This window comes from Cervus canadensis, chromosome 31 (genome assembly GCF_019320065.1).
Source record: "Cervus canadensis isolate Bull #8, Minnesota chromosome 31, ASM1932006v1, whole genome shotgun sequence".
NCBI classification, from domain to species: Eukaryota; Metazoa; Chordata; class Mammalia; order Artiodactyla; family Cervidae; genus Cervus; species Cervus canadensis.
In genome coordinates, this window is record NC_057416.1 from 4,439,508 (window position 1) to 4,511,596 (window position 72,089).

A 72,089-nucleotide genomic window follows, 5' to 3' on the forward strand; every position below is an offset into this window, starting at 1 on the left:
CAGAACCTACATGGCAGAGGTCCTAGTAAGCAGGGTGTTAAGAACATCAAGTCAAAATTCAAGGAAATGAAATAACGTAAAATGAAGACAGATTACCAGGCAAGGATTAGTGCCGGTGAGAAGAATATGTCCCTTCAAAGTCCAACACGTTTTCTCTCATTTTAGGCTCAGCCCTGGAATTTTCAAATAAAGAAGATTCTAGACATGATTCTGATATAGTTCTCAGTAGCCTCACTGGCTTCTTCACTTGTCTTCTGCGGAGGTGATGTTTACTTTGACCAGTCCTAGTAACACAAGGGCATCCACAGAACAGGAGGTGGTGTAGGCAGACAATGTGGAAGGGGTCAGTCTTCTCAGCGCTGTTAATAAAAAGGGCTCTACACGAACTTGCTTGGATGGTTTTTACTCAGTCACATGAGGATGAAGAGGTGAATGGAAGTTTAAAGGACTCAGTAGAGATCATGAGCCGGAAAGGTCAAAAATCAGACATTTAAGAGACAGGAGAGTTGTCAGAGATACTTTCAAATTTAAAACCAAACTTAGTGACGTAGGACCACTGGTAAGGAAGGGAACGCACAGGGAGGCATATCACAGAACAGGAAGATCATTGCGCCACTGGAAAAATAGGCTAAGAAAATATATTCCACCTCATTAGTGACCAAAGAAAAGGAAAGGAAATGTGACCTTAAAAACAGCAAATTTTTAGTGATAGTTTTGGTAAGGTCTGGCTATGACAAAAGGCTCTCTTGCACTGAGTTTTGGAATATAATTTGTTAAAATGCATTTGGAAATGTTGCAAATATTTAACTCAACTCAAACTATTCAACTCCTTGGCCTATATACCTATAACACATTTGTTGAGTGCATAATTTATTTTGAATGCTAAGTTGAATGCTTTCTGAACATTTCCATTCTCTTGAACCTTAGAAGGGATGTATTTGCTGCCCTCCTAAAGTCTAACAATAAAAATCTACCAAAAACTGTTACTAAAGAGATAAATTGATCTTAGTATATACAATGACTCTTGTAGCTACTATTCTAGCCTCCAGGTGAAAAAGTGAAAGTGTTAGTCACTCAGTTGTGCCCAACTCTTCACTACTCCGTGAACTGTGGCCTGCCAGGCTTCTCTGTCCGTGGAATTCCTCCAGGCAAAATAACGCTGGACTAGGTAGCCACTGCCTTCTCCAGGGGCTCTTCCCGACCCAGGGATCTAACCAGGGTCTCCTGCATTGGCCGGCAGATTCTTTACTGTCTGAGCTACCACAGAAGCCCAGCATCCAACTATACACTTTTATTCTGAACACACTGTGTGATACAGAACTCTCAGTGTTTGGCTTTGAATAGGTTCAAAGCTTCAGAGAGAAAACCTAAGAGAATGGAAGGTGAATGTGAGCATAACTGAGCCACTGGCTGTGCTGAACACCAGCCCCTATTGTGTTAACTACATGCAATGGTCAATTACCCACACCTATGATCCCCTTTATTGCACTAGAAAGTCGAAATTTCAATACTTTACTCAGATCACATACAAATCAGGTTGATCTTGGAGTAATAACATCCTTGAATATGAAGGACAAAAAAAATAACCCTTTAATTACCATGTTTATGTCTCCTTTTTTAGTTACCCACAGAACATAAACATGCTCAAGAGCATCGTGGCAATTACAATCTGCTTTTCAGACTGTTTAATTATGAGTGAATCAATCAATACAGTTCTATTCACTGACTCATTCTAATGCTTCAAACCAGTTTTAAAACTGAACATTTCCTGTAGACTTGGGTTTTATTATTTCCCTCTTAGTTATCCTAACCCTTAAAAAATGATTAAATATAAAATCATATCATTCTCTTGTACCTTGCAGGGTGCTAGCTTTTCTCAAGCTGTTTAACGACTGTCCTTTTGTTTATATCCATCATGCAGCCATCCTTGCATGCAGATGGCACCATTTCACCCTTCAACCCACAAGAAGTCTCTGCAACGTGCCTTAAAGTCCACAATTTCTCTTACAAGAGGCAGACACTTTCATTTGCTCCTTAAAGGTAGAATTTTTTTAAAAAAGTAAATGATTCAGTGTATAATAAGATCTGCTGTGCCTCAGGGAAGCTGTTGATGACCTTGTACTCATCTTTTCTGGGATTTAATATTTAGCATAGGCTTGCTTCAGTTTTCCCACACAGCAATTAATTTCTCCATTATGTTTAGAGTCATCACTGTCCTCTCAAGAAATAAAACAGGGTTATATTAAAAAAAAACAAGAGAGAGAAAGAACAAGTTCTGGTGAGGATGTGGAGCAAAGGGAACCCTTGCACACTGTTGGTGTAAACAGTTACAGCCACTATGGAAAACAGTAATGAGGTTTCTTAAATACAGAACTACTGTATGATCCAGCAGTCTCATTTCTGATTATATAATGAAATCACTGTCTTGAAAAGATATCTGCACTTCTAAGTTCACTTGGAAGTATTACTTATAATAGCTGAGACATGGAAACAATACAGTATCTGATAACAGATGAATATATTTTTAAAAGGTTCTGTGTACATACAATTATTCGGTTATAAAAAAGAAAGAAATCCTGCCATTTACAACAGCATAGATGAGCCTGGAGGACATTGTGCTAAGTGAGATAAGCCAGAGGCAGAAAGACAAGCACTACATGATTGCATTTATACGTGGAATTTTAAAAATCAAACTCACAGAACAGAAAGCAGAATGGTGGGAGGGGGAAATATGGAGATACTGGTCAAAAGGTACAAGCTTTCAGTTATAAGATAAATAAGCTGTGGGGATCTAATGTAAGGCATGGTGACTACAGTTAATCATATTGTATTATATACTGGGAACTTGCTATTTCAAGTATATAATATGAAACTTGCTATTTCAAGTATATAATATGAGACATGATATTAAATATTCTCACCACAAATAAAAGGTTTACAATCAATGTGAGGTGACGGGTATGTTAATATACTTCATTTCAGAATGTGTCTGTACATGAAATCATCACATTATACACCCTAAACAGAGATATTAAAACTACTATGCTATTACAAGACATTCCCAGGTAGCTAAGTGTAGAGAATTCTCCTGTCAATTCAGGAGATGTGGGTTTAATCCCCGGGTCTGGAAGATACTGTGGAGGAAATGGCAACCCACTCCAATATACTTGCCTGCAGAATCCCACAGACAGAGAAGCCTGGCAGGCTACAGTCCATGGGATTGCAAAAATCGGACACGACTGAGCAACCAAACAACAAAAAACAATGCCATTACAAACAAATAATCCAGGGTTAACAATGTTTCCTTGGGCACCAAGTTTGGGCTGTTTTCTCACTGGAGGCAGATTCTCTTGATGAGCTAGTGTTTATACCTTGAATTCCACTCTCATTCTTAAAATTTCCAGAGTTGTACTCCTATCAGGCTCTGTCTATAATTATGGCCTCAATGTGGAAAGGGTGGATATTAAGAAAATATAAATATTTGATTAAATAGACATTTGCTCACTGAAACAATATAGCCAGGAAGTGGTTTTCCCACCATATCTAGTGACTGCACAAATATTGTAGGTGTATTTTTGAATTCCAGTCAACAATAATAGTGCTTCCTCAGTTCATGACAACTGACTGATACTTAACTAAATACTTTTGCTGTTGTTCATTTTTATGCCCTTTTGTTTTGTCCAGAATCTTCTTTATTAATTTTCTGCCAGATACTAGAAGAAATGCAAAGAAAGTAAATATCTTGTCCCGTTCTCTTATTTTCAGTGGAGACGGGAAGCCTTAGATACACTGAATACATTGCCATAGACTCCTGGCTAGCAATTCTCTGAAATGGAGCATAACGCCAAGACTAGCACTTTCTCCATTACTGTGTTGCTACTTTGAAATTTTTACACGAAATATGGAAGACAAAGATTAATATTTTATTAAAATAATACTTTAGACATTGTTTTCTACAATCTTTCAATCTTTTCAAACTCAAAAACACACAAATGTGCACACACACATTCTATTATCTTCTTTGTTTATGCATCTTTTTGCTTATCAAAGTTTAGGGTATTCTAGAAGCAAGAATCCTTAATCTTAAAATCACACATGTTTGGACTACATTTTTCTTGGAAAAATTAGTTGTAACATTTTAGAGATGTAACATTAAAATAGATTTTCTTTTTTTGAATGATGACTGAATAAGCATGTAAATGATAACCTATCCTGTATGTGCATACATGTCCACAAGGGGTCACAAAAAGATGTAATTACATCTGTCTTTATCTTTGGCAAGTCTTATGGTATAATGAAGAAGCTGAGAAAACAGATTCATTAATAATGAAAAAATGTCACAAAATGAATTAAATGTGTCACTCTATCTTTCAAAAATAAACAAATGAAAAAGAACAATACTGCTCTGAATTCATAAAAATGATAAACATACCTTTGAGAAAGAAAATGAGAAAGATAATATACCATTTATAGACTACCTTTTTGTTATATAACTTAAAAAGGTAATGTAATTTTGTTTTTTTAATCTAGAACCATTCTGAATTGACATTGTAACAATTTTACATATATATATATATATATATACACATATGTACATTGGTAATGCTGGGATAAACACATCCCTCATGCCTGTAAAAAGAGAGTGAGTCTAATAGAAAATGTCAGAGAAAAATAAATACAAAAGAGAGAGTGAGAGAATGCAAAACAGTGTAAGAAACAAGAAGGTACTGAAATACTATAAAGATACGACTGTAGGCAGCCGTTTTTCAAACACACAGTTTCAATTTTAACCGTGCAAAATTAAAAGCAAAAAAAGAGACTTTATTGCAAAATGTAGTCTAGAAATAACTACATGTATGAAATCCTGGTTTCCTATTTGACTGGTTTCATCCATTTCAAAGAAGTAGTTCACAATCATGAGGAGAAATTGGCCGATAAGAAACTTGTAGCTTTGCTCTAAAATCGCTTGTAGCTTTTGAAAACCTCTACTTGGTGTCTATTATTAACAAACATAACCATATTGCTACAATTTTGAAAAGTGTAACATAAGATGCTGTGATTCTTGGAGATGCTAAGAAATAATGTTGATTTGAAACACTGCTGTGCTTTCTCATCTTACACTTTCCCGTTGCCTGTTGGCTGCCAGGAAACATGAGGATGAAGTCACCTGTGTGGTGAGCGTCATATAACAGAGACATGAGTGCTGGGCAAGAACTGGGAGTTGCAATTCCAGTTCTCAGAGAAGAGGGATTCATTGAGCAGAAACCCAAAACTTCCTACTCTACTGTATGGACAAATATTTCTATCATATTGCCTCAATGAGCAGAAAATCATCTTCCCATCTCTGCCTCCACCTCTATCCCCTTAGAAAAGCATTTGCACTCAGTCATGCCCAACTCTTTGCAACCCCATGGACTGTGGCATGCAAGGCTTCCCTGTCCTTTACCATCTACCAGAGTTCACTCAAACTCATGTCTATCAAGTTGGTGATGCCATCCTACCATCTCATCCTCTGTCCTCCCCTCCTCTTCCTGTCTTTAATCTTTCCCAGCATCAGGGTCTTTTCCAGTGAGTCAGTTCTTCACATCAGGTGGCAAAAGTATTGGAGTTTCAGCTTCAGCATCAGTTCTTCCAATGAATATTCAGGATTGGTTTCCTTTAGGATTGACTGGTTGGATCTCTTTGCAGTCCAGGGGACTCTCAAGAGTCTTCTCCAACAATACAGTTCAAAAGCATCAATTATTTGGCACTCTATAGTCCAACTCCCACATCCATACATGACTACTGGAAAAACCATAGCCTTGACTAGATGGACCTTTGTTGGCAAAGTAATGTCTTTGCTTTTTCATATGCAATCTATGTTTGTCATAGCTTTTCTTAGAAGGAGCAAGTGTATTTTAATTTCATGGGTACAGTCACCATCCATAGTGATTTTAAAGCCCAAGAAAATAAAGTCTCTCTTTGTTTCCATTGTTTTCCCATCTATTTGCCATGAAGTGATGGGACCAGATGCCATGATCTTTGTTTTTTGAATGCTAAGTTGTTTTTTTTTTTTCATTTATTTTTATGAGTTGGAGGCTAATTACTTTACAATATTGTAGTGGGTTTTGTCATACATTGACATGAATCAGCCATGGATTTACATGTATTCCCCATCCTGATCCCCCCTCCCACCTCCCTCTCTACCCAATCCCTCTGGGTCTTCCCAGTGCATCAGGCCCGAGCACTTGTCTCATGCAAAATGTTAAGTTTTAAGTAGTTTTTTCACTCTCCTCTTTCACTTTCATCAAGAGGCTTTTTATTTCCTGTTCACTTTCTGCCATAAGGGAAAAGAAAAGTACATTCCTTCTTTAATCAGTCAAAATTCCTTTCTGATTTCAAAGAAATAATTGCCTGAAATAACAATTGTAGTATTGAATTACAAAGGCTCTGGATCAGAAATTTGTACCCCAGACACAAATGGCACAACATACTAAAACTGAAAAGAAAAAAGTGAGGTATTTTCCTCATGATGGTTTCAAACATCCACTTTACTAATGAGAAATGCTAAATGGAGTTCATTCATAAACCAGGGAAGGGGAATAGCAGTCACTCTGGAAAAGCTAATTCAGGCCTTTGAATATTGAGAATTTTCTTAGCTAAAATTAAAATTTTAGCTCTAAAAAATCCATAGTTAAATATATATAGGGAAGCTAAAGGCAAAGGACAAAAGGAAAGATATATCCATTTGAACACAGAGTTCCAAAGAATAGCAAGGAAAGATAAGAACACGTTTCTCAGTGATCAATGCAAAGAAATAGAGTAAAACAATAGAATGGGAAAGACAGGGGATCTCTTCAAGAAAACTAGAGATACCAAGGGAATATTTCATGTAAAGATGAGCACAGTAAAGGGCAGGAACAGTAGGGACCCAAAAGAAGCAGAATATATTAAGAAGAGGTGTATAAATCAAGAATACATAGGAGAACTACACAAAAAAAGATGTTCATGACCCAGGTAACCACAATGTAATCAGTCACCTAGAGCTAGACATCCTGGAATGTGAAGTCAAATGGGCCTTAGGAAGCATCACTACAAACAAAGCTAGTGGAGGTGATGGAATTTCAGTTGAGCTAATTCAAATCCTAAAAGATGATGTTGTGAAAGTGCTCCACTCAATATGGCAGCAAATTTGAAAAACTCAGCAATGGCCACAGGACTGGAAAAGGTCAGTTTTCATTCCAATCCCAAAATCGGGCAATGCCAAAGAATGTTCAATCTACTGCACAATAGCACTCATTTCACATGCTAGCAAAGTAATGCTCAAAACTCTCCAAGTCAGGCTTCAGCAGTACGTGAACTGTGAACTTCCAGATGTTCAAGCTGGACATACAAAAGGCAGAGCAACCGGAGATTAAATTGCCAATGTTTGTTGGATCATAGAAAAAGCAAGAGGATTCCAGAAGGACATCTACTTCTGCTTTATTGACTATGCAAAAGACTTTGACTGTGTGGATCACAATAAACTGTGGAAAATCCTTAAAAAGATGGGAATACCAGACTACCTTACCTGTCTTCTGAGAAATCTGTATGCAGGTCAAGAAGCAACAGTTAGAAACAGACATGGAACAACACACTGATTCCAAATAGGGAAAGGAGTACGTCAAGGCTGTATATTGTCAGCCTGCTTATTTAGCTTCTATGCAGAGTACATAATGTGAAATGCTGGACTGGATGAAGCACAGGCTAGAATCAAGATTGCCAGGAGAAAGAACAATAACCTAAGATATTCAAATGACACAACCCTTATGGCTGAAAGTGAAGCACTAAACAGCTTCTTGATGAAAGTGAAAGATGAGAATGAAAAAGTTGGCTTAAAACTCAACATTCATAAAACTAAGATCATGGCATCCGATCCCATCACTTCATGCCAAACAGATAGGAAAACAATGGAAACAGTGAGAGATTTTATTTTCTTGGGCTCTAAAATCACTGTAGATGGTGACTGCAGCCATGAAATTAAAAGTCACTTGCTTCTTGGAAGAAAAGCCATGACCAACCTAGACAGGATATTAAAAAGCAGAGACATTATTTTGCCAACAAAAGTCCATCTCGTCAAATGTATCGTTTTTCAGTAGTCATGTATGGATGTGAGAACTGGACCATAAAGAAAGCAAGCACCAAAAAATTGATGCTTTTGAACTGTGGCATTGGAGAAGACTCTTGAAAGTCCCTTGGATTGCAAGGAGGTCAAATCAGTCCATTAAAGGAAATCAGTCCTAAATATTCACTGGAAGAACTGATGCTAAAACTGAAATTCCAATACTTTGGCCACCTTATGTGAAGAACTGGCTTGTTGGAGAAGACCCTGATGCTGGGAAAGATTGAAGGCAGGAGGAGAAGGGGATGACAGAGGATGAGATGGTTGGATGGCTCGATGGACATGAGTTTGAGCAAGCTCCAGGAGTCGGTGATGGATAGGGAAGCCTGGCGTGCTGCAGTCCACGGTGTTCCAAAGAGTCGGACATGACTGAATGACTGAACTGAACTAATCTGAGCTAACATATATTGAGTCCATAATTAGTTCTATCTCAAGGATTAATCAAAACATGATTTGCAGCCCGTCAAAATAATGTAACTATTTTTAAATGCATTCACATACCTTAATAACAATATATCTACCATGTTATCACCATAGAATGAAGTTTGTTTTTGACAGATTTTCACAAGTGAGCCCATGTCTGTGTCAAATGTCTCATCAAGCGAACTTAGTCAAAATCATCAATTACTGCTAGGAGGGAGGAATGGGTTTAGTTTAGCATTTGTAAATCTTTCAGAGGAAATAAACATACTGCACACATTTAAAAAGTGAACTTCCTTTTTGTATCTGCACTTTGTATTACACAATTATATTTTAAATGATATTCAGAATTATTCTAATATGACAACAGCAAAAATGTAATTCTGTAAGTGTGAAAAATCAGAACCGTACAGCATTATAGCTGACATTTTAAAAATTTATTTTAAAGGTAGTGCTAGCCTTCTAAGTTTACTTAAATGCACTCATGTTTTGGTTGGGGAGAGGCATACTAAAACTTTATGTTCCACACATTTTTCTCAAAGGGGTCTTAAAAGATTCCTCAACAGTCCTAGAAAATGAAGTACTCAAAAGCTCCAGCAGAAAGAAAGAAGTTTGTTTAATTGATGGAAACACCACTCTCACATAAAATCTAGAGCATGTCATATTGTCTACTACTGGAAGGAATCCAGTTTTGCTCTAGAAGTAATTTTAGAGAAAGAGTATAAACAATGTGGATATTTTATCACCATTTCATGAGAAGCTCTGGTAACAATGGGGTATAGTCTCAGTTGATTGCCCTGGATGATCTAGTTTGTGAACTAGTCAGGAATAACTTGAACACCAGGAAAATCAGGTCTGGGAGAAAGGATGTGCTATTCTCTGACCCATTCAGGGCGTGTAAGAACACATGGAAGTAATTCATTTTCAGCACACTATCTTACTGCAATTTGAGGGCTCCAGTTCAAGCAAGAAATACCAACTAGTCCAGGATGACATTTTTGGGGGGTCTACAGTTTATGTGTTTTCCCCTCTTTTCCTGATTCTTGGAATAGTTCAACCAAGTCAGTGCCCCCACAAAATGTCCAGGACTGCCAAACACATGGAGGCTAGGTGAATGGGCATGGTTGGATTTCTTTGATTCTTTGAATTGTTTAATCTGTATGTAGTAATTGCTGAAAAGCCTGTCATTTCTACTAGTACAAACCCCTGATCTTCATCATATAAATAAATAGAGAAGAGCCAATTCATTGGAAAAGACCTGATACTGGGAAAGATTGAAAGCAGGAGGAGAAGGGGACGACAGAGGATGCAATGGTTGGATGGCATCACTGACTCAATGGAGATGAGTTTGAGCAAACTCTGGGAGACAGTGAAGGACTGGGAAGCCTGGTGTGCAGCTGTTCATGGGGTTGCAAAAAGTCAGACGCAACTTAGTGACTGAACAAAAACAACAACAAAGAAGGTGGTTTCTTGAAAAGTCTTTCTCTAGATAGCAGAATACTTCACTTTTCTCCTACTGCCTTCACAAGCTCAGGAAAAATCATTCTCATCTAGTTCCCCTCCCCTCTTTCTGATTCACAATATCCTTAAAGAGAAAATATTATGATATATGATCCAGAGTTCGCCAGTGCTTCTATAATACAATTCTAAGAAAGTAAAACATTTCTTTACATAATTGTTATTGGGTCCAGATTTCACAGAAAGAGACAACACAAAGGTTGCCAGGCAATGGAGTAAAAAGGGGCAAGACTCATTCATTACACCAAGTAGCTTCCATAGCACCTTGATTTCACAGTAAAAGGAGTAAAACTCAAACCTTTGAATTTAAGAACTAGTTCTACAGAAGAGAAAGCATTCCTTTTCAAATAACCAGTGTATACTTTTCACAATATACAAGGTTTCTTAGATGTTTACAGAAGGACTCAAGATTTTATTCTTTGTTTTGTGTCTGTGATAATGCATCCTTTGCTTAATAACCAAGCTCTAACACATGATCTGCCTGCAATGCAGGAGATCTGGGTTTGATTCCTGGGTTGGGAAGATCCCCTGGAGAAGGAAATGGCAACCCACTCCAGCATGCTTGCCTGGAGAATTCCATGGACAGAGGAGCCTAGCGGGCTATGGTCCATGGGGTCGCAGGAGTTGGACACTTTAGTGACTAAGTTTCTACTACAACACATGATCAGCACTCAGAGGTGTTGCGTGTTTTCAAGTGCTGTACATAGTAAAAAATATTGGCGTGTTCCATCCAAGGAATACAGCTTGTAGAAATAACAAAGACATAATATATACATGTCCATTCACATGTCCAAAAATTTTTGATGGAAATGACATCTTGGATGTGGCTAAAACAATGCCTTAAAAACATCTGATGAGCAGATCATGTGAACTGAAAGCTTTTTCTGGGCACAAATATTCTCAGCTTCCCCTAACCGTCATCTGGAAGACCTGTTTCCATACCTTTCCTTCTGTGCCTGATAAACTCCCAAGAGATCCTTAAAGCTTACTTAAAATAACTCCTTGAAAAGTTCCATCTCTCTGCTTCACTCCTCCAGGCAATATTAAACGCACCCTTCTCTTTCACAGCCACTGCTATGCCTCTGGGGCAGTCATGGGGAAGAGCTGAGACTATCTGCTTGTGTGTCTCAATCTTCTTCTTCGACCAGATGAGAATCTTTGAGGCATAAGACCTGCTTCTAGCTTTCTTCAAATACGATCTTACTGAACACCCCAGTAGCTATGGTTGTACAGGGCACAGCAGCAAGAAAAATAATAACATGTGGCAGGGAGCATGCAAAGAATTTACCCACATATAATTCTCAGAAATACAAGCCTCTGTGAGGTCATCCCACTGAAAAAAGGAGAAAGTCAAACATTAGAGCTGGGAATCAATCCGCACCTGTCTGAGCTCAAACTCTCAATCATAGCGCTGTATTGTTTCACAATTTTTAGAATATGTATCAAATATATGCCAATAGAAAGAACTTGTTACATTGACACCTGACTCAAACATTGAGGTCCCACTCCAATACCCTTTCCTCCGTCAAGTCTCCTTTCCACCAGCACTTTCCCCACAGCTGATCCTAACGCACTTCCGACCTTGTTTAGAGGAAAGTACACCACCTAGCAAGGCCCTTACAGTCCCTGTCCTAGACTGTGAGACTCTTGAGGACTGGGGCAATGCTTTTCTTCTTCTCTGTCACCAGAGAATAAATAATTGCTGGAAGAATTGGAAACATTAAGTTACTTAGTCATTAAAGTGCTTGAAAATGAAACTTTAGTTGTCACTCTTGGTCTCATCTTCTCAGCTGGTGGCTGTGCTTTAGAACTATCTAGAGAGATTTGTAAAACAAATTCTCGGACCCCCATTTGTGGGCACCCTGATCACATGGGCTGGGCCCTGAAATATGCAATTTAAAAAACTTCAGTGTGAAATCAGGTTCTATGACTGCCTGAATTCCCTCCATTAGTCTCAGTTACTTTCTCCATCCCTGTATGTTTGCTTTAACCCTGAAAGCAAGGGTCGGGGAAAGCCAGACCTGTTCAAAGCAGAACTAAGTGTTTCCTTTTTCATAGTTTGCAATTATCTAGCTTTGTGTTGACTTTCAGTACCTGTGCCCTGTGAAGTAGCAGGTGCATATGGGCACCTAATGAGTATTTAATGATTTGCTGAGGATAATTCAGTGTACTGGACAGAAGCTAAAATGAGTAACAGCTGAAAGTTTTGAAATGTTAACTACAGCAGTGGCCAGCTTCCACCTAGGTAACTTTAATTATCTGTCAGAATGTGTCACGGTATTTACAAAAATAAAATCGGTTGTGTTATTTCATTTCACTTTCTGACATGGTCCATTTTCTCAGTGTTATATGTTGGTTTATTGCTATTCCATAACAAATTAACACAAATTTATCAGCCTAAAACATCACAACTTTATGATGTCAGAGTTTCCTGGGAACGGGGATTTGGGTATGACCTGGTCTCAGATGTAGAAGTCAAGTTGTCAGGCTGTGCATTTAATCTCGAGGTCAGAACTTAAACTCCTCCAAGTTCATTTATTAATAAGATGATGGAACAGTGAAATCTGCTGAGGTAGGGGGATGGAGGTCCCTGTCTACTCACTAGCTGGAGGTCACTCTCAGCTCTTCTAGGCCATGCAAAGATCCTTCCTGTGTCCCCTACACCCAATGCACCAGGACTTCCTTATCCCAGGCAGGTGTGCATCCATCAAGGTGACCTCCCATTCCCCTTCCAGTAGGCTCTCTATGCAACACAACTTAACCAGGAGAGTGACCATCCACCACCATTCATGGTAAGAAGTAACTGAGTCAAGGGATCTAGCTTCCAGATAGTGCATATTCAGAGGTTGTGCCCACCCTCAAGAAGAGGGAATGAAAAGGCTCGTATGCTCTGGTCAGGAATCATGGTGGCCGTCAGAGAATTGTTCTAGAATTGTGCAATTCTAGAAGTTCAAACTCTATCTTCTAGAGCTATTCCCCACTGAAGGTCACAAGCTTGAATTTTACGTCACCAAATTTTCTTCACTTTATAATATTACAAGTAAAACACAATTAATATTCTATTTCCTCCATGCTTTGGTGGTTGTTTTTATTTAGAGTCTAACAATAGGCTTTGTCAGCAGGCTTGGAAGTATTGCATTCTAAATTAGAGACCAATGGCCCTGAGGCAAACGAGGCTGCGTTTTTATTTGAAATCAGAGAGAACAAAAAGGGGAGTGGCTGTTTCAAGGTTTCTGTGTAAGCCCATTTGCCAACATGAAAAGGTATTAATCCTCAGGGTTATAAAATCCATAAATGATTTTGATTTCTTTTTCTTGCAGAGTATGCATATATTGAGTTTATATGATGATTCTCCATCATTATTATATTTTACTAACCTCAAGGGATGGTCTCACCTTCAGCGTTTGGCTCTCAGCACTTTTTTTTTTTCCTTTTACCAGTTGCCCTGCCATCATTCTTCTGACTTCAGAGCTAAAGATGGTTCAGGTACTGTTAGATCAGCTCTGTGGCCTCATTGTCAACAGCACAGGGTACTGTGGACGGGTGCTTAGAATCCCAGGTCTGACACCTACAAATCTCTGCGCTTCATGCGTAAAAGTAATGGACACTCTTTTTTGGTGATCATGAAAGATAAATGAGTATTTGTGAGACCTGTAAAGTATCCGGGACAGTGTCCAACCAACACTTTACAAGCACCATATAAGTGTTAATGGTTATTTTGAGCTTACATTCACAGCTACTTCACTTTTATCTGAATTCCACTATGGCTCACCGATATACTGGCCAAGCATTATACCCTCTATTTCTGAGGCCAGACTTTAGAATTAAATTCAAGAAGACCAGCTTCATTTCAATCCATACTTGTGCTCTTTTGAACACGGAATTGACTCTTCATCATCTTCTATTATCAACTTTACATCATGGTGTTTTCTTAGTTAATTCTTGGAAGTAGGTTTCATTTTATTCTCTTCTCAGCCCTCCATCTCCAAATTTAAGCTTTTCTCATCTCTATAGCACCAACTCTAAAAATCCAAATTTTGTATTTGTCAAAGAATATTTTTCAATATCAAACTCATTATGATTAACATAATAAACAAACTATAGGCAAAAAGAGCAGAAAGGAAGAAAAATCTTCTTCTTAGTGAGAACCACTGTTTGCTTTTAGTCTAGTGCCTCAACATGACTGTTCTGTATTTATATTTATAAGTGAGTCATCTCATCATATGATTTGTTTCTGTCAAGGCTGCTTTTTCCCTTAATTTGATGTTAGTGTCCTTTTATGTGAAATATAAAACTATTTCATTATTTTAATTGTGGAATGGTATTCAGTTGTTAAGTGAACTACAATTTATTTAAAAATCATCTATCCTTTCAAATTTTTATTTTGTATTGAGAGAAATATCAATAACCTCAGATATGCAGATGACACCACCCTTAGGGCAGAAAGTGAGGAACAACTAAAAAGCCTCTTGATGAAAGTGAAAGAGGAGAGTAAAAAAGTTGGCTTAAAGCTCAATATTCAGAAAACTAAGATCATGGCATCTGGGCCCATCACTTCATGGCAAATTGATGGGGAAACAGTGGAAGCAGTGGCTGACTTGATTCTTTTGGGCTCCAAAATCACTGCAGATGGTGATTGCAGCCATGAAATTAAAAGACACTTACTCCTTGGAAGGAAAGTTATGACCAACCTAGATAACATATTAAAAAGCAGAGACATTACTTTGCCATCAAAGGTCCGTCTAGTCAAGGCTATGGTTTTTCCAGTGGTCATGTATGGATGTGAGAGTTGGACTATAAAGAAAGCTGAGCACAGAAGAATTGATGCCTTTGAACTGTGGTGTTGGAGAAGACTCTTGAGAGTCCCTTGGACTGCAAGGAGATCCAACCAGTCCATCCTAAAGGAGATCAGTCCTGGGTGTTCATTGGAAGGACTGATGCTGAAGCTGAAACTCCAGTACTTTGGCCACCTCATGCGAAGAGTTGACTCATTGGAAAAGACCCTGATGCTGGGAGGGGTTGAGGGCAGGAGGAGAAGGGGACAACAGAGGATGAGATGGCTGGATGGCATCACCAACTCGATGGGCATGGGTTTGAGTAAACTCCGGGAGTTGGTGATGGACAGGAAGGCCTGGTGTGCTGCGATTCATGGGGTCACAGAGTCGGACACGACTGAGTGACGGAACTGAACTGAACTGAACAGCCAATTAATAATGATGTGATAGTTTCAGTGCTGCAAAGAGATTTAGACATACAGACATATGTATCCATTCTCCCCAAAACTCCCCTCCCAACCAGGCTGCCACATGATATTGAGCAGAGATACTGTGCTATATAGTAAGGTCCTTGATGGTTATCCATTTTAAATATAGCTTGGTGCACATGTCCATTAAATGGTTTACAACTTATAACACACACATGCACACAAACATTCACACACATTCACAAATCCAGACTGATCATTTATGGATTACATATGCTATACTTTAGATTTCTCTTCATCTTATGCTATTTCCTGAAAATCAATACTTAGAAGTCAGTTTAAAACAAGATCCTACTGTATAGCACAGAGAACTATAATTGATATTATGTGATGAACTATAGTGGAAGAGAATATTAAAAAAGAATGTCTATATATGTATAACTGAATCACTTTTCTATACAGCAGAAATTAACACAACATTGTAAACCAACTATACTTCAATAACATTCTTTTTAAAAAAAATAGGCCAGATTGCTGTAAAGTGTCTCACTAAGATTTTCTATGTGTTACCCCATTTTACTAAAATACGATACCAATTCACAGTCTTATGGCGGGGAATGTGAGGGAGGCTGTGTCGTCTGTCCAATGCCAACACTGAAAATGGTCATTCAAATTAGGCTGCGCTGTTCTTCCTTCTCAACTAAACGCTGTCCTTTATCACCTGCTTTATTTCCCACCCAACCATAGCAAAACACACATTCTTCTCAAATGCACAGAGAATATTCTCCATTGTCTTAATGTACCCACTACTGGCTATTGGCCCAGACATAAGATCTGGTTCCTGAAATTCAATATCATCATTAAGACTTCAGAATAAGGTTTAAAGTGAGAATATGTTCTGTCTTGATTCTACCATGTCTTTGAAGTTCCACTCATCAAAGTGTACAGGAAATATTTAAGTGACTATAGGCTTAATTCTACTCTTATATGATAAATTCTTTGATATAAAACATCAAAGATAATGCTGCTTATTTAACCAACTCCATCACATTTAGATCTACAAGTTTCCTAAAACGACATTTATTATAACATTTACTACATATTTCCAAGTCTCCAGGCAGACTTAAAATTTAGAAAATGATATACAGGTATCTCAATAACCAAATCCTACACTTACACATGCAATAAGAAATTTCCTCCCGAGAAAAAATGCAGGCTAGTTGTCACCTATCATAAGTTGGCTCTATACTAAAAGGAAATAACATGTCACATTTTCTAATGAAGAGAACCCACCTGCCTTGTATGGGTCATAATTCAGCAGCAGAGGGCAGAGTACACTTCAGGTTTAAACAGAAAGAGATTCATTACAAAATATTCAATGGCATCCAGAAGTCTTGGAAGTGCTCAAGGGGCTGAGTTTCCAGGAACAACTATGTGAGAATCTGCTCCTCCAAAGTCCAGGCCACCCCACTTCTTAGGAAGCCACTTGCAGCATCTAGCCCCAGAACACACTACTTCCCTTCCAATTCATCGCATCACATAATCCAGCTCTGAATTCAGAGCCCAAGTAACATATGCTGTCTGCAAAGGGGTCTGGGTACCGTGAGGAAATAAGTGTCTCCTGGGTAAGTTCTGGCATTTTTGTTACAGCAACCTAAACTAAAACAATACACAAACATGCCATATGCAAATAAGCAAAATAAGTAGGTTTTTTTTTTTCTTCCTTTCCAATCTGTATGTCTTTAATTTCCCTTTCTTATCTTATTGCACTGGCTAAAACTTTCAACACAACTCCGAAAGACTGGTGAGAGCAGGCACCCTTGCCTTATTCCATCAGAGGGGAAAAAGATTCAGTTTTTAAAAACTTGTTTTTCTTGTCTAAATTCAAAATGAAATATAATGTTTGTTGTATTTTCTGTGGTTGTTCCTTATCAACTTAAGAAAGTTCCCTTCTATTCCTACTTTTTCTTAGACTTTTTATCATGAATGAAAGTTGAATTTTGTAAAATATAATTTCCACAATGTATAAAAGTTTGATTTTTTTTCTTCCTAAGTCTATAAATAGAGTTTATTTTATGTATTGATTTCTGAATACTGAACCAGTCTTGAATCCCTAAAATGAAGTCTCCTTTATCATGGTACATAAATCACTTTATGTAGTGGTGATTTCTAACTGTTAACATTATGTTAATGATTTGTACAAATATGTTCATATAGGTTTTGGTCCACAGTTGTTTCTGTGTATGTTTGCCTTTGTACTTTTTGCCTGGTTTGAGTATTTGAATGAAATTAGCTTCATAAAACAATCTGTGAAAGATTCACTCTTCTAATTTCTGGAAGATATTATACTGAATTGGACTCATTTGCTCTTTAAAGTTCTGGTAGAATTCTCCAGTGAAAACCATCTTAACGAAAGTTTTTCTTTCTTGAGGTTTTCATTTGTTTGTTGTTTGGTTTTAAGTTAGGAATTCAAATTCCTTAATAGATATAATAGGATCATTCAAATGATTTACTTTATATTGAGTAGGTTGTGGTCATTTGAGTTTTTTTTAAATTTTTTTTAGGAATTGGCTTATTTTACCCATGTTTTCAGGTCTGTATGTTCAGAACTGTAGTATCTTTCACTTTCCTACTAGCGTATACAAGTTTGTTTCACTCCTGATACTGGCAATCTTCTATTTTTCTGTTAAAGAAAACATTTTCGCTAAACAGTTTGCTAAACATTTGTTAATTTTATTGATTTAAAAAAAACAGCTTTGTTCATTCTTTTTCCAAAGCTTTTATTTTTTAATTTTATTTACTTCTAATTGTCTTTATTTTTTTCCTTCCCTCATTTTTATTTTTTCAATATAATTTTATTTATTTATTTTTGTCTGTGCTGGGCCTTCAATGCTGTGTGCGGGCTCTCTCTAGCTGGGGCAAGCAAGGGTTACTCTTTACTTGCATGCAAGTGCTTCTCACTGGGTGGCTTCCCTTGTTGTGGAGAACAGGCTCAGTAGTTGTGGCACATGGACATCAGTTACTCCGACACAGGTGGAATCTTGCAGGACCAGGAATTGAACCCAGGTCTCCTGCACTGGAGGCAGATTCTTTACCAATGAGCCACCAGGAAGGCACCATGAAAGTCCCCTGTTTGTTTTCTTTTGCTCTTCTTCTTTATGGTAATGCAGTGAGAGCTTAGATTACTGATTTCAAACTTGTTCTTTCTTTCCTAATGTATACATTTAGTGCTATAAAATTTCCCATTATACTGCCTTAGCATGATGATTTTTTGATACATTTTAGTTTCATTTACATCTATCTACTCTATTTTCCTGCAGTTTTTCCATCCTTGGATTATTTTGAAGCAGACTGTTTAGTTTATAAGTGCTTGGAAAATTTCCTGTCATCTCTCTGTTATTGATTCCTAGTTTTATTTCATTGTGGTCAGAGAACATATGCTATAAAATTTAAACTCTTTTAAATTCATTTAGCCATGTTATATAGCTTAGGATTACTCAGAGGGCAAGTAAGGTGGTCTGGTACTCCCATCTGTTTAAGAATTTTCCAGTTTGTTGTGATCCACACAGTCAAAGGCTTTGGTGTAGTCAATAAAGCAGAAGGAGATATTTTTTCTGGGACTCTCTTGCTTTTTCAATGATGCAACGGATGTTGGCAATTTGATCTATGGTTCCTCTGCCTTGTCTAAATCCAGCATGAACATCTGGATGCTCAGGGTTCACATACTGTTGAAGCCTGGCTTGGATAATTTTGAGCATTACTTTACTAGCATGTGAGATGAGAGCCATTGTGTGGTATTTGGAACATTCTTTGTCATTGCCTTTTTTGGGATTGGAATAAAAACTGACCCTTTCCAGTCCTGTGGTCATTGCTGAGTTTTCCAAATTTGCTGACATATTGAGTGCAGCATTGTCACAGCATCATCTTTTAAGATTTGAAATAGCTCAACTGGAATTCCATCACATCCACTAGCTTGTTCATAGTGGTGCTTCCTAACGTCCACTTGACTTCACATTCCAAGATGTCAGGCACTAGGTGAGTGATCACATCATCATAGTTATCTGGGTCATGAAGATCTTTTTTGTATAGTTCTTCTGTGTATTCTTGTCACCTCTTCTTAATATCTTCTGCTTCTGTGAGGTTCATACAACTTCTCTCCTTTATTGTGCCCATCTCTGCATAAAATGTTCTCTTGGTATCTCTAATTTTCTTGAAGAGATCTCTAGTCTTATCCATTCTATTGTTTTCCTCTATTTCTTTGCACTGATCACAGAAGAAAGCTTTCTTATCTCTCCTTGCTATTCTTTGGAATGCTGCATTCAAATAGACATCTTTCCTTTACTCCTTTGTCTTTAGCTTCTCTTTTTTTCTCAGCTATTTGTAAGGCCTCCTCAAGCAACCATTTTTTCTTTTTGAATTTCTTTTTTTTTTTGGGGGGGGGGTGTACTTGACCAATGCATCCTGTACAATGTCATGAACCTCTGTCCATAGTTCTTCAGGCACACTGTCTAACAGGTCTAATTCCTTGAATCTATTTGTCACTTTCACTTATAATCATAAGAGATTTGACTTAGGTCATACCTGAATGGTCTAGTGTTTTCCCCTACTTTCTTCAGTTTAAGTCTGAATTTGGCAATAAGGAGTTCATGATCTGAGCCACAGTCAGCTCCCGGCCTTGTTTTTGCTGACTGTATAGAGCTTCTCCATTTTTAGCTGCAAAGAATATAATCAATCTGATTTCAGTGTTGACCATCTGGTGATGTCCATGTGTAGAGTCATCTCTTGTGTTGTTGGAAGAGGGTGTTTACTATGACCAGTGCATTCTTTTGGCAAAACTCTATTAGCCTTTTCCCTGATTCATTCTGTACTCCAAAGCCAAACTTGCCTGTTCTCTTGACTTCCTACTTTTGCATTCCAGTCCCCTATGATGAAGAAGACATCTTTTTTTGGATGTTAGTTCTAGATGGTCTTGTAGGTCTTCATAGAACCATTCAACTTCTGCTTCTTCAGCATTACTGGTTAGAGCATAGACTTGGATTACTATAATACTGAATGGTTTGCCTTGGAAATGAATAGAGATCATTCTGTCATTTTTGAGATTGCATCCAAGTACTGAATTTCAGACTCTTTTGTTGACTATGATTGCCATTCCATTTCTTCTAAGGGATTCTTGCCTACAGTAGTAGATATAATGGTCACCTGAGTTAAATTTGCCCATTCCAGTCCATTTTAGTTCACTGACTCCTATAATGTCACCAAACCACCTTACTTGCCTCCTGAGCAATCTGTATGCAGGTCAAGAAACAACAGTTAGAATTGGACATGGAACAACAGACTGGTTACAATTTGGGAAAGGAGTACGTCAAGGCTGTATATCGTCACTCTGCTTATTTAACTATATGCAGAGTACATCATGTGAAATGCCAGGCTAGGGTGAAGCACAAGCTGAAATCAAGATTTCCAGGAGAAATATCAATAGTTTCAGATACACAGATGACACCACCCTTGTGGCAGAAAGCAGAAAGAAAAAGAAAAGAAAGAGCCTCTTGGTGAAAGTGAAAAGGAGAGTGAAAAAAATTGGCTTAAAACTCAACACTCAAAAAACAAAGATCATGGCATCCAGTTCTATCACTTCATGGTAAATAAACAGGGAAACAGTGGAAAGAGTGAGAGACTTTACTTTTGTGGGCTTCAAAATCACTGCAGATGGTGACTGCAGCCATGAAATTAGAAGATGCTTGATTCTTGAAAGAAAAGCTATGACCAACCTAGAAAGCATATTAAAAGCATATTTGGCCAACAAAGGCCAGTATAGTCAAAGCTATGGTTTTTCTAGTAGTCATGTATGGATGTGAGAGTTGGACTATAAAGAAAGCTGAGCACAGAAGAATTGATGTTTTTGAACTGTGGTGTTGGAGAAGACTCTTGAGAGTCTCTTGGACTGCAAGGAGATCAAACCAGTCAATCCTAAAGGAAATGAGTCCTGAATATTCATTGGAAAGACTGAAGCTGAAGCTGAAACTCCAATACTTTGGCCATCTGATGGGAAGAACTGATTCATTGGAAAATACCCTGATGCTGGGAAAGATTGAAGGCAGGAGGATAAGGGGATGGCAGAGGATGAGATGGTTGGATGGCATCACCAACTTGATGGACATGAGTTTGAGCAAGCTCCAGGAGTTGGTGATGGACAGGGAAGCTTCGATTGCTGCAGTCTATGGGGTCACAGTTTCGGACATGACTGAGCAACTGAACTGATCTATAGTCTAGGATATATTACATATCGGTATTTATTCAATGGGAATTTTAAAGGAACATGCTATTCATTCAGATGTGGCATATTCTATTAATGTGCAATCAATCCTTTGGCCAATGATGTTGGAATCTTCTACACCCTTGCTGATTTTCTGTCTAGTTTCATCCACTCTTTATAGAGGATGTTTAATTATCATCAATAGTAAATTTATGTATTTCTCCTTTCATTTTTATCATTTTTGCTTTACATATTTTGAAGCTTTATTGTTTGATGAATACTCATTTAGGATTGCCATATGTTCTTGGTGGACTTACTCTTTCATCATTATATGTTTCTTTGTATATCTGGCAATTTTCTTTGCTCTGATGTCAGCTTTATTTGGTCTTAATATAGGCATTTTGCTTTCTTTTCATTAATGTTTTTACAGCATATCTTTTTTAGTCCTCTTAGTTTCAAACTGCCAGTATGACAAGTGAGTTTCTTCTGGATAGTGTGGTCATGATTTTAGATACACATTATCATCTTTATCTTTTAATTGCCAATTTAGACCACCTACAAATTTGGAATATGACAGAAACCTACAGATTAAAAAAGCTGAGCAAACTCTAAGCAAGATAAGCCCAAAGAACTCCACATCAGGACAAACCATGGACAAGCTTTTAGAAACTAAAGAGAACTGCTATTTACTTTTTTTTTTCAAAAGTAATTTGTTTGTTTATTAGTTATCTATTTTAAATACGGCAGTGTGTACATTTCAATCAATTTCAAATTCCCAGGCTATCCAGCCTGCTTTTTACTTTTAAAATTATGATTTTCAAGTCATCTCTAGGAGTAACTCCAAGGCACTGTTCCCATACAGACTAAAATATTAGACATGGTTCCTGTAGGCTTCCTTCTAACCCTGACCATTCGTTAATATGATTCTTTCATCAATTAGAATGATTGAAGTCATAAAAACTAGAATATCTGACTGACATTTCCTTAAGTAATAATGACCTTTTTCTCATGAATAAAAATACAGAGATTAGCAGATTCAGTGTTGATGCACATCTCAGTTATGCCAGAGATCCTCGCCAGCATTTTGGCAATGATCTTGGCTGTTGCCCTAGCTACAAGAAGGATGCTGTAGTTGTGGTTTTTATATCTGTAGATTATCATTTCAAACTTATAGAAAGGAATGCTCACAAAAAGAGGAATTCTGTTTTATCATGGGGGGAAAATGTTTTCTAAAACAGCCTTTCATCAGGTATTGACCAATAATTCATCTAGCTTCCAGGGAGGTTGTCAAACAAGTATTTATTTTTTTCTAGCCTTATTGTAGGAGGTGAAAAAGGAGACAGGTTTAAGAATGGCTTTTGGAAAGCCAGGGAAGAGTCAATCACAGTCCTAATGATGTGACCTTTATTTTACTTAGTAATTTATCTTGTACAACCAACTTTCTTGATGATGTATGTTAAACACTTGACATGTGGTTTTTGAATAAATTTATAACAAGTATCTGAACAATAAATTTCTATAATTTATGGAATGATTATAAGCCAGATAATGTTAAACCTAAAAGATTAAATATATTATTTCATCTAGTCTTAAGAAGTATGAATTACCATTTTCATTTTTGTAACTGAGGCTGGATGAAGTTCAATACCTTCTCCAAGGATAAAGACACAGTAATGGAAAAGTCTTTGTTGAACACAGATATATGGGTTTTCAAAGGTATTTTTACTCTAGACCATTCATTTTGCCTTCAGAGCCCAGCACAGCACCTGCAGCATAGGAAACCTTGATATAATTAATGTATAAGTGAAAGTAGAGTAAAAGTCAGGCATGGATTTGGATGAAAATCAAAGGACAGAATGAATATAGAACATTTGTTTTTGCTTGATTACACTCTGTCCTCCTGTTTACCTTTTCATTTCCCATCATCACAGTCATAACTTATTTATTCTAGAATAATTTTATCATGCTTTCCAGTCAATTCAAAATGTTCCTTACTTTTTTTTTTCTCCATAGTCCATATAGTTAATAAGTGCAAGGGTAACTTGAAGAGTATTCTTGTTGGGTGAATTTTTAGCTAGAGATAAAGGAGATTTTATTTTTAGAATGTTTGCAGCCTCAGTTCAATTTTATCTTCTATTCCAACTGCTCTCCTAATAAACTGTATGGTTTTTAGTTTTAAATTTGGATGTTACAGTCAGTCAACTGATTTTTATTTTAAAACAGTCAGCCTAACAATGTGTCCTCATAAGAGAAATGAGATCTCTCTCTGTCATTGATTGGTATTTTTGAAATCATGCAGTATATATATAAATAATCAAGCTTTTAAGCTAATTAATATTTAATTACAATTTGCTTACAATAGGGGATATGCATTTACAGCATGGCCATCCAAAGTAGGAAAATCACAAAACATCCTTTAATATCCATCCACAGTCAAAATTATTTAAGTGTTACCTTTCTTCAATGTATTCTGAAATAGTCTGATTTGACTGAGAAACATAATGTACTCTCCCTTGTGATCAGTGATCCTCATTACGGTTCCATCTTACACGTGTTTAACACTTTCCAAGAAGAATTCAGAAGTGCTAAACAGGGCCACTATCTCCATGCATAACCTTTTAATAACTTCTTTTTAAGCCCAAACTCATTTAAATTGACAAAGGCAATTAGTAATTTATCTTGTACAACCAACTTTCTTGATGATGTATATTAAACACTTGACATGTGGTTTTTGAATAAATTTATAACAAGTATCTGAACAATAAATTTCTATAATTTATGGAATGATTATATGCTTATGGAATGCTTATATGCATATGGAATGATTAATGCTCTGTTTAGCAATATTTACCAGGAAAACCCTTGCAAGGTCTCACTTCACGCCAACTAGAAATGTGTTAATATTTTATACATGTTAAACGGCAACCAGGACACAGCCTCCCAGAGTGTCTTAGGCTGTGATTCATCACCCTCATTCCACAGAGCATCCAGCTGCCCTGGGATGAGACATCATCTGATTGCTGGGGGCACCCTCATTTGCTCCCCCTACCCACTTTTGTTCAGAGAAGCGCTGCTTCCTACAGACCCCACATCTCTATCAGTCCTGCACAGTGTGCCGCTGCCTGCCAGGGGCATGCATCCACTCTCCTGAAAATCTTTCTCTTCCCTCCGCTTTTGACATTTTGCCAGTTCCTCTTTTTCTTCCTTTTGTTTTTTCCTCTTTCATTTGCTCTGCTAGTGAGTGAAATCAAAACATCTCTAAACCTTGTTAATTGATAAAGATTTCCTTAATAAAAAAAAAAATCTCATCATGTAAAAAGTGAAGGTAAAATTAAAGAAATACAATGTTACACACTGCAAAACTAACCATATCAAGCTCTGACTTTATAAACCAAAATCTTCAAAAATAATTGTTTTTATTTAATAAGAGGAAGGTTCATAGCAATACAAGCTTACCTCAAGAAACAAGACAAACATCAAATAAATAACCTACCCTTACACCTAAAGCAACTAGAAAAAGAAGAAATGAAGAGCCCCAATGTTAGTAGAAGGAAAGAAATCATAAAAAAATTTAGAGAAGAGCTAAGAGCTATCCTTCTCAAACTTTTCCAGAAAATTGCAGAGGAAGGTAAATTCCCAAACGCATTCTATGAAGGCACCATCACACTAATATGAAAACCAAAGATGCCACAAAAAAAGAAAACTACAGGCCACTATCACTGATGAACATAGATGCAAAAATCCTCAGCAATATTCTAGCAAACAGAATCCAACAACACTTTAATATGTTATTAAAAGGATCATACATCATGACCAAGTGGGCTTTATCTCAGGGATGCAAGGATTCTTCAGTATTCACAAATCAATCAATGTGATACACCATATTAACAAACTGAAAGATAAAGACCACATGATTATCTCAATAGATGCAGAGAAAACGTTTGACAAAATTCAACACTCATTTATAACAAAAACTCTCCAGAAAGCAGGCACAGAAGGAATAAACCTCAGCATAATAAAATCCATCTATGATAAACCTACAACAAACATTATCCTCAATGGTGAAAAATTCAAAGCATTTTCACTAAAGTCAGGAACAAGGGTGCCCCCTCTCACCACTACTATGCAATATAGTTTTGAAAGTCTTAGCCCCAGCAATCATAGAAGAAAAAGACATAAAAGGAATCCAGATTGGAAAAGAAGTAAAACTCTCACTGTTTGCAGATGACATGATCCTCTACATAGAAAACCCTAAAGACTCCACCAGAAAATTACTAGAGAACTAATCGATGAATATAGTAAAGTTGCAGGATATAAAGTTAATACACAGAAACTACTTGCATTCTCTACATGAACAATGAGAAAATAGAAAGAGAAATTAAGGAAACAATCCCATTGCAACAAAAAGAATATAATACTTAGAAATAAGCTTACCTAAAAAACAAAAGACCTATATATAGAAAGCTATAAAACACTGATGAAAGAAACCAAAGATAACACAAATAGATAGAGAAATATACCATGTTCATGGATCAGAAGAATCAATATAGTGAAAATGAGTATACTACCCAACGCAATCTATAAATTCAATGTAATGCCTATCAAGCTACCAATTGTTATTTTTCACAGAATTAGAACAAATAATTTCACAACTGGTATAGAAACACAAAAAACCTCGACTAGACAAAGCAATCTTGAGAAAGAAGAATGGAACTGGAGGAATCAACCTGCCTGATTTCAGACTATACTACAAAGCTACAATCATCAAGACAGTATGGTACTGGCACAAAAACAGAAATATTGATCAATGGAACAAAATAGAAAGCCCAGAGATGAATCCATGCACCTATGAACACCTTATCATTTGACAAAGGAGGCAAGAATATACAATGGAGAAAATACAACGTCTTTAAAATGTGGTGCTGGGAAAACTGGTCAACCTCCTGTAAAAGAATGAAACTAGAGCACTCTAACACCATACACAAAAATAAACTCAAAATGGATTAAATATCTAAATGTAAGATCAGAAACTATAAAACTCCTAGAGGAAAACATAGGCTGAACTTTCTCTGACATAAATTACAGCAAGATCCTCTATGACCCACCTCTCAGAGTAATGGAAATAAAAGCAAAAATAAACAAATGGGACCTAATTAAACTTAGAAGCTTTTGCACAACGAAGGAAACTATAAGCAAGGTAGAAAGACAGCTTTCAGAATGGGAGAAAATAATAGCAAATGGAAAACTGACAATGAGTTAATCTCCAAAATATACAAGCAGCTCTTGCAATTCAATACCACAAAAATAAATGACCCAAATCAAAAAATGGGCCAAAGAACTAAATAGACTTTCTCCAAATAAGATATACAGATGGCTTACAAACACATGAAAAGATGCTCAACATCACTTATTATCGGATAAATGCAAATCAAAACCACAATGAGGTACCATTTCATGCCAATCAAAATGACTGCCATCAGAAAGTCTACAAAACAATAAATGCTGGAGAGGGTGTGGAGAAAAGGGAACCCTCTTACACTGTTGGTGGGAATGCAAACTAGTACAGTCACTATGGAGAACAGTATGGAGACTCCTTAAAATACTGGAAACAGAACTGCCATACGGCCCAGCAATCCCACTGCTGGGCATAAACACTGAGGAAACCAGAACTGGAAGAGACACCTATACTCCAATGTTAATTGCAGAACTGTTTACAACAGCTAGGACATGGAAGCAACCTATATATCCCTCAGCAGACAAATGGATGAGAAAACTGTGGTACATATACACAATGGAATATTACTCAGTTATAAAAAAAGAACACATTTGAGTCAGTTCTAATGAGGTGGGTGAAACTGGAGCCTATTATACACAGTGAAGCAAGTCAGAAAGAAAACCACCAATATAGTATACATATATATGGACTTTAGAAAGATGGTAAAGACAACCCTATACGCAAGACAGCAAAAGAGACACAGATGTAAAGAACAGACTTTTGGACTCTGTCAGAGAAGGCGAGGGTGGGATGATGTGAGAGAATAGCACTGAAACATATATATTACCATACGTGAAACAGATGACCAGTCCAAGTTCGATGCATGAAAAAGGGCACTCAAAGCCAGTGCACAGGGACAACCCAGAGGGATGGGATGGGAAGGGAGGTGGGAGGGGTTTCAGGACAGGGGGACACATGTCCACCCATCGCTGATTCATGTCAGTGCATGACAAGAACCACCACAATATTATGAATTAATTAGCTTCTTATTAAAATAAATAAATGAAGAAAAATAGTAGTTTAGTAAGATTTTAGTTTTAGGGCCGTTGTAGCTTTGAAATAAGCCCTGGAATATCATTAGATTTTCACCAGGAAATAAAGCTTTTGTAACAACATTGGAATTTAGCCAGTGAAATTAGGCATTTGTTAAAGATGTTAAAACTTGGACAATTCACTTAACCTGAGAATCTTAACCTACAAAAAGACGAGGCTGTAAGATCTAATCTCCCTTGTCCTTTTAAATTACCAGACACTAAATCTTTTGGAATTTTAAAATGATACTCCTAAACAATAAAACTATTTCATTGCAAAGATATATGTATTCATGTGTGTATATATGTAATAAATATATATATATATATTTGCTTTTAATAATTTGAGATCACTGTTCTGCCTACATTCAGAAATTATTTAAGCTTGCATCAACACAATTTAAAAGAAGACTGTTAAAATATGCATTCCAATAGAGTCCATTCCATTATACTCTTGGAATATGTGAACATTCACCTTGAGTCTAAAAGGTTGAAATAAATGGCAATGATTTTCCTCTTGGGACAGGAGCTACACTGTTCTGTTTATTCTAAGTGGCTCTGACTGCTCACGGAATGCTTCTATGAAACTTCAAGTTTGCATCCACTCATTGTGACCACAGCAAATGACAGATTTCAGATTGAAATGAACAGCATAATAAGGGGAAATTAAGCAAATGGAAAGAAGAAAAAAATTATAAGCAAGCAGAATGTGGCTGATAGCAACTGATAATTTATTCACAAAATCATGCTTCCTATGTTTGTGTATTAAACATGCTAAACACAGCTACTGGGAGACACACCTCCTTATTTCCCTAAGACAACCTGTTTTTTATGAGATACCTAGGAAATGGCTGCTTATTGCTTTGTCTATTCACCACAACTTGCATCTGTACATGACTTTTTCTGCTTCCCAATACCTCCTACCTTATTGAAAAGATAGAGTTCAAGGGGATAAGGATTTATCCTGATGAGGATGTGTAGATGTCAAGCACAGAAAATGTCTGTTTAGTGTAAATTAGAGGGATCAAGTCTAATCTATATGCTTCATCTCAAGGAGCAAGTAGGATTTATCTTCAAAAATGTTTCTAGTAATATTCCATCTTAAAATTTTAAAAATAGTTCACATCTTATTTCTTTTTAATATCTTGATTTTTTAAATTGAGAGAAATGGATCTTTCCATTGATAAATACAAATTCAACATAAATTAGATGACAAGTACATCAGAATTCAATTTGGTTCAGAATAGAAAACATTGTGAGAAATATTTACTGCCTAAAGTTATGTGTCCACTACTGAAAGAATAAATGATTGATCATTTTTATATCATGCTACAGAAACAATCTATTAACAGTCATCTGCCTCCTTCAAAAATGCATGTGGTTGCACTTAGAAGAGGCTCTGTGGTCGTAATTTGAAAATTGATCCTCAGTCATTATGACTTTGTCACCTACTGTGATTGATAGGTTAATATGCCTACCAAATTTAGACTTTTTTCAATGCAAATTCTGCTCCTGATTAATTTTCAATGGTGGAGTAAGGCAAAAATGACTCAAAGTTCAATTAAAGATGTCGAGGATGTAAAAGTAAGGAAGAAAAACACTAACATAAATGCCAAATTTCAAAAGTTTCAGCCTTTAAAAAATCATTTCTTAGAGTTTTCTGTTATTCAATTAACCTTATAAAATCACAGTCTCTTCATCTTTAAATAAAGGGCTTTTTATTATCTTAAAATTAAATTAGCTGACTTATGGAAGAACCAGCCATGAGTAATACTACAGTAATGTCAGAAAGATCAAAAGCTTCATCCATAAACAATTTACAACAATATCAAGAGGTAATATTTCACCCAAATACAGTCATAATGGAGGCCTCCAGTGTATCACCATTATTAAGCCACCCTGTGTAAGATTTGATACTGTCTAGATTGTGTACATTTAGTTGTGGCTGACTCTTGAGACCCCATGGACTGTATCCCAACAGACTCCTCTGTCCATGGGATTTCCCAGGCAAGAATACTGGAGTGGGTCACCATTTCCTCTACCAGGGGATCTCTCCAACCAAGGAGTTGAACCTGGGTCTCCTGCACTGCAGGCAGATTCTTTACTGCCTGTAACCACCTGGGAAGTCCATTGTCTAGGTTAGCAACTTTCAAGATCAGAAATTATAGATGGGCCAGAAACCATTCAATAAGGATTCTCTATCTTTGAGGACCCATTAGTTACATTATTTCATTAATTAGTTACAGGTTACTTATTTTATACTTAGGGTTCACTTCAACTATGTATGAAGACATAGACAAAAAAAAAAAAAAAAAATAGCCAGATAAACATTAATGGTCATAGCAACAACACCTAAGGAATATGTCAATCTCATGAAAACCAAAATAACACTTTTTTAAAAGATTTTTTTCTCTTCTCCTTTTTCCTGTATTCAAATGGCATGTGATTATTTAAATCATTTAAAAAGTGTCCACGTATAAATGCATAAACTTGCTTAGAGTCATAAGAAAAAATATACAATAGGAAGTCTGTTTATAATTGTAATTTCAAAATTTTTCAATGTGTTTTCACCAGGCTTTCTCACTATGTTCTCACAAAGCTCTGAGATGGATGGGGTGAGATTTTACAAATCATGGGTTTGCTTGAGCAAAATAAACTCGTGATCATGTGGTCAGAACAAAACGAGACTGTAAGCCTGCTGACTCCGTGAGTGGGCTTCCCTAAACACATGGAGAATGATGGGCTAGTCTTTTACTCTATCTTCGCCAATTCTTGCCTCTGTGTTTATAAATTATGCAGTACAAGGTGGTACAGGCCAAGTGGTTTTGTATTGATCTCCTCAGCAATGTTATTTCCTCTTACCAGGCTCTATTCCTTTATTTTGAGCATTTATCACAAGTTGTAATGCAGTCTTTCAAGGGCCAAATAGCTACTCTTGGAAGGAGCACTTATCAATATTTCAGAATCATAATTACCTTACAGAGAAGAGAGCCCATGGAAGGGTTCTTCCACTAATTCTCTCTTTAAATGTCAATAGATTAATATTAAGTGTTGAAGCACCCATTCAGAATTCTTATTTGCAGATAGATGACCATGTATTTAATATATAAGGGTAGAGATGAAGTTTTTAGGGGTGGAGATGGGGCTGATATTGCTCCTTATGGTTCTATTGTCATTATCCATTGATGTTTTCACTTGTTCACTCATAAGGCTCTATTTTAAATGTTGAGAAGCAACTGTTTACTTGGACCTTAAGATGATTTAGGAATCTTTGCCATTTGTGCTAACTGTTCCTCTCTATCTACTACTTATATTGCGTTACCTGTTCAGTTCACTTCAGTTCAGTCGCTCAGTCATGTCCAACTCTTTCTCACCCCATGGATCACAGCACGCCAGGCCTCTCTGTCCATCACCAACTCCCGGAGTTTATACAAACTCATGTCCATTGAGTCGGTGATGCCATCCAGCCATCTCACCCTCTGTCATCCCCTTCTCCTCCTGCCCTCAATCTTTCCCAGCATCAGGGCCTTTTCCAATGAGTCAGCTCTTCGCATCAGGTGGCCAAAGTATTGGAGTTTCAGCTTCAACTTCAGTCCTTCCAATGAATATTCAGGACTGATCTCCTTTAGGATGGACTGGTTGGATCTCCTTGCCATCCAAGGGACTCTCAAGAGTCTTCTCCAGCACCACAGTTCAAAAGCATCAATTATTTGACACTCAGCTTTCTTTATAGTCCAACTCTCACATTCATATATGACTACTGGAAAACAATAGGCTTGACTAGATGGACCTTTGCTGACAAAGTAATGTCTCTGCTTTTCAATATGCTGTTTAAGTTGGTCATAACTTTCCTTCCAAGGAGTAAGCGTCTTTTAATTTCATGGCCGCAATCACCGTCTGCAGTGGTTTTGGAGCCCAGAAAAATAAAGTCAGCCACTGCTTCCACTGTTTCCCCATCTATTTGCCATGAAGTGCTGGGACCAGATGCCATGATCTTAGTTTTCTGAATGTTGAGTTTTAAGCCAACTTTTTCACTCTCCTTTTTCACTTTCATCAAGAGAAGTTTTAGGTCTTCACTTTCTGCCATAAGGGTGGTGTCATCTGCATATCTGAGGTTATTGATATTTCTCCCAGCAATCGTGATTTCAGGTTGTACTTCATCCAATCCAGCATTTCTCATGATGTACTCTGCATATAAATTAAATAAGCAGGGTGACAATTTACAGTCTTGATGTACTCCTTTCCCAATTTGGAACCAGTCTGTTGTTCCATGTCCATTTCTAACTGTTGCTTCCTGACCTGCACACAGATTTCTCAAGAGGCAGGTCAGGTGCTCTGTCATTCCCATCTCTAATAATGTTCCACAGTTTGTTGTGATCCACACAGTCAAAGGCTTTGGCATACTCAATAAAGCAGGAGTGGATGTTTTTCTGGAACTCTCTTGCTTTTTTGATGATCTAATGGATGTTGGAAAATTGATCTCTGGTTCCTCTGCCTTTTCTAAAACCAGCTTGAACATCTGGAAGTTCATGGTTCATGTACTGTTGAGGCCTAGCTTGGAGAATTTTGAGCATCACTTTGCTAGCATATGAGATGACTGAAATTGTGCATTAGTTTGAGCATTCTTTGGCATTGCCTTTCTTTGGGTTTGGACTGAAAAAACTGACCTTTTCCAGTCCTGTGGCCACTGCTGAGTTTTCCAAATTTGCTGGTATATTGAGTGCAGCACTTTCACAGCATCATCTTTTTGGATTTGAAATAGCTCAACTGGAATTCCATCACCTCCATTAGCTTTGTCCTTAGTGATGCTTCCTAAGGCCCACTTGACTTCACATTCCAGGATGTCTGGCTGTAGGTGGGTGATCACACCATCATGGCTATCTGGGTCATGAAGATTTTTTTTTTTGTATAGTTCTTCTGTGTAGTCTTCCCACCTCTTCTTAATATCTTCTGCTTTTGTTATGTCTGTACCATTTCTGTCCTTTATTGTGCCCATCTTTGCATGAAATGTTTCCTTGGTATCTCTAATTTCCTTGAAGAGATTTCTAGTGTTTCCCATTCTATTGTTTCCCTCTATTTCTCTGCATTGATCACTGATGAAGGCTTTCTTATCTCTCCTTGCTATTCTTTGGAACTCTGCATTCAAATGGGTATATCTTTTCTTTTCTCCTTTGCCTTTTGCTTCTCTTCTTTTCACAACTATTTGTAAGGTCTTCTCTGACAACCATTTTGCCTTTTTGCATTTCTTTTTCTTGGGGATGGTCTTGATCCCCGCCTCCTATACAATGTCATGAACCTCTGCCCATAGTTCTTCAGTCACTCTGTCTACCAGATCTAATCCCTTGAATCTATTTGTTACTCCCACTATATAGTTGTTAGGGATTTGATTTAGGTCATACCTGAATGGTCTAGTGGTTTTCCCGACCTTCTTCAACTTACATCTGAATTTAGCAATAAGGAGTTCATGATCTGAGCCACAGTCAGCTCCTAGTGTTGCTTTTGATGATTGTATAGAGTTTCTCCATCTTTGTCTGCAAAGAATATAATCATTCTGATTTTGGTATTAACCATCTGGTGATGTCCATGTATAGAGGCTTCTTTCAATATCACAGTAATCCAAGTCTATGCCTTAAGACGTAATGCTGAAGAAGCTGAAGTTGAACAGTTCTATGAAGATCTACAAGACCTTCTAGAACTAACACCCCAAAAAGATGGCCTTCCTTTTCATTATAGGGGACTGGAATGCAAAAGTAGGAAGTCAAGAAATAGCTGGAGTAAAAGGCAAATTTGGCCTTGGAGTACAGAATGAATCATAGCAAAATTTAATAGAGTTTTGCCAAGAGAATGCACTGGTCATAGCAAACACCTTCTTCCAACAAATCAAGAGAAGACTCTACACATAATACATGTCAGCATTAATTATATTCTTCCTATTGTAAATCACATCTCTAGGACTTATTTATTACTGGACATTTGTACCTCTTCTCTCTCCCTGCTGTCTCTGACAAATGAAAAATCTAATTTCTTTTTCTATGAGCTTGTTTTTGTTTTTAAATATAGTGACCCACAACACTCTGTTAGTTCCTTTTGCTGAACTGAATCTGAAGTGATTCCATATGCCTACACATTTCACACTATATTACATACTATACTCGACTTTTCTATCCTAGAACAGAATATCTAGTTTCAATATTACAGCCTACAAAGATATTGCATGGTCATTGACTGTGTTTCCCACACTGTATATGTCACACTCAAGACTCATTTACTGTGCAGCTGAAAGTTTGTACCTCTTTATCTCCTTCACCCATTTCTTCCTTCCCCTCACCCCCCTCCCTTCTGGCAACCTTCTGTTGTTCTCTGAATTTATAACTCTGTTTCTATTTTGTTAAGTTTGTTCATTTGTTTTTTAATTCCACCTATAAGTGAAGTCATACAATATATGGCTGACATTTCACTTAGTGTAACACCCTCTAGGTCTATGCATGTTGTCACCAAAGGTAAGTAACAGGTTACTGAGGAAGGATGGATTCTAACACCAGGTGTGGAGTCTGGGATTCAACAAACTGACTGAACTATGATTTTAGAAGAGAAATTTGACTTCCTTGTTTTTTCATACATAAGACAGCAGGAAGAAAATCCTTGCTTTCGATTTTTGTTTGCTATTTTTCAATTAATTAAATTAGATAATTATCATCAGTTTGAATTTTTAAAATGTTATTTTTCAGTACTTATATAAATAATATGCATAAAGGTTTTCTTGTTGTTGTTTATAGCTGGCAATAGAAGTATAAGACAAAGAATGTTCTTTCCCTCCCTTGGAACTAAAATAAAATTGTTATAGATAGATGATCTTTTCAAGTACTTACTATATTCCAGACATTATACTGGATTTCTTCAAGTGAATTACATCAGTTTGGAGTCGATTATTCTTTCACCTGGAAATAATTAGTTTTGTAATGTGTTTTCAATCTCTTACACATTCACTATTGTCTAAAATATCACTTGCCTTTATAAAATGAGGTCCCTATTTACAAAATAGATGTCTCTCAAACAGTGTTAGAATATTGATTAAGTACAAGAATGTGACTCAGATGGACCAGTTTCTTCAATAGATAGGGATTTCTTTATAGAGTCATGTTGTTTTAGCTATTCTAAGAACCCAAGAATTTAGGAATGAAGTTTTGTAAAATAATGTACCAAGGATGTTGGATTTCACATAGTTGCTTTTTCTTTCACAATAAATGAGCCAAAAAATATGTGCTTTCCAGGGATATTTCAGTTCTTGTGTCATTAAAGGGTAACATTATGACAGAATATCATGATTGTTAATGAGAGGTCCCTTTAAACTCATTTAAATCAGCATGGGTAGGGATCTCCCCTTGTAGCTTAGTGGGTTAAGAATCTGCCTGAAAGGCAAGAGACTCGGGTTTGATTCCTGGGTCGGTAAGATCCCTTGGAGAAGGAAATGGCAACCCACTCCTGTATTCTTGCCTGGAGAATTCCACGGACAGAGGAGCCTGGCAGGCTACAGTCCATGGGGTCACAAGAGTCAGACACTTAGTTGGACACAGGAACCTGTCTATGAAACAGAATTATGAACTTAGAGAACAGACTAGGGGTTGCCAATGGAAAGGGGATTGGGCTTTAGATTTAGTAACTACACCACAGATCAGCATAGGTACACATCTGACTCAATCAATTCTGTATGCTTTACTAAACGCTTATATTTTTAGGCAGATAAAATCTGTTGGACTATACTTTCAGATTCTTCCAGTGGGTGAATAAGAGACTATTGATGTATAGAAAAATATTTGCTGATTAATTTTTGAAACAAACAAGAAAAAATAGAATAATCCTTGCTTGAGTTGCTTTGCCTTTCAAAAATCAGCATTTCAAAATTTCTTGATTAGAAAATGTGCTTACTGGGAAGACCCAGAGGAATCGGGTGGAGAGGGAGATGGGAGGGGGGATCGGGATGGGGAATAAGTGTAAATCTATGGCTGATTCATATCAATGTATGACAAAACCCACTGAAATGTTGTGAAGTAATTAGCCTCCAACTAATAAAAAAATTAAAAAAAAAAAAAAAAGAAAATGTGCTTAATCTTCAGAAGATTTTATCATTTTATGTATGAAAATCCTGCATATATTCATAAAAGCATGAAATTCTTCTATTTGATTTCATAAAACTCAGATGGAATATTTTAAAATATCAGGTACTTTACAAATTTATACATGTATATGAGATTATTTTATAACATGGAATGAAAGCAAATGAATATTCAATCAAAGCAATAAAGCCTAAACTCTGCATTTTTGAAGTTTAAAATCATTAGTGATTTGGACTCATTTTAGCTACTCAATAAATATAGCTAATTTTAGGAATAGTTGAATGAATTAAAGAAATCTGATACAATTAGTGATTATCATACTAAGTGAAATAAGTCTAAAAGAGAAAACCAAATACTACATGATATCACTTATATGTAAAATCTCAAATATGGTAAACATGAACCTATCTATGAAACAGAACCAGAATTATGAACATAGAGAACAGACTGGTAGTTCCCAATGGGAAGGGCATTAAGGGATGGATGAAGTGGGAGTTTGGGCTTAGCTTACATGCTTTAACATATAGAATGAAGAATGTGTGTGTGTGTGTATATATACATAACTGAATCACTTTGCTGTAAGCAGTAATTAACACAGCATTGCAAACCAACTATACTTTTAAAAAAATAAAGTTCCAGACCTTTAAAAAAAGAAATCTGGAGGTCTTTCCATCGCATGTGTTGGGATATGAGAAAGTCTGATGCAAAATTTATTTCATCTGCTTGGAGATGACTGAGAGAGAGGATTTATTGAGTATTCCGACTCCAGAAATCATATTTATGGAAGACAAAGTGTCCTGGGGCTAAAGATTTTTTATAAACACACAGTGGAAGTGTGCAAATTTGGTCTTGAAAATGTAAGGGTTCAGGCCTCTCCTTATTAAGCACTGGGGCTGAGGATTCCCCACTGTGCTATTTGCAATTCGAGAGGAAGTCCTGCAGAGGAGAGCAGTGCTGTGTCCATTATTCATTTAACAAAATCACTGTGTGTCTCTTAAATCAGGTTTTCCTATTACTCTCTTTCCTTCGGGGAGGTAATTCAGCCTGAATTTGATTAGACAAAAATGTGACCCACAGTAAGTTCTGCTAACCTGTGAGTTAATGGAAACATGTTTAGAGCCAGGTAACACACACAACCATCATCTGACACTCAGTGTATCTACAGCGTAAACACCACACACTGTTTACCACATGACAATGCCGCTAATGACAGTGACAGGGAAGAAATATTTTGATTCCTTACTAAATGTACTGCTATTTTTAGAAAAATAAACACATTACAATAGAGGGTTAGGCAGACTGACACACTACATAAACACAGATTACAGGAGAAAATTTGATTTGCAAAACAAATGCTACATGGTCGTATATAGCATGTGGGGCATTTAGGCCCACCATTTATAAAATCCCAAAGAGCAGTGGCTCTTTTTTCACATGATTCTTGGCATAGAACCTACATTTTTATTCTGTTTCTGCCAATATTATGGCATGGCCTCAGGTTCTGGTCCAAAGGGCATTCTAATGATCTTTAGACGACAAGATGAAAAATGAGAAAAATCAATTTCTATGCCCTGCAGACATAACTACTACCACTGAAATTCACCAGACCTCAGTTGCTTCATAGGAACTTAAATAAGAACCCAAAACTATTGAGGGTGTAGGATTTAGTGTAGAGGTATCCAGTATTCTATTTCTTGAAAATCACAAAAATAAAATGAATCACAAAAAGTATATAAAGAAAGAATTGAAAAGCACTCAAAAAAACAACAATACTTTGTTTATCTTATTGGGGACTATTTTCTAATCTCTTCCAGTACAAGGCATAGAGAACATCTAAACAGATATTGTAAAGCAAGACCTTGGATTTTAGACATTTATAATTATGTGTTGTGTATTTTTCTGGATTGTGTGTTAGATACCTTCAATTTCTTAGGTACTTGTTGAGAATCTGGGATCACTGCTTAATGTTAAAGGAGGAGGAAGCTAATATTTATTAAGGATTTATAACATGTCACCAATTTGGAAAACTTTGTTGTGATTAATGTTCCCAACACCCTTATGACGAAGATATTATCTCCCAAATTTGAGAAGACTGATCCTTGCCCATGTTTTCAGAGCTGGAAATCATGGCCCCTGACTTTCCCTTACATCTCTAGGACCAATCACACTGCTCTATTTTTAATATCTTCTCAGAAACTATATATGATGCAATATATATATTCTTTTTTCAATCTCTCTTATGTATACACATGGATCATATCTGGACCTACAGCAGCACCCAGCTCATGGCATGTATATACTCAACCCTTACTTTTGGAATAGATTTGCACATATGAGCCCGCAAGCACACCATGAATGCATATATCCACATAGAAACTACCAGTGTCTATTCTCACTGCATAGCTTCTCAGAGATGGAGATATTGTTGATTGATGTGACTGCAATACTATAATTTTAAAGAAAGAGGTGGATAAATTATAGAGCTGGAGCTTTTAACACTGGAAAAGTGCTAATGGATCATGTAAAATATGCAACATATCACCATCTTTTTAGAACTCAGGATTCACCGTAAGTAGATGTAAGCATCTATATACATACAGTTCTGATGAGCACCAAACACTAACTGGAAAAGCACTTTATCCGTTTTAGCACTTTACACTTTCAAAATCCTTCTTAATCACTTTATTATTTATATCATATTGGGCCAAAGCATATTAAGAATTAGTGGTCTGGAGAATTTGTGTTTTTAATCCATTAATGCCTCTGCCCATAAAATAGAATGCTGTTAGACAGTGTTTACTGAAATGAAAAATTAACCCTCTTAGCAGCATACAGCTGATCCAAGGCTCCTTTAACAGTAGACTATCTGTCTATCCATCCATCCCTGTGGGACACATGCACCCTCTCTGAAGCCCAGACACCAATCTGTGACTCAGTGGATTCTGTTTTCTGTTCACCTAACGAGATACAGAATGAGCACCTGGGCTGGGGGCAGGGACTCTGATGACTTGAGCACTTACATGGATGGAGTGAGCACTTTATTAAACTTTCCCCTTTGAGGTTGAATAGTTTTAACCTAGAAAAACTATCATTGGAAAAATAAAAGTCATTCAAAGTAGCGCAACTTCATAGGTATGACCAACATTTAGTTCTGAGTGTAATAATTTCAACCTTGTGTAATTTCACAGGAAATTTTCTAGACTCTTTTCATTCCTGAAGACTAGAGATTCCTAAGAAGCTTTTATTCATTTTTAATTTTATTTAGAGCCATTTGAGTTTTCTTTTTTTTTTTTTGTAGTGTCTCATTATTTCATGAGTTTTCTCTGGGCAACACTTAGGGCAAACAGTTTGAAACAAAAGCTGTTTCTACTCTACCTATAAACACAGGTGTGCTTCTCATTATTCATATTTCAACTAGCAGTTGAACAAGTAAAATACTTTTTAAAAGTATCAGAGAATAATGGCTGAGTAATATTCCACGGTGTGCTGATTCATGTCAATGTATGACAAAAACCACTACAATATTGTAAAGTAATTAGCCTCCAACTAATAACGATAAATGAAAAAAAAAATAAAAGTATCAGAGAATATCTAAATCTGGAAAAGTACAGAACACCTCAGGAAGATCAAAATTTTACTTAAAATTTACAGACAAAAATGTAAATATTTATGACATTGTTTGGTCTATAATTTGGTGTTGATAGTTAATTTTATGTCAACTTAGCTATTGGCTGTTTTGGGCTCAAACACTACTTGAGATGTTGCTCTAGATGTTTTAAAGATATGATTAACATTTAAATCAGTAGACTTTGAGTAAGGCAGATAACCCTTCATAACGTGGATGGGTCAGTGGCACCCCACTCCAGTACTCTTGCCTGGAAAATCCCATGGACAGAGGAGCCTGGTAGGCTGCAGTCCAAGGGGTCGCTAAGAGTCGGACATGACTGAGCATCTTCACTTTCACTTTTCACTTTCATGCATTGGAGAAGGAAATGGCAACCCACTCCAGTGCTCTTGCCTGGAGAATCCCAGGGACAGGGGAGCCTGGTGAGCTGCCGTCTATGGGGTCACACAGAGTTGGACACGACTGAAGCGACTTAGCAGCAGCAGCAGCTTGTCCAATCAGTTAACGGACATTAACTCTTGCTGGAATTCCCAGCTTGCCAGCCCACCACACATTTCTGACTTGCCAGCCCCCACAACAAGAGCCACTTTCTTGAAATCAGTATCTCTCTCTTGTTCACTGGTACTGTTTGTCTACAGATCCATAAGACAAGTGAAATATAAACCTTGAAATAAAAATCACATTCTTAGATTAATCGACATGTCTTCACCCCTTAATATTCAAGCTACTTAAATTCATACAAACCTCTCAGGTCTTTCAGTGAGTAAACAATTTATCATTTGATTGTAAAATAATGACTTGAGATGATAACTTCTCAACTTTAAAGTGAAAGTGTTAGTTGCTCAATCATGTCTGACTCTTTGCCACCTCATGGACTGTAGCTTGCTAGGCTTCTTTGTCAATGGGATTCTTCAGGAAAGAATACTGGAGTTGGTTGCCATTCTCTTCTCCAGGAGATCTTCTCAACTCAGGGATCAAATCTGCAAGCAGATTCTTTATCATCTGAGCCACCAGGGAAGTTTAATTCCAAAGCAAAACAAAAGATGCAACAAGAAAATAGAGAATAAAGTGTACCCACGTCCAAACTTCAAAATGTTCAATATATGTCTCAAATTGGGGTAAAAAATCTTTAAAATATAATGCAAATTGATCACTTTGAATAAATACATATACCTAACCTATACCATATTAAATGTTTTATTTCTAAGAACTCATCCCAGGCAATGGCAAACCAATAGTGTGTTTACTGGCAGATTCTTACTAGCATTCCTTACTCTGCAGGAAGACTAATCAACTACAGTAGAAGGAAATCATTTATTCTTGAAATACATTTGCCACTAGAGACCCAAAACCTTCTGAAGTGAGTCTCTCTCAGGCTATGTGTACACACAATTGGGAAAGAACCAAAGATCCAAAGTTATCTGAATTCTGCTAGATTCAGTAGGCGTCAACTTTGGGACAAAGACCAAAGGTTGAGGACATACCCCACTGCAGGTAGACTAGACTGAAAAACAGGAAATAAGAGGGTAGGGAACAAAAATAAAGATAAATTTTAAAAAAGCAGAGAAAGACAAAAGCTCACCCAGGGATTTACCATACTCAGATCCCCCGAGTGTTTTCTTTATGCTGTTGCCCAGTGGCACATCCAGGAGAGAGACACTCACTGAGCACTCACTATATGCTCACTCTGGAGCTGCTGGCGGGGATGGAAACCATGGGCAGAAGTAGCACTGGACACATTTGCTTTTCCCCACGTAAACCATGTGTGTTGATGCAACGATGCCGAGTGCTGGGAGCGAGGAGGTTCAGTGCTGTGTAGCGTGTGAGGAAGGGGTCTGCCCCGAGCAGGCAGGTTATTAATGCTCCTTCTAAGTTCTGTGTGTGTGTGTGTGTGTGTGTGTGTGTGGTGTTCAGTCATGTTTAACTCTTTGTGACCCCATGGACTGTAGCCCAAAAGGCTCCTCTGTCCATGGGAATTCCCAGGCAAGAATGTTAGAGTTGGTGCTATTTCCTTCTCCAGGGGATCTTCCTGACCCAGGGAATGAACCTGCATCTCTCACATCTCCTGCATTGGCAGGCAGATTCTTTACCACTGTGCCACCTGGGAAGACTCCTTTTAAGTTACGATGAAAAATCAATTGAGAGCTGCAGATGGCTAAACTTAGACTTGCTGGTGACTGAACACAGACTGACTAACTGCACTTAGACTTGTATCTAAGTGCACAGAAGGAAATGTTGCTCCAGAAGAGGATTGCAATGCACACATGCCTGTAGCAGAACAGGGCACCCATCAGTGACTTTCCAAAGTAAATAAGCTAATGTTTGGGAGGTTGAGCAGGACCGTGAGGTGGGAGAGAAGGCCTGAGTGATGGTGGGTCCATGATGTGTAGGACCGTATGGGTCGTGTTATAGAATCTGATTCATTGCAGGAGTGCTCTGAAGATGCCACACGTTTTAAATAGGGGTCAAAAATACTCAGCTTGTGTTTTAAGAAGATAATCTGAGCCGCATTGTGGGGATGACTTGGCAGAAAGGATGGTAGAGGCTGGAAGCCTGCTTGGAGAGTATTTCTGGGGATCACCCCAGAGATGCTACTGTCTCAGCACTCAGGGGCAGAGGGGATGCAGGGCAGTGTAGCTGGTGGGGCTGTGGGGTGGGGGGCGCAGGTCACTGGACTTCACAGTGAGTGAGGTGCAGGGCAAGGGGCTGTTCGAGGAGAAGGGGAAGAAGATGACAAGAATGATGTTCTAGATTCCAGTTCAAACAACTGGATAGATTGTGCTTTCAGTGACATCAATAAAAGACAAATAGGCCAAGGAGGAAGGTGAGTTCATTTGCGTTTTGTTGAACCCTAGATGTACCAACAAGAAAACATCAATTAAGCGTTGGATAAAATAGTGTAGGGTACTGAGAAAAACTGAGGGCTTGAATAAACATTCTGGAGTCATCTACACCATGAAGTAAAGGATCTGGCTAGTGTTTCCTAGCAAGAGTGTACAGCATGAGAACAGAAATGACCTTGGGCCGACCTCTGATAAAATACAGTGTCCAAAAACACACACTGTAATAAAGGAATAATCCCAAAATGGAAAGAAGGCAAGGGCCATGTTATATGATAGAAACCAAGAAAAAAAAAATAGTAGCAATGTTGAAAAATGTGGGAAGAGTTTAAGTGCAGCAGTAATATTTACACATCCATTATATTTTGCAGAGTGACAACTGCAAATGACCTTAGCCAAGGCTTTTTGGTTGAAATAGCACAGACAGGATGCACAACTGGAATAGGTAGAAGAAGCAGATGGGAAGTCTGTTGTTTTTACTTGTTAGTCACTAAGTTGTGTCTGACTCTTTGCAATCCCATGGACTGTAGCCCGCCAGGCTCCTCTGTCCTTGGGATTTTCCAGGCAAGAATACTGGGGTGGGTTGCCATTTCCTTTGCCAGGGGATCTTCTTGACCTAGGGATTGAACCTGCATCTCCTGCATTGGCAGGCAGATTCTTTACCAGTCAGCCACCAGGGAAGCCCTGGGAAGTGCAGACAACCTTATTATGAGATTTGTGAAGTTGTGGTAATAAGGAGTGTGTGTGTGTGTGTGTGTGTGTGTGTGTGTGTGTGTTTGCAGACATGAACTAGATACACATTGTGGCAGAATTTTGGATGGTCAAATATAAAATCAAAATTCAAGGACTTCCATGATGGTCCAGTGGTTAAGACTAGATGCTCCAATGCAGAGGGAGCAATTCCTGGTCAGGGAACTAAGATTATACATGCTGCATGGCCAAAAACATTAAGTTAAAAATAAAAAGAATAGAATCCATATTCAATTAGAGCCAACAATTACTATCACTAGAACTCCTGAAATACACAAGTTAACACAAGTAATATAAATATATTAATTCATTTCATTATTTATTCACTCAAATGAAAATTATTTTACAACAAAGAGGTAAGATAGCTCTGCACTATAAACTAGAAGGTTGTACTTGTAAGTAATCAGATTGCACAATTTTGTTTTTAAATACACATTATATTAACATAATTTTAATTAAAATATTCTATATGCTTGTATACATACATCTAGAGAAAGTGATAGAAGGAAAATGCAACTATCATAAATGAAAAACTTGATATGTTTTACAATCTAAACACACCTGTGAAACCAGCACATGACATGACTCTAAAACACTAGTAGCCCCTGAACAACCTTCAGTCACTATATGTAAGGAACGTGCTAATATTGGGAGAATCTGGTGTCTGAAGTCATACAAAAATTGTACTAATTTTACAATCTTTTCGGTAATTGAATCTATTTCAAATTTTTTAAAAAATAAGCAAATGAAAAAGCAGTCAAAGCATCTGACAACTGGTTGATTTCATGACATTTTTGGACTTCTCTGTTGTTGTTGTTTAGTCACTCAGTCATGTCTGACTCTGCAACCCCAAGGACTGCTGCATGTCAGGCCTCCCTGTCCTTTACAATCTCCTAGAGTTTGCTCAAAGTCAGTCCACTGAATCATTGATGCCATCCTACAATCTAATCCTCTGTCGTCCCCTTCTCCTCCTGCCTTCAATCTTTCCCAGCATCAGGGTCTTTTCCAATGAGTCATTTCTTCCCATCAGGTGGCCAAAATATTGGAGTTTCAGCATCAGTCCTTCCAATGAATATTCAGAACTGATTTCCTTTAGGATTGACTGGTTTGATCTCCTTGCAGTCCAAGGGACTCTCATGACACTTCTCCAACACCACAGTTCAGAAGCATCAAGTCTTTGGCACTCAGCCTTCTTTATAGTCTAACTCTCACATCCATACATGACTAATGGAAAACCATAGCTTTGACTATATGAACCTTTGTCAGCAAAATGATGTCTCTACTTTTTAATACACTGTCTAGGTTTGTCCTAGCTTTTTTTCCAAGGAGCAAGCATCTTAATTTCATGGCTGCAGTCACCATTTGCAGTGATTTTGGAGCCTACAAAAGTAAAGTCCGTCACCATTTCCACTTTTTCCCATGAAGTGGTAGGCCAGATGCCATGATCTTAGTTTTCTGAATGTTGAGTTTTAAGCCAGGTTTTTCACTCTCCTCTTTCAACTTCATCAAGAGGTTCTTTAGTTCCTGTTCACTTTCTGCTATAAGGGTGGTGTCATCTGCATATCTGAGGTTATTGATATTTCTCCTGGCAATCTTGACTCCAGCTTGTATTTCATCTAGTTTGGTATTTTGCATGATGTACTCTGCATATAAGTTAAGTAAGCAGGGTGACAATATACAGCCTTGATGGACTCCTTTCCCAATTTTGAACCAGTCGCTTCCATAGTTGGTTCTAACTGTTTCTTCTTGACCTGCATACAGGTTTCTCAGAGGCAGGCAAAGTACTCTGATATTCCCATATCTTTAAGAATTTAGAGAGTTTTATCTGGTTGTCATGAACCCTTTAATATGCTGTCTAGGTAGGAAAGATGGAAGGCAGGAGGATAAAGGGATGACAGGGGATGAGATGGTTGGATGGCATCACTGACTCAATGCAAAGAGCTTGAACAAACTCCAGGAAATGGTGAAGGACAGGGAAGTCCTGATATGCTGCAGTCCATGGGCTTGCAGAGAGCTGGATATGACTTAGCGACTGAACAACATAAACCCTTTGCGTCTGAAAACATTTAACAAAAACCACTATCACCACATATAATACAGAAGAAACTTGCTTACAGGTGTAAAAAGGTATTTCCAGATCTAAAGATTATGCTGTGTAACTCTCTACATTTTTATGAAAATATACCAGAAGTTACCATTTTATGAATGGTTTCCTGCTATGCACAGTTTATAAGCATGACCAGAAAAGGCAATTTAATTAGGATTATATATGGAACAGAGAGAAATATTATGAGTTGCATCTTTCAAGATTTTATATGCATATTTTTGACACTTTCATAAAATATCCTATATTGAATGTATTTAAAATCTTCTTTAAAATTTAAATCACTCTAAATGGTAGTGAGAGGGAACTGAAGCCTCCACAATAATTTGGGTATGATTGAGTGAAATATGATGTACTGAAGATGAAAATTAGGGCCAATGGCATGTGCAGGGGAAATTTTAATAAAATCATAGGTCTTTATTTGATATTAACATGTAAATTGTGTACACCATGATGATTCTCTAGTTAATTCATGAAGAAAAGATGATTAAAGGATGAAAATACGTGTGTCTACCACTTGACAGTGCATTAACCTAATGTCCTCAAACATACATTTAATTTAGATTTCATCAAATAATAATTGTCAATTCTTAGTTTCAAACTCTTGCTCCTTGGCAAATGCATATCCATTAGAGAAAGTTAAAAATGCCTGAAGCAAAATAGCTCACGGATTAAAAAGCAACATGAGAGGTTATAAGGTATTCATTTATTTTTTTCTAAATCAATAGTAACACTGCATTTGAATACCAGAGTTTATCTCATCTGAAACATCCATGAAAGTGCTTTGAAAGTTCAATAAAATCCTGTGATTTGGGCAGGGAAGATTGTTATCTCAGTATTATTGATGAGACAACAGATGAAGACTGAGAGAAAAGAAAAGGCTTTCTCAGTTTAACACAGTCGATCGAATGGCAAAGACAAATCTCAAAAGATGAGAAGCATCAATGTTGTTTATAGTATTCATGTAATCTCAAGGTCTTTGAAAATATTTAATATAAACTAATGGTCAGGTAGACAAAATAGACAGGTGGATAGATAAAGACAGAAGCATAGTTACTGATGTAGATATGATAGGGATTTGGACACAGATATAAATTAATGGCAACCTGTTTATCTAGAGAATCAGTTTCCTTGTGGTCTTAGCAACCCTGTCAAAAACCATTTGACCATATGTACACATGGGCTTGTTTCTGGGCTGTCTATTCTGTTCCCCTGGTCTGTGAATCTGTCATTATGCTGCTCACATCGCAGTGTTTTAATTACTGCAGCTGTGCAGTATGTCTTGAAATAAGAACTGTGAGACCTTCAATTTTGTTCTTTTTTCCAGATTGTTTTGACAGTGTGAAGCCCCTAGGGGTGTATGAATTTTAAAAACTTTTTCAATTTCTCAAAAAATGCCGTTGCGATTTTGATAGGGATTAACTTGAATTTGTAAATGGCTTTAAGTAGTATATACATTTTAAATATACAAAGTATTCTTATCTATAAAAATGAGATAAATTTCAATTTTCTCAGGCTTAACTAGTAAAGACATTGAATCAGTAATCAAAATCATCCCATCAAACAAAGGACCAAGACTTGATGACTTCACTAGAGAAATCTATGAAATATTCAAATAATAATTAAGACTAATTCTTTTGCAATTCTGCCCCCCAAAAAAATGAAGTGGAAGGACACTTTCAAATTTGTTTTATGATACTAGCATTATCCTAATGCCAAAGCCAGACAAAGATACTAATATGAAAGAAAATTAAACAAAACATCAAAAGCATTACAGAGCACTGTCGCTGATGAATTCTGATACAAAAATCCTCAACAAAATGCTAGAGATCTGAATTCTACAGCATAATACAAGACTTTTCATCATGGCCAGGTGAGATTATGCTCAGTCACTCAGAAGTGTCTGACCTTTGAGACCCAGGGATTGTAGCCTGCCAGGCTCCTCTGTCCATGGAACTGTCCTAACAAGAATACTGGAGTGGGCTGTGATTTTCTCCTCCAGGGGATCTTCCTGACCCTGAGATCAAACCGGTGTCTCCTGAATCTCTTCCGCTGCAGGCAGATTCTTTACCACTGAGCTACTGGGGAAGCTCCTGAAGGCAAGGCTGGTTAAATATATGCAAATAAATCCATGTAAATACACAGTAACAGAATGAAGAATAAAACTCACATGATCATATCAATTGATACAGAAGAGACATCAGACAAAATCCAATATCTTTTCATAGTAAAACCACCCCACAAACTAGAAAAAGATATAAATTATCTCAACATACTGAAGGTCAGATATGAAAAGCCCACAGGCACCAGAATACTCAATAGTGAGAAGTGGAAATTTTTCCTATAGGATCAGGAATAAGGTAAGAATGTGTCACTCTCTCCACTTCTATTCAACATGATACTTGAAGTCCTAACCCGAGAAATGAGGCAAGAAAAATCAAAGAAATCCAAACTGGAAAGGAAGAAGTAACATTATCTCTTTTTATATACAACATGATCTCACATGTATATGTAGAAAAACCTCAAGATTCAAATTAAAACAAAAGCAAAACTGATGAATCTAGTGGGCATTATTAAATAATGCTTCTGATTTAACAATAGGAATCCTTGCCTCATATATGATTACTAGGGATAAATTTACACTAATTCCCCACTAATACAATATTTTTCTTTATTTTTATTATTCATTTTTTATATTTATATATTTATGTGGTCCTTCATCAAATAAGCATATTCTTTTCTATCCCTAGCATTTTGTTAATGAATCTGCATCATAAGTGGAAGTTATTATTGTATTGTATTATTATATTCAATTTGCCAATAATTTTTTAGTTTTCTAAAGATGGCTTCATGACAGACATTGATCTGTTATTTTCTTATTTTGTACTATCCTTGTGTTTTGGTTTCCAACTACTGTAACTAGTATGGCAAACTTAGAAGTTTAAAATAACACTCATTATTATATCAGTGGGCTTCCCTTATAGCTCAGTTGTAAAGAATCGGCCTGCAGTGCGGGAGACCAGGGTTAGATTCCTGGGTTGGGAAGATCTCCTGGAGAAGGGAAAGGTTACCCACTCCAGTATTCTGGCCTGGAGAAGTGAGTGCTGCACTCAATATGACAGCAAATTTGGAAACTCAGCAGTGGCCACAGGACTCGAAAAGGTCAGTTTTCATTCCAATCCCAAAGAAAGGCAATGCCAAAGGATGCTCAAACTACCTCACAATTGCACTCATCTCACACGGTAGTAAAGTAATGCTCAAAATTCTCCAAGCCAGGCTTCAGCAGCACATGAACCATGAACTTCCAGATGCTCAAGCTGGCTTTAGAAAAGGCAGAGGAGCCAGAGGTCAAATTGCCAACATCCTCTGGATCATCGAAAAAGCAAGAGAGTTCCAGAAAAACATCTATTTCTGCTTTAGTGACTATGCCAAAGCCTTTGACTGTGTGGATCACAATAAACTGTGGAAAATTATTAAAGAGATGGGAATACCAGACCACCTGACCTGCCTCTTGAGAAACGTATATGCAGATCAGGAAGCAACAGTTAGAACTGGACATGGAACAACAGACTGGTTCCAAATAGGAAAAGGAGTAAGTCAAGGCTGTATATTGTCACCCTGCTTATTTAACTTATATGCAGAGTACATCATGAGAAAGGCTGGGCTGGAAGAAGCACAAGCCAGAATCAAGATTGCTGGGAGAAATATCAATAACCTCAGATATGCAGATGACACCACCCTTATGGCAGAGAGTGAAGAGGAACTAAAAAGCCTCTTGATGAAAGTAAAAGAGGAGAGTGAAAAGTTGGCTTAAAGCTCAACATTCAGAAAACTAAGATCATGGCATCCAGTACCATCACTTCATGGCAAATAGATGGGGAAACAGTGGAAACAATGTCAGACTTTATTTTTCTGGGCTCCAAAATCACTGCAGACGGTGATTACAGCCATGAAATTAAAAGATGCTTACTCCTTGGAAGGAAAGTTATGACCAACCTAGACAGCATATTAAAAAGCAGACATTACTTTGCCAACAAAGGTCTGTCTGGTCAAGGCTATGGTTTTTCCAGTGGTCTGTATGGATGTGAAAGTTGGACTATGAAGAAAGCTGAGTGCCGAAGAATTGATGCTTTTGAACTGTGGTGTTGGAGAAGACTCTTTGAGAGTCCCTTGGACTGCAAGGAGATCCAACCAGTCCATCCTGAAGGAGATCAGTCCTGGGTGTTGATTGGAAGGACTGATGCTGAAGCTGAAACTCCAGTACTTTGGCCACCTGATGCAAAGATCTGACTCATTGGAAAAGACCCTGATGCTGGGAGGGATTGAGGGCAGGAGGAGAAGGGGACGACAGAAGACAAGATGGTTGGATGGTATCACTGACTCAATGGACATGAGTTTGAGTAAACTCCAAGAGTTGGTGATGGACAGGGAGGCCAGGCGTGATATGGTTCATGGGATCGCAAAGAGCCGGACACGACTGAGCAACTGAACTGAACTGAACTGATTATATCAGTATTGACAGGTGATGAGTCCAGTCACATGTCAGCAAGATGCTCTGCTCAGGTCTCATGGGCTGCAATCAAAGCATCATTGAGCGTTATAACATTCATTTAAGGCTCAGGATCTTTGTAAAACACATTGAGTGTTGGTCAAGTTTGTTTCCTTGTGATTGGAGCCCTGATGTCTGTGCTGTTTTTTTGTTTGTTTGTTTTCTTGTTGTTACACACGATGCACTTTCCCCTTTCTCCATCAGCAATTCAGAACATAGCTGTTTACTTCCTTCCCCAAGGCCAGCGAGAGCCCATCTCTCTGAGTTCTTCTGACACCAGCTGGAGAAAATTATCTCTTTAGAGGATCAGGTAGCTACTAAATCTAGACATGCCAATAATTTCCATATCTTACTGTCAACAGACTTCAGACTATAATTACTTCTGAAAAATTTCCTTTACAGCTATACCTATATTAAAATTTTATTGGATAGCTTAAAGACAAGAATATTGGAGGGGGCATATTTTAGAAACCTGCCTGCCACAGTATATTCTATACCCCCAAAGAGTCATTTCAATCTTAAGTAAAAAGTACATCTGGCTCCTTCCAAGGTTCTAAAAATCCCAGCTCATCATAGCATCAGTTCTATGTCCAAAATCCCACCACTAATATCAGGCATAAATTAAACTTTTGGGTATTAAATTTCCTGAGATCTAATCCTCTTCCACCTGTGAATCTTTAATACTAAGCAATAAGGTATTTGTCTCTAATACTCCTAACATACAAAGATGAGATAGACATGGGGTTATAATTATAGAAAATGTGGCTCCAATGGCATGGGAATTGAAGGTAAAAAGAGTTTCTGGTCCAAAGCGGTTTTGAAATCCACAGATTTCAAGATCTGGAAGTACTCCTTCTTGGCTCTGATCTCTTGATATCTGGGGTCTCAGCTTTGCTTTTTGAGTCATTCCGCCTTTTCATAACTTATTTTAAACTACCAGATATATGTCTAACAATCATGAGTACAGGTGTGTACCAAAGACATGTACCAGCACGTTCTTGGCAACACTATTTGAATAGATCCAAATTAACAACCAATGTCCATTAGCAGAGGTCTGGATAAATTATGGTATATTTTCATAATGATCTATACATTGGTGCTAAGAATTAATGAGCTGCAACAATATATATGAATATCACAAATATTGAGTACAAATGACAAAAGAGACAAAACATAAGAGGAACTCTATTTACATAATCTACAAAATTGAGCAAAATTACCTGATGCAGACAGAATTCAGAAAGCAATAATCTTTGAAGGGCTACTGACTGGAATGAGGCAGAAGAAAGGGTTTTTGTGGATTCAGGCAAATCTATGCTTTAGATCTAATTCTTAATTACAAGGATAAGCTTGCAATTAATGAAAATCCATTTTGGGCATTGATTTGCACTATGCACACCATTTAATGTATATTATATTTTAATAACAATATTTAAAACATTGAAATATAGTTAAAACACAAGATTAACATTGCATCTATGTCAAGAAATGATGGTGGATGATAAAGCATCCTAGGTTTTTGCATTATGTGAGAGGTATCTAAAGACAAGAAACAAATTTAAATTTTAAATGTAGATTTCAGAATTTTAGGGATAATTAGGAAAATAATGACTATCTTTCATGCACCTGAATTCACAAAAATTCTTTGTTTCTGTTGGGTAAGACATCTCTACAAAGGTATTTCACAGATTCATTTTCATTTCAACAAAGTGTTCATTTTTGATTTTATGTGTGCAGATCTCATTATGTCATATTGCAACTAAAGATTAAATCTACAACCATCAACATAGCTTACAAACACCTATATTCTATACCCCATAGTTACTTCTCCAGCAAATGGCCACTTGTGAACTTGCTCTCTTTGTTCATGGATATAAATAGTCTTCTTTCACCTCTGAGAGGTCCCATCATCTCTGGAGCTGAAAACTTGATGTTGCCTTTCTGTAGGCTATTCTTTACCCAAACCCTGGGTAGATAGAAAGCCTAACTGATTCTTCAAATTTGAAGTGTAATAGCTTGTCCTTTTGGATGCCTTTGCTGACACGTCAGACTTCATGAACCCCTGTCATTCGTGCTTTGATGATACTCTGTATTTTTCCCCGTTATAACACACATCACACTTATTTACTATATTTCCTCCCTGTTAGACCAAAGCTCCATGAGAAAACAGACTAAAACCTCATATTCATTATTGTATTTCAATCACATGAAGAAAAATAATAACTTTTGCAAGTGAGTCTAAAAGTTATAAAATTATAAAAACACTTCTTTTGTAAAGAAAACAAGTGTTTGAATTCAAATAGGAAATTCTGAAGTTTTCAGGTATTAAAACGTGTGTATTAATAAAGAGCAAAGGTGTATTAACACATGTTAAGATGGGATAATATTAATATCAAATTGAAACGTGGTGACTACATTGGAATATCATTGCATAAAAAAATACAAGTAATCAGAAGGGATGTGGCTATATAGAAATTTCCTACTTAGTCTATTTAAAATATTTTAACTGCTGAGAGGTTAATTTTGAATTAATAACTTCTAAAGAATTTAACAGTGGAACAAAAAAACTTTCTTAATATCTTTTGCACAATTTAATTGGAAAGCATTTTCTTTTTCTTGCATATTTTAATAGTTTTAGAGTAGCTTCATTGCTGCAAAATGCATGTTCATTGATCTATTCTCTCAAAAATTCCATCTTAAAAACAAATTGCATCCGAAACTATTCTTAAAATAACATTTATCTAATTATCTCCATTAGTCTTGCTTTGGTTGATTTTCAATTGTGTCCCTTAGAAAAGTGAAAGTGAAAGAGTTGGGTCCGACTCTCTGCAACCCCATAGACTTTATAGTCCATGGAATTCTCCAGGCCAGAATACTGGAGTGGGTAGTCATCCCCTTCTCCAGGGGATCTTCCTTACCCAGAAATTGAACAGGAGTCTCCTGCATTGCAGGTGGATTCTTTACCAGCTGAACTACAAAGTATATATTAAAAGTGGGGTTTTTTTTTTTTTTTGGTTCAATTGCTTGCTTGCTTTTAATTGCTCAATGTCTAAGTAGCTTTGTTAACTTGAACACATTACACAATATTTGTCTTTAAATACTTCTTGTTACTTTATACTTAAGAGTAAGCATTATATAAAATTTTAGCTAAGAATTTCCCTCCCTGAAACTAAAGAAAAAAATTATGGTTTTATTTTGAGATATAAGATGATATGTTTTATATTAATAAAATATTTATTTCTATTGCAACACAGATATACTACATATAGAATATAGAGTACTTAAATATTATTCTAGTGGCATCAGTGTATTTGAAGTAGGAAAAAAATCTCACTAAGTTTGTGAATTTAAACAAGTAAGTAATGTTTGGTTTGATGACATCAGAAGTGTGAATTAAGAAACATTTAAAGGCAAATATAAGCACATCATAATTTTTAAATGCCTCATCTAAATAAGCAATGGATATTATTTAAATATAATTTGACTGCTAGTAAGATCTAACATTTATGAAAAATGCTTCTGAAATATAAGGTTTCAGCTGAAATTAGAAACATAAATTCATTGGTAACTAATGCATGTTTTAAAATTTTTTATAAGGATGAAGACTTGCCATTAAAATACACACATGTAGATTTTTAATACTGGTGAACTGGAATTTCCATATTCAGTGTGCCATTTGATATTAATTTTATAACTTTTTACATAAAAAAATTCTGCACAATGCTGAAAGTAATAATTAGGGGGAAAAGGATCCTTCTTAAAGGTGCTATATATCATTTCTAACACAATGAATTATTATGTGTGCATTAAGTTTCAAAGGATATTACACAGTCTATAGTATATCTGGACTTGAACATAGATCATATATTCTGAAAGAGACTTTCCTGACTTACTTCAGTAAGTTCCAATTAAGCTAAACAAGACAAAGCAAGAGTAAAATGATCACTGAGAACTATGTGAAGGAGGAGAAATAAAGTTTTTAAAGGTACCCATATTTCTGAATGTGAAGTGATGATTCAAAGAATTCTATTATGTACCTAATTTATGTGTTGGATCATAGAAAAAGCAAGAGAATTCCAGAAAAAACATCTACTTCTGCTTTATTGATTATGCCAAAGCCTTTGACTGTGTAAATCACAAGAAACTGTGGAAAATTCTTCAAGAGATAGGAATTCCAGACTACCTCACCTGCCTCCTGAGAAACTCATATGCAGATCAAGAAGCAACAGTTAGAACCAGACATGGGACGACAGACTGGTTCCAAATAGGGAAAGGCTGCCTATTGTCACCCAGCTTATTTAACTTCTATGCAGAGTACATCAAGCAAAATGCTGTGCTGGATGAAGCACAAGCTGGAATCAAGACTGCCGGAAGAAATATCAATATCAATAACCTCAGATATGCAGATGACACCACCTTTATGGCAGAAAGTGAAGAGGAACTAAAGAGCCTCTTGGTGCAAGTGAAAGAGGAGAGGGAAGAAGCTGACTTAAAACTCAACATCAAAAGACTAAGAGCATGGCATCAGGTCCCATCACTTCATGGCAAATAGATGGGGAAACAATGGAAACAGTGACAGACTTTATTTTCTTGGGCTCCAAAATCACTGAAGATGGTGATTGCAGCCATGAAATTAAAAGACACTCGTTCCTTGGAAAAAATGACCAACCTAGACAGTATATTAAAAGCAGAGACATTACTTTGCCAACAAAAATCCATGTAGTCAAAGCTATGGTTTTTTCCAGTAGTCATATATGGATGTGAGAGTTGGACTATAAAGAAAGCTGAGTGCCAAAGAATTGATGCTTTTGAACTGCGGTGTTTGAGAAGTCTCTTGAGAGTCCCTTGGACTGCAAGGAGATCCAACCAGTCCATCCTAAAGGAAATTAATCCTGAATATTCATTGGAAAGACTGATGCTGAAGCTGAAGCTCCAGCACTTTGGCCACCTGATGGGAAGAAGTGATTCATTGCAAAAGACCCCGATTTTGGGAAAGATTGAAGGCAACAGGAGAAGGGGCCAATAGAGTTTGAGATGGTTGGATGGCATCATCGACTTATTTCTTAATAAAAATTAAGAAATGCACTGGGTTTTGTTAGTGAGGAAGAATTTAGATCAAGTGACCCAGCAGGAGCATCAGTGGCACAGCAGACACACCACAGCCCCTTGGGGTGGTGTCTGCATCTCCCAGTCCATCCACAGGGTGGGATGAATTGCCCATCATAGTCATGACTAGGAGGTGCAGACCACTGTTATTTAATGAAACTAGGATGCCCTCAGGCTTCACATTTTCCAGCCACAGGGCAGTCCCCTCTGGGTAAATGAAGAGTGTCCAACTCTCAGTAGAGATGTATGTCACCAATATTATTGATTCATCAATTATAATTGCTCAATAATCAATCAATCCTTACAATGAGCTACAGGTATTTGATTCTGTACAGTGCAAGTTTCATTGGATTCTCATATTTTAAAACCTGAATGGAATTTTTTTTTTAAGTTAGGGATGGAGGATTGAACCACTGCTCAAATCCTCATGTGTCCCTGATTACAGAGAGGAAGCATTTACTTCTTACTCTAAAATTCTGAAAGAAAATAAATAGACAAAGAATTGCCAAGCAAATGCCAACAAAAACTGAAGCAGGGACTGCAATATTCACATGAGAAAAACAGACTTGAATTTAAAAAGTGTTTGTGCAAAAAGGTCACATTTTAAAGAATGATTAAACATCCACTCTTCAGCAAATGAACAGATGTCATGATTTCATATATGCCAAATAGAATAATGGGATTCCTTGGTGGCTCTGTAATAAATGATCCACCTTCCAGTGTGGGAGGTGTGGATCCAAACCTTGGGTCAGGAAGATTCCCTGGAGAAGCAAATGGAAACCCACTCCAGTATTGTTGCCTGGAGAATTCCATAGACAGAGGAGTCTGGTGGACTACAGTCCATGGGGTTGCAAAAGAATTAGACACAGCTTAGTGACTAAATAACAAATGAGTAATGCTAAAACAGAAATTGTTCATGATAAGAAATGAATGATACATTTTTGTTTATAGATATTATTAATGGGACACTTGAGCTTATGCACATGCATGAATATGCCAAGCCAATAATACAGAGGTTTTGAATAATATACTTGCTAAAGTATGCATTACATAACCATATACCCACTCTCAAGAATTTTCTTCACATAAAAGTTCATCTTCCTCTCAAGTACCTTGAAAAATTTACAAAATTTCTGGCTGTTAGATTTCCAAAGTGCAAAGCACAGAGATGACCGTGAAAATCATTATTCCCACACACTCTATGTTGTTGTTTTAGTCACTAAATCATGTCTGACTCTTTTGAGACCCCATGGACTGTAGCCCACCAGGCTCCTCTGACCCTGGGATTTCCAAGGCAAGAATAGTGGAGTGGGTTGAAATTTCTTTCTCCACACTCTCTATGACAGCAATGTAAATTAAATACTCAGAACTGAGCAGGTGAATAAAAATAACATGCAAAACAGAAGAGACTAGCACAGTAGGTTAAGAAGGCTAATGTAAAGGAATATGAGTTCTGGAAAGGAAAAGAATGGAAAGAAGAATTTCAGTTATTAATACTATTATTCTAGAAATAGTAGAAGAGCATTTTCCCAAGTTGTACTAAAAATAATATAGAATATTAGAAATCATCACTGGTATTAGAATAGTGCTACCAAAGATAACAACTTTCAAGTATACTGAATAATATGCAATAACAACTGTTTAACAGTATCAGGACTCAAGACTTGAGGAGCCAAGTTCCCAGAGAAAAGAAATGTAGAGCTACATGTATTCTTCAGTTTCAAAGATGTTGCCCGCCTCAGAAGTGTGCTGATTTTCATGGGGCGTGGACACAGGAAAGACAGTGAGGGAGGCCTAGAACTTGCTTGTGGCAACCTCACTGGGCTGAAGAGAAAATGCACTGGATCTCATGGATACCAACACAAGGCCTAGAGAACAAACATTCTGGGGAATAAAAGGTAAAATCTTATATTCTGTGTTCAATTTTCCCTCCCATCACTTGCCAACTCATGATTTACATAAAAGGAGGACAGTCTCTGAATAACCAAGACATAGGTTAAGGCACACCAAAAGCAAGTTTTATCAACTTTTGTGGACTGGGGAAAGGAAGTGTGGATCCGGTAAATATTCTAAAATGTCAGTTTGACAGGGCTATGTCAAAGGACTTGGTCATACTGGAGATGGATAAGATTCACCTGGATTAAGGAATCTAACATGTACACCAACTGCTTTTCTAAAAAAGTATTCTCTGGAGAAAGATAGCCATTATACAGATATTCTAATTTTTTCATATGCAATATCCAATACTCAATTAAAAAGTACTGGATATGAAAAGATATAAGACAACATACCTGAAAAACCAAACAATGAACAGAGAGTGGAAACAGACACACATACTATCCAGGTGTTGGAAATAATAAACAAATAACTAAAATAAATGTGATTAATCCATTCAGTAAAAAGGTGAAAAGATTAGAAAACTTCACCAGATGATTTCAACATTTTTTTAAAGGATATTCTAGGACTGAATATTTAGTCCAGGTTTAAAAAAAAAGGACTCCAGTGCTTTTAACACTAACAATTACAGTTTTTATTTTATGAGCTTCTGATACCATAGCAACCATCAAGAGACAGCTGAAAGAGGACTCATGTGACCCTCCAACATTATTCAAAATTTCAGTCAAAATTCTACAAGAATGATATTAAATAGAGTTCCATATGTTTAATAGTAATTAACTCTCTCCATGAATTCAAGAAAGCTCAATATTTAACATGATGTTAGGCTAACTTCACATGTTTCTTTTTTTATCTTACTCTCTCCAGTGTTATTTCTAACCTTCTGGGGTCACACTTAATCCTCCCAAGCATCTCCTTTTACTATTTTGATGTGTAAAACCTTTTGCAACTTTCTCTAAAATGTTTCAAAATTTCTCCAAATTGGAAAATCAAAGTCTCCCCATTGACAAATAGTTTAGATGGAAAAGTGACTAGTCTCAAGACAGCAGAAAATAATACAAGAAGCATGTCAGCTGCATTTCAAGGGAGAGAAACCTCTCCAAAGTGTTGTACCCAGGGCCCTTCATTCTCAGAAATTTTCACTGTGTTAGAAATTGGAGAAACTATGAGATATAAGAAACACTGCCATTTTATATCAGATCCTATAGCTTTACTTCAGTCTTGTAAAATAATTTTAATGAAAAAAAATAAGTAGAAAGTACTGAAAAGGGAGAGACTGAGAACCTGTCAAAAGTGTGAAAATTACGTTGAATAGTAGTGGTGAGAGTGGGCACCCTTGTCTTGTTCCTGATTTCAGGGGAAATGCTTTCAATTTTTCACCATTGAGGGTAATGCTTGCTGTGGGTTTGTCATATATAGCTTTTATTATGTTGAGGTATGTTCCTTCTATTCCTGCTTTCTGAAGAGTTTTAATCATAAAAGGATGTTGAATTTTGTCAAAGGCTTTTTCTGCATCTATTGAGATAATCATATGGTTTTTATCTTTCAATTTGTTAATGTGGTGTATTACATTGATTGATTTGCAGATATTAAAGAATCCTTGCATTCCTGGGATAAAGCCCACTTGGTCACTATTCAACATAGTTTTGGAAGTTTTGCCCACAGCAATCAGAGCAGAAAAAGAAGTAAAAGGAATCCAGATAGGAAAAGAAGAAGTGAAACTCTCGCTGTTTGCAGATGACATGATCCTCTACATAAAAACCCTAAAGACTCTACCAGAAAATTACTAGAGCTAATCAACGAATATAGTAAAGTTGCAGGATATAAAATTAACACACACAAATCCCTTGCATTCCTATACACTAACAATGAGAAAACAGAAAGAGAAATTAAGGAAACAATACCATTCACCATTGCAACAAAAAGAATAAAATACTTAGGAGTATATCTACCTAAAGAAACAAAAGACCTATACATAGAAAACTATAAAACACTGATGAAAGAAATCAAAGAGGACACAAACAGATGGAGAAACATACGTGTTCATGGATTGGAAGAATCAATATTGTCAAAATGGCTATTCTACCCAAAGCAATCTATAGATTCAATGCAATCCCTATCAAGCTACCAATGGTATTTTTCACAGAACTAGAACAAATAATTTCACAATTTGTATGGAAATACAAAAAAACCTCGAATAGCCAAAGTAATCTTGAGAAAGAAGAATGGAACTGGAGGAATCAACCTGCCTGACTTCAGACTCTACTACAAAGCCACAGTCATCAAGACAGTATGGTACTGGCACAAAGACAGAAATATAGATCAATGGAACAGAATAGAAAGCCCACAGATAAATCCACGAACCTATGGACACCTTATCTTTGACAAAGGAGGCAAGGATATACAATGGAAAAAAGACAACCTCTTTAACAAGTGGTGCTGGGAAAACTGGTCAACCACTTGTAAAAGAATAAAACTAGAACACTTTCTAACACCATACACAAAAATAAACTCAAAATGGGTTAAAAATCTAAATGTAAGAACAGAAACTATAAAACTCCTAGAGGAGAACATAGGCAAAACACTCTCTGACATAAATCACAGCAGGATCCTCTATGATCCACCTCCCAGAATATTGGAAATAAAAGCAAAAATAAACAAATGGGACGTAATGAAACTTAAAAGCTTTTGCACAACAAAGGAAATTATAAGCAAGGTGAAAAGACAGCCCTCAGATTGGGAGAAAATAATAGCAAACAAAGCAACAGACAAAGGATTAATCTCAAAAACATACAAGCAACTCCTGCAGCTCAATTCCAGAAAAATAAATGACCCAATCAAAAAATGGACCAAAGAACTAAACAGACATTTCTCCAAAGACATACAGATGGCTAACAAACACATGCAAAGATGCTCAACATCACTCATGATCAGAGAAATGCAAATCAAAACCACAATGAGGTACCATTACACGCCAGTCAGGATGGCTGCTATCCAAAAGTCTACAAGCAATAAATGCTGGAGAGGGTGTGGAGAAAAGGGAACCCTCTTACACTGTTGGTGGGAATGCAAACTAGTACAGCCACTATGGAGAACAGTGTGGAGATTTCTTAAAAAAACTGGAAATAGAACTGCCATATGACCCAGCAATCCCACTTCTGGGCATACACACCGAGGAAACCAGATCTGAAAGAGACACGTGCACCTCAATGTTCATCGCAGCACTGTTTATAATAGCCAGGACATGGAAGCAACCTAGATGCCCATCAGCAGACAAATGGATAAGAAAGCTGTGGTACATATACACCATGGAATATTACTCAGCCATTAAAAAGAATTCATTTGAATCAGTTCTAATGGGATGGATGAAACTGGAGCCCATTATACAGAGTGAAGTAAGCCAGAAAGATAAAGACCAATACAGTATACTAATGCATATATATGGAATTTAGAACGATGGTAACGATACCCCATATGCAAAACAGAAAAAGAGACACAGATGTACAGAACAGAATTTTGGACTCTGTGGGAGAAGGCGAGGGTGGGATGTTTTAAGAGAATAGCATCGAAACATGTATATTATCTAGGGTGAAACAGATCACCAGCCCAGGCTGGATGCATGAAGACAAGTGCTCGGGCCTGGTGCACTGGGAAGACCCAGAGGGATCGGGTGGAGAGGGAGGCAGGAGGGGGGATCGGGATGGGGAATATATGTAAATCCATGGCTGATTCATGTCAATGTATGACAAAAACCACTACAATATTGTAAATTAATTAGCCTCCAACTAATAAAAATAAATGGGGGGGGGGGAAGTGTGAAAATTTGTACTTCCCTGAATAGACTTTGAGGAACACAAGCCATCAGCCATTTGAAATGTGGTATCACCTTGTTTTGAGAACAAACCACTTTAAAGTAATCAAAGTTCAACTTCTTGATACTGATTACAGGAATTAAAATTGATCTCCTTATTTTCAAATAAATTATCTATTAATAGCTATGAAACTATATGCATATAACCTGAAAGCTTTAAAATCAAAAGAAATAAGTCTGCTGAACAGAATAAAGGCAGATAAAGTTGGCTTCCCAAGTGGCACTAGAATTCGCCCAGCAATGCAGGAGACATAAGAGACACGGGTTCCCTCCTTGGGTTGGGAAGATCCCCTGGAGGAGGGCATGGCAACTCACTCCAGTTTTCTTGCCCAGAGAATCCCATGGACAGAGGAGCCTGGAGGACTATGGTCCATAGGGTCACAAAGAGTCGGACACGACTGACTGAAGTGACTTAACATCCACACACACAAAGCAGTGCTCTCGTATGAAAAGTAATTTGCTACTTCTAGAAGAGTAAACTACTTAAACTCCCAGGAGATGTATGAGTTATTTTGATCTCTAGACCTGATTTTCCTAATTAATTAAGCAGTCCTCAAGGGATTTTGAAATAAGATATGTTATATATATATATATATATATATATATATATATAAAACACAAATTGGGTCCCTAATTCTTTGTGAAACTCTTCAACATGTTTACTAAAATTAAAAAAAAAAAACACAACAATTCAACAGACAGTTATTAATGAGATTGAGAATTTCATTATTTTACCCTCAATTAGAGTCACTATTAAATAATAAATCTGGTAATCTAAGCTGTTTTTAAGATTAAAGTAAAGAACATCACTATTTTATCTATTTGTAAACCATCAGTAAATACTTAAGACTAACCCAAGATTTTTTATTGTTTTTGTCAACTCTATTTTGAAGGGATAAACAGATTAATATTTCTAACATACTGTTTTATGTTAGGAATCCTAAACCTAGATGAAAATAAAATCCTGAAGTGGTTACTATGAACTAACTTCCATAAGGGGAAACTTTCCAATAAACCGACATAAATTATCTGAGATGAACACAAATGATGTTTTTAAAAAATTATGCGGAATGATTTCTCACCTAACTGCTAAACAAATGTGTTTCTATAAGAAAATTAAAAGATTCTGTGGATTTCTTGAAAAATATTGGGAAGCATGTATCTCAAGGAGAAGTGACATACTAGGTACTGAAGATAAGATGGTAATTTTGGTTTTCTTACAAGTAAAAAGATAAATCCATTAGACACAAAGAGAAGAAATTCCCAGAAATCAGGCATGACTTGGTATAGCCCCCTAAATCAAGCACAAAGACAATACCTTTTGGCACATTTGGATTTTGGCAAAACCATATCACACATAAAAGGCCATATCTGGTCTTATTTTACAGATCGCAATGTGACTTTGCTTAATTTCTCTGTGGTGACTGTGTCATTACCACTAAATACAGAAGTGAAGACACACATAGCACGTTTTGATCCATAATATGTATTGTTGCAGTAAAATTTTTATGCCTAAACCTTGATGATTTCTTCTTCTTATTTTAGGGCTCCCCTGGTAGCTCAGCTGGTAAAGAATCTACCTGCAATGCAGGAGACTCCAGTTTGATCCCTGGGTCAGGAAAATCCCCTGGAGAAGGGATAGGCTACCCATTCCAGTATGCTTGGGCTTCCCCCATGGCTCAGCTGGAAAATAATCTGCCTGCAATGCGGGAGACCTGGGTTCAATCCCTGGGTGGGAAAATCCCCTGGAGGACAGCATGGCAACCCAGTCTGGAATTCTTGTTTGGAGCATCCCTATGGACAAAGGAGCCTGTTTGGCTACAGACCACAGAGTCTCAATGGGAATAAATATCTTGTGTACATTGAGCTAACCATACCCGGAATTTACTTGCAGATATGTTAAAGAATATGTAAAGGAAATAAGGATAAAGAACAGCAAGTGAAATGTTTTAAATGAAAAATACTTCTGATTTTTATACGTATAAGACTATAGAATTTTTTCACTTAAAACTTTTGAGAAAAGTTGCAAAATTTTTGGATCCTTCTTACTGACAGAGAATTGTCTTCTGAAAATTTGAAGTAGAACATGATAATTGACATCTTTATTTATCCCTTAAAACACACACATACATACACACACACATACACTGAACTTTAGTAGTAAAGTTGCCTCTTGTGACAGGTAAAGACCAATTCCCAATGGGTAGTGACCTTGGGTCTTGAATTTAAGTAATCTGGCTTCAAACTTCTCATCCTAATGATTATACTTTTAAAATAGAAATGTTTTCTTTATTTCTTCTTTGGATTGCTCATTGGTGGGGTTCAGAAACACCAACTGAGTTTTGCACATTGATCTTGTACCTTGAAACTTTGCAGAATCTATTAGCTCTTTAGCTTGTTTTGTGTTGTGAATTCTTGTGTACTGCAGATTTGGAGTTTTGCTATATACACATATTTTTTTCCCCAAATCAGTTACTATTGATTTAATTTAGAATACCCAAGGCCTTAAAATATCTTCTATATTTTTAAATGCTAACTACAACTTACTATTCTATTTCTTGGGTTGCCTGGCTTAGTGTATTTGTATATTAAAAAAGAAATGACCTAAAAATTAAAATCTTTAGTAACATTTTCCAGTATCAAAGAAATGTGTTAAAGGCAAAAATACTATCATCAAGACCAGAAATTTAAAAAATAAAAATGATGAGAATTACAGTGCATGTGAAAATGAGAAGCTAATGAGAAAATTTAGACAGAAACCTCACAGTGTTGTATTTATTCAATGATTTTCTTTTCTTTGCAAGTTTCTCTTAATTATATGCAACTTCAGTGAAATATTAGATGCATTATGGTCCTGTACAGTTCCTAGGAAGAAAATTGGCTTTTTCTTTTTTTCCCCTTACTTGCAGCTGGTGTTGGGTGGTGATAAAAAAAAAAAAAAAAAAGAAAGAAAGAAATCACCTGGAAGTACATGCTTGAAGGTAAACCCAGGATGTCAAGGGTTAAAAAGAAAAGAAAAAAGGGGATTGACGGGGGTGGGGTTGGGGGTGGGGGCAGGAAACAGATGACAAAATTTAAACAACAGAGTAACTGAACAGTATCAAAGGACACTAAAGAAAATAGCGCCTTAAAATACATTTCACCGTTGAACAACACAGGCTTAAGCTGGCTGGTTCACTTAACACACAATTTTTTCAATAGTAAACACAACAATGCTATACAACCCATACTTGATTGAATTCACTGATGCAGAGGAATTGTAAATGCAGAAGAACCATGGCTGGGAAGAGCCAAGTAAAATTATATAGGGAGTTTCAACTGCACGGAAGGTCGGCCTCCCTAACCCCCATGTTGCTCAAGGGTCAACTGCAGTCTAAAAATGGAACAGTTCAATAAATATGCTCTCATAGTAGATGAAATAAAACACTTGAAGTTGGCAATGTCAGTATGAACATAGAAATTTTAAGTACTGATAATTTTCATCTTTTGTCTCCTTCTTTTTCCTTTACTATGTGTTTTCTTCACTGGAATTTCCAGGGAAATCTTAATAAATCACATACAGAAAAATGAGTCTGCCTCTGGAACAATAATAAGTTGATGCCATTGTTGTTATCTTGTTAACTTTATCCCTTGTACTGCTGTCTTCTGACTTCTTGTATAAAAATAATATCTTTTAGTTTTATCAGCAGCACATAGAGATTTCACTTTAAACAAGAAAACTAAATATTTTAACAATGGTTTGTTGACTTTACTATTAGTATTAGTATTTTTATGTTCCCAAAAGATGATGTAGAGAATACCACTTTTTCCAGACCAGCTTTTTCAGTAGATCAGTGGTATCTATTGCTGCCTTAATGGAAGAGTTCTATATCTGAAAGTTAAAAGCTGTAATGATGATGTTCATCTGCTGACATTTATTTTTCTTGCATGAAGCAGTCATTGTAAAACCTTTGAGGCATCTTTTTAAAAGACCCCTTTATCCTCAGCACCTAACACTAGCTTGGTATACAGTAGGTACTCAATACAATACAGCAGGTGCTAACCAGGGAGCTTCCCTGGTGACTCAGGCAGTAAAGAGTCTGCCTGCAATGCGGGAGACCCAGGTTTGATCCCTGGGTCAGGAAGATCCCCTGGAGAAGGAAATGGCGACCCAATCCAGTATTCTTGCCTGGAAAAATCCCATGGGCAGAGGAGCCTGGTGGGCTACAGTCCATGGGGTTGCAAAGAGTCAGACAAGACTGAGCCACTTAACTTTCTTTCTTTTCTTATCCTCAGCACTCGACACTAGCTTGGTATACAGTAGGTGTTCAAAACACAAGAATGATGAAATAAGTGAGAATTAGTGCTTCATCAAACTTGGCTATTTTAAATAGATAAAGTAGGTGGATAGATGGACAGACAGACAGATGGATAGATGGATGGATGGATAGATGGATGGATGGATAGATATATAAATTAGGTGGATAGATAGACTGACAGATAGATGGATGGATGGATATATAGAATCACAACATTATATTAATTTCTATTACTGTGGAAATCACAACTATTTCTCTCTCAAAAATAATTTTCTTTATAATATTTAGTAGAACCTGTGGAATATTATTCCAATCCAGAAATCTCTGTGGTTTTTGTATCAAGAGATATGATATATGGAAAAGTCACATCCTCCATAAGTATCCAGCATAATGCTTTTCTAAAGTCCATATTGATATCTCAAACTCTGCATCTGGAATTACGCCCTGGGACATATTCTATGAGGTCCACCCTGTTGTCCAAAGTCACATCCTCTGAAGAGAGGAAGAAAGTCCTCATAGTAGGAAGAGGTTCTTGCTGTCTGGTCATTTTTCATGCAGTGAGAGTGGTGTTTGCTCAGTTTTCTGGTAAGTATAGTTTGGAACTTTGAACTGTGGTGTTCGAGAAGACGCTTTAGAGTCCCTTGGACTGCAAGGAGATCAAACCAGTCAATCCTAAAGGAAATTAATCCTAAATATTCACTGGGAAGATGCTGGGGCTGAAGCTCCAGTACTTTGGCCACCTGATGCAAAGAGCTGACCTTTAAGCTGGGAAAGATCGGAGGCAGGAGGAAAAGGGGATGACAGAGGATGAGATTGTTGGATGGCATCACTGACTAAATGGACATGACTTTGAGCAGACTCCAGGAGATGGTGAAGGACAGGGCAGCCTGGCATGCTGTAGTCCACAGAGTTGCAAAGAGTTGGACATAACTGAGCAACTGAACAACAATAACATAGTTTGGGCCATCTTGAAATAACAAAAGAAAGCAAGACAAATGGGGACAAAGAAGTCATTGTGGTCCTGTTAGTCCAAATGGAGCAGAGTTCAGTTCAGTTCAGTCATATCCAAATGTTTGCTACATCATGGACTGCACCACACCAGGCTTCCCTGTCCATCACCAACTCATGGAGCCTGCTCAAACTCATGTCCATCGAGTCAGTGATGCCATCCAGCCATCTCATCCTCTGTCATCCCCTTCTCCTCCTGCCTTCAATCTTTCCCAGCATCAGAGTCTTTTCCAACGAGTCAGTTCTTTGCATCAGGTGGCCAAAAGACTGGACTTTCATCTTCAGTGTCAGTCCTTCCAATGAATATTCAACACTGATTTCCTTTACGATTGACTGGTTTGATCTGTTTGCAGTTGAAGGGACTTTCAAGAGTATTCTCCAGCACTACAGTTCAAAAGCATCAATTCTTCAGTGCCCAGCTTTCTTTATGGCCCAACTCTCACATCCATACATGACTACTGGAAAAACCATAGCTTTGTCCAGACGGATCTTTGTCAGCAAAGTAATGTCTCTGCTTTTTAATATGCTGTCTGGGTTTATCATAGCTTTTCTTCCAAGGAGCAAGTGCCTTTTAATTTCATGGCCTAAGTCTACATCTGTGGTGATTTTGGAGCCCAAGAAAATAAAGTCTGCCACTGTTTCCAATGTTTCCCCATCTATTTGCCACAAACTGATGGGACTGGATGCATGATCTTAGTTTTCTGAATGTTGAGTTCAAGCCAGCTTTTTCATTCTCCTCTTTCACTTTCATCAAGAGGCTACTCAGTTCCTCTTCACTTTCTGCCATAAGGATGGTGTCATCTGCATATCTGAGTTTACTGTATTTCTCCCAGAAATCTTGATTCCAGCTTGTGCTTCATCCAGCCCAGTATTTCACATGATGTACTCTGCAAAGTATATAAATTAAATGTAAGTTATATAAATAGGGTGACAACATACAGCCTTGACATACTCCTTTCCCAATTTGGAAACAGTGTGTTGTTCCATGTCCATTTCTAACTGTTGCTTCTTCACCTGCATACAGATTTCTCGAGAGGCAGGTCAGGTTCCCATCTCTTGAAGAATTTTCCACAGTTTGTTGCAATCTGCATAGTCAAAGGCTTTGGCATAGTGAACTATGCAGAAATAAATATTTTTTCTGGAACTCTTGCTTTTTCGATGATCCAACAGATGTTGGCAATTTGATTTCTGGTTCCTATGCCTTTTCTAAATCCAGCTTGGACATCTGGAAGTTCATGGTTCACATACTGTTGAAGCCTGGTTTGGAGAATTTTGAGCATTACTTGGCTAGCGTGTGAGATAAGTGCTATTGTGTGGTAGTTTGAACATTCTTTGGCATTGCCTTTCTTTGAGATTGGAATTAAAACTGACCTTTTTCAGTCCTGTGGCCACTGCTGAGTTTTCCAAATTTGTTGGCATATTGAGTACAGCACTTTCACAGCATCATCTTTTAGGATTTGAAATAGCTCAACTGGAATTCTATCACCTCCACTAGCTTTGTTCGTAGTGATGCTTTCTAAGGCCCACTTGACTTTGGACTCCAGGATATGTGGCCCTAGGTGAGTGTTCACCCCATCATGGTTATCTGGGTCATTAAGATCATTTTTGTATAGTTCTTCTGTGTATTTTTGCCACTTTTTCTTAATATCTTCTGCTTCTCTTAGGTCCATATCATTACTGTCCCTTATTGTGCCTATATATATAGGCCTATATATATATATATATATATCAGGACCCAGAGGCCCCACAGAGACTGAGCCAGACTTGCCTTGAGTGTTTAAGTGTCTCCTGTGGAGAAATGGGTCAGCAGTGGCCTCCTGCGGGGACAGAGGCTCTGACTGCAGCATACCTGGGTTTTGCAGTGTGTGGCATAATCCCTCTTGGAGGAGGTCGCCATTAGCCCCAGCATAGAGCTGCCGAGCAGACGAGAACCCCCAGGGAATTTGACTTTGGAGGCCAGTGGGACTTGATTAGAGAACTTCCACAAGGCTGGGAAAACAGACTCTTGGAGGGCACAAACAAAGCCTTGTGCACACCAGGAGTCATGAGAAGGGAGCAGTGTCCCCACAAGAGACTGAGTCAAACTTGACTATGAGTGTCCAGGGGTCTCAGGTGGAGGCGTGGGTCGACAGTTTAACCTCAGGCCAAACAACATGGAGGGAACACAGCCCCACCCATTAACAGAAAATGCAGCCCAGGTCAGAGCAAATAGCCAATCATTCCTACTTATTAAACATTCTAACGCTTGCCCAGGTCTTACTTTCTTCTCCACTGAAAACATGGGAGGGTTAATAGTCTCCCATCTTGTTCCAGACGAGCAGTGTCAGGAGACCAGTTCTGTATGATGGGTTTGGGATAGAAATGAGAGTCACATTTGTGCTACAGTCTCTCCTGTCCCCTTGCGTGAAAGACCTTGCATCCTAGTGTTGAAACAGGAGAGACCCTAAAATTCTACATCAAACAAGAAAACTTATCTCAATTTGTGTGCCTCTGACATGAATTAGAAAGGAAGAAAAAGTGAGAAATAAACCTCTGTTTTATAAGCCCCTCAGATTTCAGGGCTATTCTTTTATTATTTATTTATTTTCTTTATTTATCTTATTGCACCAGGTCTTAGTTGCAGCATACTGGATCTTTAGTTGTGGCAAGCAGAATCTTCCACCTTAGTTGTGGCATGTGGGATCTAGTTCCCTGATCAGGGATGGAATTTGCACCCCCTGCATTGGGAGTGCAGAGTATTAGCCACTGGACCACCAGGGAAGTCCTTGGGGTTATTATTTTTTCCATAGCAAAATAAAGGCTACATGAGCTCATCTTAAACCACTACAATATTGTAAAGTAATTAGCCTCCAATTAAAATAAATTAATTAATTTTTTAAAAACCCACCTATTTACTTTTGACAAGAGATAAACAAATTGATAATAATAATAATAATAATAAACACAACATGAGAAAGTAAAGGACATTATGGTGAGTTTTAGAGAAATCACAGCTGTCTAAATTCCAATGAAAGCCGTGATGCTGTGACCCAGGGCAGCCCTGAGAAATCCTTAAGAGCTGAGATAGCCATCGCTGTTGACAAGTTTCTTGGGTGGTGTTTTTCCCTCTTCTGATGTGGAGACAGGCAGGCTGGGGCAACTGTTTTCTATCTTGACTGTCACACATTGCCTTCTGCTTCCTTTGGGGTCATCCAATCTGACATCTATAAACATGAACATAGTAATTTCAAATTTACTCATTTTTGCCTCTTGGCTTTCACTGTGACAGAATATGGGCAACAGTGAGAGAAAGTCAAGGACAAAGCCCTGTGAGTACGCCTCTTTCAATCAATACCAACAAGACACAAGGAAGGGATTTAGAAAGACAAAAGTGCATTAAAAATAGAAAAGAGTTGGATGATATTTATGTAAAGGCTTACAAAATGACTCTATGCCAACTATGATGAATGTAGACATCAATATTTACATGTACAATTTAAGGAGACTGAAGAAAATTGTGTTTACTTCTATAAATTGAACACTTACATAATTTCCTTTAAATTATTTTTCATGTGTATTTATATATTGAAATATTTTTAAATAATCCTATGGGATTTAATCAAAACTATTACCATACCAGAGATAATTTAGGGTTGATTTCTTACATATTATTTTAGATTTATTTTCCATAACTATTTTAGTATTTGGAGAACAAGTTGAATTAGCATTTATTAAAATGATAAACAATTTAAGAACTCTCCACTTCCAGAAAATGCTATAACATTATTGAATTATTTATTTATTTTTCATTTATTTTTATTAGTTGGAGGCTAATTACTTTACACTCTTGTAGTGGTTTTTGCCATACATTGACAATGTATTTATATACAGACAGGCTTGTTAGAAATGAAAATATAAAATTGGGCAAAGTCTAAAAATAGCAAATATATTGTGACTCATTTCAGAGATGTCAGTTTTTATCAAGCAGAGATGGTCATAGAGAAGAAAAAATAACTTAAAAATGGAGACTCATGACTGGCAAGAGAAGTAAAACATAAAATTACACCAACACTAAAAATAGTAATAAACTTATTTATTTCAAAATGTCAGTTTTTATCTAGCTGAATTGTTCGTGAAAAGAAAATTACAATTTCTTGAGTAGATTCTTCTTCAAAAACAACTCTGTGCTTGCTGAATCTATACCAAGTTAAATAATGCAAACAGAATGCTTCCTCTTTAGCACAATTTCCCATCACTGTTTCTATTATATAATCAGATCTTTTGAAAATTAAAGTTTGATCAAGTCATCCTAAGTTGTGCAATATAAAATAAAATAGCAGAAAAAAAAAAAAGCCCTCACATTTTCTGGTTAAAATTAAACAGTAAAAACCATTAAACAGTAAAAACACTAATGAAACCAGACTGTGAACATATTTTTTAAACAGAGAGACAATAAAATAACTATGTTTATGTCTAAAAGTTCTATGTTGGAGTTGTGGCACCATCTCCTGATATTCAAGGTTGGTTCTGAAATTGTATTGAAATAAACTTTTCTAAAAATCCTACTTTTCTCATATTTGTGGTCAAAACTGAAGAACTTCCTGGTATTGGAGTCAAGAGAAAGGCATTCTGTTCCTAACCTTCCTGTCCTTTCCTGGAGACAGTCCAGAGTTCAAAAGGAAATTCTGACAGGAAAAATGATAGGGTGCATACTACATTTTGGGGGGCTTCCCAGCTGCCACTAGTAGTAAAGAACCTGCCTGCCAATGCAGGAGACATAAGAGATGCAGTTTCAATCCCTGGGTTGGGAAGATCCCCTGGAGGAGGGCATGGCAAGCCACTCTAGTATTCTTGCCTAGAGAATCCCATGGGCAGAGGAGACTGGTGGGCTACAGTCCATGGGGTCACAAAGAGTCAGACATGACTGAAGCTACTTAGCATACTATATTCTTTAAAGTTAGGGTGAAAGAAAGGCTGGTCTTACTATATTTGTGATATTCAGATATTTACCATATACATGTAACTAATGAAGTCAGAAAGCACAGTAACTAGAAAGTGGTTATAATATTTCCAATTATTACTAATATTTTCCAGCACTATTAATTTTCTACATTAAAGAAATTATAGGGACATCTGTTTTTAGCAGTATAAAAGCATATAAGGTAAAAAGGTTTAACTCTTGAAACATGAGTTAAGTCAACAAATGTGCTTTTAAATAAATCATTAAACTCAAAAGAAATTTTAAAAAACCCTCACGATCTAAAAACGAAAACAGAGATGGGATATCAGTGTGCTGGACCAAGCTGCTATTAGAAGAGTCATGAGGAAGGGCTTTTCCGATGCTACTGGCCAAGACTCAGGACAGAATGCTCCGGCCATGGATTGGGGGCAAGATGTGGGCCCATCCATGTTCCAGATCTTGAAATCCACAGAAATCCGGACCTGAAGGAACTCTACTCTAGAATAAGACTTGGAAGACAGAGAAGGATACCCACTTACGAAAAGGTGTGAGAAACATTAGAAAAAAATTTTTTTAATATTTTAAAAAATCTTGCTCTCCCATGGGTCTTTGGGTCCAGTGTATACTGGAATGTGGTCTATAAAAATCTTTTTCTGAGAAAATAACACAGAACATAACTGCTCATGCTGGGTAGCTTTTCATATGTGTGTGTGCTCAATCACTCTTTGTGATCCCACAGGCTGTAGTCTACCAGGCTCCTCCGTCCACGGGATTTCCCAGGCAAGAATACTGGAGTGGGTTGCCATGTCCTCCTATAGGGAAGCTTCCTGACCTAGGGATCGAACTCAAGTCTCCTGCATCTCCTGCATTACCACTATGCCATCTGGGAAGTCCCCTGGAAGTTTTTCATAGGGAGTCTCATCCATAGGGAGAACTCCTCAGGATTTTCACAGATAAATGGTATCAAATATTAGTTAACAATGAAAGTTGATAAAGCACAACAGGAAACAAATTACCATATGGGAAAATTGGAAACTGTTTACAAAAAAGTAAAATGAGATATTCATAAAAATCCAATGTTAGCATTAGGGGGAATCAGAATCTAAGAAGAGAACAATGCCTCAGTTTTCTCAGTTCTAAAAGTTCTAA